We start from the raw sequence: 72,089 nt of genomic DNA, 5'->3' as shown, positions 1-72,089 counted from the left end.
CTTCTATATGACCCTCTACTGTCCCCTACTGGTCATTCACTATACATCACACTTCTATATGATCCTCTACTGTCCTCTACTGGTCATTCACTATACATCACACTTCTATATGATCCTCTACTGTCCTCTACTGGTCATTCACTATACATCACACTTCTATATGATCCTCTACTGTCCTCTACTGGTCATTCACCATACATCACACTTCTATATGATCCTCTACTGTCCTCTACTGGTCATTCATCATACATCACACTTCTATATGACCCTCTACTGCCCTCTACTGGTCATTCACTATACATCACACTTCTATATGATCCTCTACTGTCCTCTACTGGTCATTCACTATACATCACACTTCTATATGATCCTCTACTGTCCTCTACTGGTCATTCACCATACATCACACTTCTATATGACCCTCTACTATCCTCTACTGGTCATTCACTATACATCACACTTCTATATGATCCTCTACTGCCCTCTACTGGTCATTCACTATACATCACACTTCTATATGATCCTCTACTGTCCTCTACTGGTCATTCACTATACATCACACTTCTATATGATCCTCTACTGTCCTCTACTGGTCATTCACTATACATCACACTTCTATATGATCCTCTACTGTCCTCTACTGGTCATTCACCATACATCACACTTCTATATGATCCTCTACTGTCCTCTACTGGTCATTCACCATACATCACACTTCTATATGATCCTCTACTGTCCTCTACTGGTCATTCACCATACATCACACTTCTATATGATCCTCTACTGTCCTCTACTGGTCATTCACTATACATCACACTTCTATATGATCCTCTACTGTCCTCTACTGGTCATTCACTATACATCACACTTCTATATGACCCTCTACTGTCCTCTACTGGTCATTCACTATACATCACACTTCTATATGACCCTCTACTGTCCTCTACTGGTCATTCACTATACATCACACTTCTATATGATCCTCTACTGTCCCTACTGGTCATTCACTATACAGCACACTTCTATATGATCCTCTACTGTCCTCTACTGGTCATTCACTATACATCACACTTCTATATGACCCTCTACTGTCCTCTACTGGTCATTCACTATACATCACACTTCTATATGATCCTCTACTGTCCCCTACTGGTCATTCACTATACAGCACACTTCTATATGATCCTCTACTGTCCTCTACTGGTCATTCACTATACATCACACTTCTATATGACCCTCTACTGTCCTCTACTGGTCATTCACCATACATCACACTTCTATATGACCCTCTACTGTCCTCTACTGGTCATTCACTATACATCACACTTCTATATGATCTTCTACTGTCCTCTACTGGTCATTCATCATACATCACACTTCTATATGATCCTCTACTGTCCTCTACTGGTCATTCACTATACATCACACTTCTATATGATCCTCTACTGTCCTCTACTGGTCATTCATCATACATCACACTTCTATATGATCCTCTACTGTCCTCTACTGGTCATTCACTATACATCACACTTCTATATGACCCTCTACTGCCCTCTACTGGTCATTCACTATACATCACACTTCTATATGATCCTCTACTGTCCTCTACTGGTCATTCACTATACATCACACTTCTATATGATCCTCTACTGTCCTCTACTGGTCATTCACTATACATCACACTTCTATATGACCCTCTACTGTCCTCTACTGGTCATTCACTACATCACACATCTATATGATCCTCTACTGTCCTCTACTGGTCATTCACTGTACATCACACTTCTATATGATCCTCTACTGTCCTCTACTGGTCATTCACTATACATCACACTTCTATATGATCCTCTACTGTCCTCTACTGGTCATTCACCATACATCACACTTCTATATGATCCTCTACTGTCCTCTACTGGTCATTCACTATACATCACACTTCTATATGATCCTCTACTGTCCTCTACTGGTCATTCACTATACATCACACTTCTATATGATCCTCTACTGTCCTCTACTGGTCATTCACTACATCACACTTCTATATGATCCTCTACTGTCCTCTACTGGTCATTCACTATACATCACACTTCTATATGATCCTCTACTGTCCTCTACTGGTCATTCACTATACATCACACTTCTATATGACCCTCTACTGTCCTCTACTGGTCATTCACTACATCACACATCTATATGATCCTCTACTGTCCTCTACTGGTCATTCACTGTACATCACACTTCTATATGATCCTCTACTGTCCTCTACTGGTCATTCACTATACATCACACTTCTATATGATCCTCTACTGTCCTCTACTGGTCATTCACCATACATCACACTTCTATATGATCCTCTACTGTCCTCTACTGGTCATTCACCATACATCACACTTCTATATGATCCTCTACTGTCCTCTACTGGTCATTCACTATACATCACACTTCTATATGATCCTCTACTGTCCTCTACTGGTCATTCACTATACATAACACTTCTATATGATCCTCTACTGTCCTCTACTGGTCATTCACTATACATCACACTTCTATATGACCCTCTACTGTCCTCTACTGGTCATTCACTATACATCACACTTCTATATGATCCTCTACTGTCCTCTACTGGTCATTCACTACACATCACACTTCTATATGATCCTCTACTGTCCTCTACTGGTCATTCACTATACCACACACTTCTATATGATCCTCTACTGTCCTCTACTGGTCATTCACTATACATAACACTTCTATATGATCCTCTACTGTCCTCTACTGGTCATTCACTATACAACACACTTCTATATGACCCTCTACTGTCCTCTACTGGTCATTCACTATACATCACACTTCTATATGATCCTCTACTGCCCTCTACTGGTCATTCACTACATCACACTTCTATATGATCCTCTACTGTCCTCTACTGGTCATTCACTACATCACACATCTATATGATCCTCTACTGTCCTCTACTGGTCATTCACTATACATCACACTTCTATATGATCCTCTACTGCCCTCTACTGGTCATTCACTATACATCACACTTCTATATGACCCTCTACTGCCCTCTACTGGTCATTCACTATACATCACACTTCTATATGACCCTCTACTGTCCTCTACTGGTCATTCACTACATCACACTTCTATATGACCCTCTACTGTCCTCTACTGGTCATTCACCATACATCACACTTCTATATGATCCTCTACTGGTCATTCACTATACATCACACTTCTATATGACCCTCTACTGTCCTCTACTGGTCATTCACCATACATCACACTTTTATATGATCCTCTACTGTCCTCTACTGATCATTCACTATACATCACACTTCTATATGATCCTCTACTGTCCTCTACTGGTCATTCACCATACATCACACTTTTATATGATCCTCTACTGTCCTCTATTGGTCATTCACTATACATAACACTTCTATATGATCCTCTACTGTCCTCTACTGGTCATTCACTATACATAACACTTCTATATGACCCTCTACTGTCCTCTACTGGTCATTCACCATACATCACACTTCTATATGATCCTCTACTGTCCTCTACTGGTCATTCACCATACATCACACTTCTATATGACCCTCTACTGTCCTCTACTGGTCATTCACTATACATCACACTTCTATATGATCCTCTACTGTCCTCTACTGGTCATTCACTATACATCACACTTCTATATGATCCTCTACTGTCCTCTACTGGTCATTCACTATACATCACACTTCTATATGATCCTCTACTGGTCATTCACCATACATCACACTTCTATATGATCCTCTACTGTCCTCTACTGGTCATTCACTACATCACACTTCTATATGATCCTCTACTGTCCTCTACTGGTCATTCACTATACATCACACTTCTATATGACCCTCTACTGTCCTCTACTGGTCATTCACTATACATCACACTTCTATATGATCCTCTACTGTCCTCTACTGGTCATTCACTATACATCACACTTCTATATGATCCTCTACTGTCCTCTACTGGTCATTCACTATACATCACACTTCTATATGATCCTCTACTGTCCTCTACTGGTCATTCATCATACATCACACTTCTATATGATCCTCTACTGTCCTCTACTGGTCATTCACTATACATCACACTTCTATATGATCCTCTACTGTCCTCTACTGGTCATTCACCATACATCACACTTCTATATGATCCTCTACTGTCCTCTACTGGTCATTCACTATACATCACACTTCTATATGATCCTCTACTGTCCTCTACTGGTCATTCACCATACATCACACTTCTATATGATCCTCTACTGTCCTCTACTGGTCATTCACCATACATCACACTTCTATATGATCCTCTACTGTCCTCTACTGGTCATTCACTATACATCACACTTCTATATGATCCTCTACTGTCCTCTACTGGTCATTCACCATACATCACACTTCTATATGATCCTCTACTGTCCTCTACTGGTCATTCACCATACATCACACTTCTATATGATCCTCTACTGTCCTCTACTGGTCATTCACTATACAACACACTTCTATATGACCCTCTACTGTCCTCTACTGGTCATTCACTATACATCACACTTCTATATGACCCTCTACTGTCCTCTACTGGTCATTCACTATACATCACACTTCTATATGACCCTCTACTGTCCTCTACTGTTCACTCACTATACATCACACTTCTATATGATCCTCTACTGTCCTCTACTGGTCATTCACTACATCACACTTCTATATGACCCTCTACTGTCCTCTACTGGTCATTCACTATACATCACACTTCTATATGACCCTCTACTGTCCTCTACTGGTCATTCACTATACATCACACTTCTATATGATCCTCTACTGTCCTCTACTGGTCATTCACTATACATCACACTTCTATATGATCCTCTACTGTCCTCTACTGGTCATTCACTATACATCACACTTCTATATGATCCTCTACTGCCCTCTACTGATCATTCACTATACATCACACTTCTATATGACCCTCTACTGTCCTCTACTGGTCATTCACTATACATCACACTTCTATATGACCCTCTACTGTCCTCTACTGGTCATTCACTACATCACACTTCTATATGATCCTCTACTGCCCTCTACTGGTCATTCACTATACATCACACTTCTATATGATCCTCTACTGCCCTCTACTTGTCATTCACTACATCACACTTCTATATGACCCTCTACTGTCCTCTACTGGTCATTCACTATACATCACACTTCTATATGATCCTCTACTGTCCTCTACTGGTCATTCACTATACATCACACTTCTATATGACCCTCTACTGTCCTCTACTGGTCATTCACTATACATCACACTTCTATATGATCCTCTACTGTCCTCTACTGGTCATTCACTATACATCACACTTCTATATGACCCTCTACTGTCCTCTACTGGTCATTCACTATACATCACACTTCTATATGATCCTCTACTGTCCTCTACTGGTCATTCACTATACATCACACTTCTATATGACCCTCTACTGTCCTCTACTGGTCATTCACTATACATCACACTTCTATATGACCCTCTACTGTCCTCTACTGGTCATTCACTATACATCACACTTCTATATGACCCTCTACTGTCCTCTACTGGTCATTCACTATACATCACACTTCTATATGACCCTCTACTGTCCTCTACTGGTCATTCACTATACATCACACTTCTATATGATCCTCTACTGGTCACTCACTATACATCACACTTCTATATGATCCTCTACTGCCCTCTACTGGTCATTCACTACATCACACTTCTATATGATCTTCTACTGTCCTCTACTGGTCATTCACTATACATCACACTTCTATATGACCCTCTACTGTCCTCTACTGGTCATTCACTATACATCACACTTCTATATGATCCTCTACTGTCCTCTACTGGTCATTCACTATACATCACACTTCTATACGATCCTCTACTGTCCTCTACTGGTCATTCACTATACATCACACTTCTATATGACCCTCTACTGTCCTCTACTGGTCATTCACTACATCACACTTCTATATGATCCTCTACTGTCCTCTACTGGTCATTCACTATACATCACACTTCTATATGATCCTCTACTGTCCTCTACTGGTCATTCACTATACATCACACTTCTATATGATCCTCTACTGCCCTCTACTGGTCATTCACTATACATCACACTTCTATATGACCCTCTACTGTCCTCTACTGGTCATTCACTACATCACACTTCTATATGATCCCCTACTGCCCTCTACTGGTCATTCACTATACATCACACTTCTATATGACCCTCTACTGTCCTCTACTGGTCATTCACCATACATCACACTTCTATATGACCCTCTACTGCCCTCTACTGGTCATTCACTACATCACACTTCTATATGACCCTCTACTGTCCTCTACTGGTCATTCACTATACATCACACTTCTATATGATCCTCTACTGTCCTCTACTGGTCATTCACTACATCACACTTCTATATGATCTTCTACTGTCCTCTACTGGTCATTCACTACATCACACTTCTATATGATCCTCTACTGTCCTCTACTGGTCATTCACTATACATCACACTTCTATATGACCCTCTACTGCCCTCTACTGGTCATTCACTATACATCACACTTCTATATGATCCTCTACTGTCCTCTACTGGTCATTCACTATACATCACACTTCTATATGACCCTCTACTGTCCTCTACTGGTCATTCACTATACATCACACTTCTATATGACCCTCTACTGTCCTCTACTGGTCATTCACTATACATCACACTTCTATATGATCCTCTACTGCCCTCTACTGGTCATTCCCCTTACATCACACTTCTATATGATCCTCTACTGTCCTCTACTGGTCATTCACTATACATCACACTTCTATATGACCCTCTACTGTCCTCTACTGGTCATTCACTATACATCACACTTCTATATGATCCTCTACTGTCCTCTACTGGTCATTCACTATACAACACACTTCTATATGACCCTCTACTGTCCTCTACTGGTCATTCACTACATCACACTTCTATATGACCCTCTACTGTCCTCTACTGGTCATTCACTATACATCACACTTCTATATGACCCTCTACTGTCCTCTACTGGTCATTCACTATACATCACACTTCTATATGATCCTCTACTGTCCTCTACTGGTCATTCACCATACATCACACTTCTATATGATCCTCTACTGTCCTCTACTGGTCATTCACTATACATCACACTTCTATATGACCCTCTACTGTCCTCTACTGGTCATTCACTATACATCACACTTCTATATGATCCTCTACTGTCCTCTACTGGTCATTCACTACATCACACTTCTATATGATCCTCTACTGTCCTCTACTGGTCATTCACTACATCACACTTCTATATGATCCTCTACTGTCCTCTACTGGTCATTCACCATACATCACACTTCTATATGATCCTCTACTGTCCTCTACTGGTCATTCACCATACATCACACTTCTATATGATCCTCTACTGCCCTCTACTGGTCATTCACTATACATCACACTTCTATATGATCCTCTACTGTCCTCTACTGGTCATTCCATATACATCACACTTCTATATGACCCTCTACTGCCCTCTACTGGTCATTCACTATACATCACACTTCTATATGATCCTCTACTGTCCTCTACTGGTCATTCACTATACATCACACTTCTATATGATCCTCTACTGTCCTCTACTGGTCATTCACTATACATCACACTTCTATATGATCCTCTACTGTCCTCTACTGGTCATTCACTATACATCACACTTCTATATGATCCTCTACTGTCCTCTACTGGTCATTCACTATACATCACACTTCTATATGATCCTCTACTGTCCTCTACTGGTCATTCACTACATCACACTTCTATATGATCCTCTACTGTCCTCTACTGGTCATTCACTATACATCACACTTCTATATGATCTTCTACTGTCCCCTACTGGTCATTCACTACATCACACTTCTATATGATCTTCTACTGTCCTCTACTGGTCATTCACCATACATCACACTTCTATATGATCCTCTACTGTCCTCTACTGGTCATTCACTATACATCACACTTCTATATGATCCTCTACTGTCCTCTACTGGTCATTCACCATACATCACACTTCTATATGATCCTCTACTGTCCTCTACTGGTCATTCACTATACATCACACTTCTATATGATCCTCTACTGTCCTCTACTGGTCATTCACTATACATCACACTTCTATATGATCCTCTACTGTCCTCTACTGGTCATTCACTATACATCACACTTCTATATGATCCTCTACTGTCCTCTACTGGTCATTCACTATACATCACACTTCTATATGATCCTCTACTGTCCTCTACTGGTCATTCACTACATCACACTTCTATATGACCCTCTACTGTCCTCTACTGGTCATTCACCATACATCACACTTCTATATGATCCTCTACTGTCCTCTACTGGTCATTCACCATACATCACACTTCTATATGATCCTCTACTGCCCTCTACTGGTCATTCACTATACATCACACTTCTATATGATCCTCTACTGTCCTCTACTGGTCATTCCATATACATCACACTTCTATATGACCCTCTACTGCCCTCTACTGGTCATTCACTATACATCACACTTCTATATGATCCTCTACTGTCCTCTACTGGTCATTCACTATACATCACACTTCTATATGATCCTCTACTGTCCTCTACTGGTCATTCACTATACATCACACTTCTATATGATCCTCTACTGTCCTCTACTGGTCATTCACCATACATCACACTTCTATATGATCCTCTACTGTCCTCTACTGGTCATTCACTACATCACACTTCTATATGATCCTCTACTGTCCTCTACTGGTCATTCACCATACATCACACTTCTATATGATCCTCTACTGTCCTCTACTGGTCATTCACCATACATCACACTTCTATATGATCCTCTACTGCCCTCTACTGGTCATTCACTATACATCACACTTCTATATGATCCTCTACTGTCCTCTACTGGTCATTCCATATACATCACACTTCTATATGACCCTCTACTGCCCTCTACTGGTCATTCACTATACATCACACTTCTATATGATCCTCTACTGTCCTCTACTGGTCATTCACTATACATCACACTTCTATATGATCCTCTACTGTCCTCTACTGGTCATTCACTATACATCACACTTCTATATGATCCTCTACTGTCCTCTACTGGTCATTCACTATACATCACACTTCTATATGATCCTCTACTGTCCTCTACTGGTCATTCACTATACATCACACTTCTATATGATCCTCTACTGTCCTCTACTGGTCATTCACTATACATCACACTTCTATATGACCCTCTACTGTCCTCTACTGGTCATTCACCATACATCACACTTCTATATGATCCTCTACTGCCCTCTACTGGTCATTCACCATACATCACACTTCTATATGATCCTCTACTGTCCCCTACTGGTCATTCACTATACATCACACTTCTATATGACCCTCTACTGTCCTCTACTGGTCATTCATCATACATCACAATTCTATATGATCCTCTACTGCCCTCTACTGGTCATTCACTATACATCACACTTCTATATGACCCTCTACTGTCCTCTACTGGTCATTCACTATACATCACACTTCTATATGATCCTCTACTGTCCTCTACTGGTCATTCACTATACATCACACTTCTATATGATCCTCTACTGGTCATTCACTATACATCACACTTCTATATGACCCTCTACTGTCCTCTACTGGTCATTCACTATACATCACACTTCTATATGACCCTCTACTGTCCTCTACTGGTCATTCACTATACATCACACTTCTATATGATCCTCTACTGTCCTCTACTGGTCATTCACTATACATCACACTTCTATATGATCCTCTACTGTCCTCTACTGGTCATTCACTATACATCACACTTCTATATGATCCTCTACTGCCCTCTACTGGTCATTCACTATACATCACACTTCTATATGACTCTCTACTGTCCTCTACTGGTCATTCACTATACATCACACTTCTATATGATCCTCTACTGTCCTCTACTGGTCATTCACTATACATCACACTTCTATATGATCTTCTACTGTCCTCTACTGGTCATTCACTATCCATCACACTTCTATATGATCCTCTACTGTCCTCTACTGGTCATTCACTACATCACACTTCTATATGACCCTCTACTGTCCTCTACTGGTCATTCACCATACATCACACTTCTATATGATCCTCTACTGCCCTCTACTGGTCATTCACTATACATCACACTTCTATATGACCCTCTACTGTCCTCTACTGGTCATTCACTATACATCACACTTCTATATGACCCTCTACTGTCCTCTACTGGTCATTCACTATACAACACACTTCTATATGATCTCTACTGCCCTCTACTGGTCATTCACTATACATCACACTTCTATATGATCCTCTACTGTCCTCTACTGGTCATTCACTATACATCACACTTCTATATGATCCTCTACTGTCCTCTACTGGTCATTCACTATACATCACACTTCTATATGACCCTCTACTGTCCTCTACTGGTCATTCACTATACATCACACTTCTATATGACCCTCTACTGGTCATTCACTATACATCACACTTCTATATGATCCTCTACTGCCCTCTACTGGTCATTCACTATACATCACACTTCTATATGATCCTCTACTGTCCTCTACTGGTCATTCACTATACAACACACTTCTATATGACCCTCTACTGCCCTCTACTGGTCATTCACTATACATCACACTTCTATATGATCCTCTACTCTATGGAGTTTGCACACTCTGATTGTGTTCTCCGGTTTTCCTCCCTCACTCCAAAGACATGCTGAGAGGTCCATTGGCCACAGCCACCTAGACGGACGTCGCCGGCCCTTCGCTGAGCGCCTAATGCAGATCTGATCCTCATTTCTCATCAAAGGGAAAGTTCTAAAGGGTGGAAGTGTGCCGAGGTCTCCAACATGCTCCTTGTAATGGATGGATAGAGTGATAACTATTGGACAGATCGATCGATCGTCCAAAATGCTGCAAGCAATGGATTCTCCCGATGGGTCACCTGAGCTTTTATTAGTCTCAGTGACGTAGTAAATGTTCTCCATTATACTACTATGGGGGAGGGGGGGTCTGATTCGAGAGGACGATGTCCCAATGATCCCAGACAGATTCACTCATCCCTACTGATTCCAGACAGATTCACTCATCCCTACTGATTCCAGACAGATTCACTCATCCCTACTTATCCCAGACAGATTCACTCATCCCTACTGATCCCTGATGGATTCACTCATCCATACTGATCCCAGACGGATTCACTCATCCCTACTGATCCCAGACAAATTCACTCATCCCTACTGATCCTGCATGGATTCACTCATCCCAGACAGATTCACTCATCCCTACTGATCCTGAATGGATTCCCTCATCCCTACTGATCCCAGACAGATTCACTCATCCCTACTGATCCCTGATGGATTCACTCATCCCTACTGATTCCTGACAGAGTCACTCATCCGTACTGATCCCAGACAGAGTCACTCATCCCTACTGATCCCGGACGTATTCACTCATCCCTACTGATCCCGGACGGATTCACTCATCCCTACTGATCCCAGACAGAGTCACTCATCCCTACTGATCCCAGACAGATTCAGTCACCCCTACTGATTCTGGACAGATTCAGTCATCCCTACTTATCTCTGATGGATTCACTCATCCCTACTGATCCCGGATGGATTCACTCATCCCTACTGATCCCAGAACGATTCTCTGATCCTGGACAAATTCACTCATCCCTACTAATCCCAGACAGAGTCACTCATCCCTTCTGATCCTGGAAAGATTCACTCATCCCTACTGATCCCAGACCGATTCTCTGATCCTGGACAGATTCACTCATCCCTACTAATCCCAGACAGAGTCACTCATCCCTACTGATCCCAGACAGATTCTCTGATCCTGGACAGATTCACTCATCCCTTCTGATCCCAGACAGATTCTCTGATCCTGGACAGATTCACTCATCCCTTCTGATCCTGGACAGATTCACTTATCCCTACTGATCCCGGACGGATTCACTCATCTCTACTAGTCCGGAGTCCCCCTTTATCTGTATGATAGGGAGCATTGTTGATTGGCTCCCATGTGTAGGGGGTGCAGTCTGTAGAATGGGGGACATGGAGGGGTTAATGATGGATCCCCTGGCCGTCCCTCGTTTTCTCGGATTTCCTGTTTTCTCTGCAGTTGGTGGGGGGAGGGAAGTTTTCGAGTCTCCAGAATTCCGATGTTGTGTAATATTGGAGGGCAGATTGTGGAGTCGGCAGTTCTTCTTTCCGGGAAATCTGGGGTGACTCGGAAGACTCCTCGGTCTTCTCCGCAGTCCCTCTGGGAAAATCGGACGGAGAAGATCTGGCAGAGGCGGGAGGTAAGATGCAGCGCCCCGTCCGGTCTGTGGATGGCGCTCTAAAGCTGCAGGTGGCCTCTCCAGGAATCCGGGGGGTGGCATCGTCTGCAGGGGGGATGGGCCTGGCCATTTTAGGGGTAACTCCGGAATATCCAATCCACTTTAAATCTCAGTTTTTTTTATTAACCCCTAAAAGCTAAATTCCCGAATATCCCTCAGAGATTGGTGGATGTGTGAGGAACCCACCCTATCGTTGTCACCAACTTGGGGGTCAGTCATCGTAATGCGTTCACCCTCCTCGCTCCTCCCCCAGAGGTCGCTACTTAAAGGGTAACTCCGCCCTCCTGGTGGTGATTCCTGACAGTGCGGCCCTTGGACTGACCTGATTTTTGTCCATCTTCTTGCAGGCACTTGTAGTGCTCCAGTCACATGGTCACAATGGGTCTGTTGCTGGGGGGGGGGGGGGGGCGTTGTAGACACAATATTGCACGTGTCCAAAGTTTTCCCGACAATATGAACATTCCCTCTGGCCACGCAGGATACTTCAAGAGCAGGGATGGGTTAGGAGAAGCTGGCGGTCACTTCTCCATAGAGAACAACCATAATGTGTGTGGTCCATCATGTGATCCGGAGCCTACAAAGAACACGGGCAAAAATGTGCCCCCTCCCCCCCTCCATGAGCCATCAATGACATCATCAGTGTAGGTTGCAGGTTCTGCCCCTTTTCAGGCCCCCTTCCTACTAAAGTGACCCTTCTGCCCACCCCTCTTCCCAGCCCAGGTAGAGTTTCTCTTTAAACAAGGTTCCTGTGTCTGACCTGGGGGGGGGGTGCTAGACATGGTCTGATCTTGGTCTGGTCTTGGTTTTGGTTTTAGTTTTGGTCTTTGTCTGGTCTAGGTCTGCTCTTGATCTTGGTTTTGGTTTTAGTCTTTGTCTAATTTAGATGGCTCTTGATCTTGGTTTTGGTCTGGTCTAGTCTGATCTTGGACTTGGCCTGGTCTTGGTTTTGGTCTAGGTCTGGTCTTGTCTTTGTCTTGTCTAGGTCTGCTCTTGATCTTGGTTTTGGTCTGGTCTTGGTCCTGATTTTGGTCTGGTCTTGGTTTTGGTTTTAGTTTTGGTCTTTGTCTAGTTTAGATCGGCTCTTGGTCTTGGTTTTGGTCTGGTCTAGTCTGACCTTGGACTTGGTCTGGTCTTTGTCTGGTCTGCTCTTGATCTTGGTTTTGATCTGGTCTGGTCTGCTCTTGGTTTTGATCTGGCCTCATCTTTGTCTGATCTGGTCTTGATCTTGATTTGCATCTGGTCTGGTCGTGCTCTTGGTTTTGGTCTAGGTCTGGTCTTGGTTTTTGTTTTGATCTTGATCTGGTCTTGGTCCTGGTTTTGATCTGGTCTTTGGTCTGGTCCAGTCTAGGTCTAGTCTGATCTTGGACTTGTTCTGTTCTTGGTTTTGGTCTGGTCTTTGTCTGGTCTAGGTCAGCTTCGATCTTGGTTTTGATCTGGTCTTGGTCTTCTTTTTGGTCTGGTCTTGGTTTTTGTTTTGGTCTTGATCTGGTCATGGTCCTGGTTTAGATCTGGTCTGGTCTTTGGTCTGGTCTTGCTCTTGGTTTTGGTCTGGTCTTTGAGTTGGTTTTGTCTGATTTTGCTCTTGGTTTTGGTTAGGGATGAGCTTAATGTTCAAGTTGAACATGAGTTAGACTCTAACATCGGGCGTTCGTCTGTTCGCCAAATAGCGAACAATTTGGGGTGTTTTCGGCAAATTAGAAACGCAGCGTAACACCCTGTAAAAGTCTATGGGAGAAATCAAAAGTGCTAATTTTAAAGGTTAATATGCAAGTTATTGTCATAAAAAGGTTTTGGGGACCCGAGTCCTGCCCCAAAAAATGGCAGTTTTTTTCGGGAGCAGTGATATTAATAATTATGCTTAAAGTGAAACAATAAAAGTAAAAAATTCCTTTAAATTTCATACCTGGGGGGTGTCTATAGTATGCCTGTGAAGTAGCGCATGTTTCCCATGTTTAGAACTGTCTCTGAACAAAATGTAATTTCTAAAGGACAAAAAGTCATTTAAAACTACTTGCGGCTATAATGAATTGTATGGTCCCGGCAATACAGAGAAAAGTCATTGAAAAAAAATGGCATGGCCCTTTAGGTCTGGTATGGATATCAAGGGAAACCCGCTTTACGTCAGAGGGGGTGGGGTCACCCGTCCACGTGACTGGAGGCCCTGCCCTCAGTTATAAAATGTTGGTTCGGGGTTCCCCTTAACCACTTCCATACAGGGCACTTCCCGCCCAGACCAATTTTCAGCTTTCAGCGCTGTCGCACTTTGAATGACAATTGCGCGGTCGTGCTACACTGTACCCAAACTTATTTTTTATCATTTTGTTCCCACAAGTAGAGCTTTCTTTTGGTGGTATTTGATAATCTCTGCGATTTTTATTTTATGCTTAAAAAATTAAAAAGGCAGAAAATTTTGAAAAACAAATGCTTTTTTTTTCGTTTCTGTTACAAAACTTTGTAAATAAGTAAGTTTTCTCCTTCACTATTGGGCACTGATAAGGCAGCACAGATGGGCACTGATGAGGTGGCACCAATAAGGTGGCACTGATGAGGTGGAATTGATGGGCACTGATGATGGGCACTAATATGCAGCACTGATGGGGCACTGATGGGCACAGATAGATGGCACAGATAGGCGGCATGGGTGGGCACAGATAGGCGGCATGGATGAGCACTGATAGGTGACACAGATGGGCACTGATAGGTGGCACGGATGGGCATTGATGGGCACTGATAGGTGGCACGGATGTACTGTAATATATTGTACTGATGGATGCCAATCAGTGCCAAACAATGCCTGCCAATCAGTGATGCCCATTGTGGGGGACACAGATTGGCATCCATTGTGGGCACTGATTGGCATCCCTGGTGGTCTAGGGTGGCATACCTGGTGGTGAGCATCCCTGGTGGTCTGTTGGCATCCCTGGTGGTCTAGTGTGGGCAGCCTCTGGGGGGCTGCGCTGATAATTGATCAGCACAAACCCCCCCTGTCAGAGGAGCAGCCGATCAGCACTCCTCTACTCGTGTCTGACAGACGCAAGTCTTCTTGTTGGACACGGCTGATCATTTGATAAAGAGTCTCCATCAGAGACTCTTTACCTAGATCGGTGCTGGGGGGTGTCAGACTGACATATCGCAACAATGATCGCCGCAATGCGTGCCCCCGGGGCTGCGCAGCGGCTCAATATCCTGAAGACGTCATATGACGTCTGGTCAGGATATTGAAACCACTTTGCCACCATCATTTTGTAATAGGGCGGGCGGCAAGTGGTTAATATTCATACCAGACCCAAAGGGCCTGGTAATGGACTGGGGGGACCCATGCCGTTTTTTCAATGACTTTTCTCTGTGTTACCGGGACCCGACAATTCATTAATAGCCACAAGTAGTGTTAAATTACTTTTGTCCTTTAGAAATTACATTTTGTGCAGGGACAGTTCTAAACACGGGGAACATGCACTATATTACAGGCATACTATAGACACCCCTCAGGTATGAAATTGAAAGGAATATTTCACTTTTATTGTTTCACTTTAAGCATTATTAAAATCACTGCTCCCCAAAAAAAGGCCGTTTTTAAAACTTTTTTTGCATTGATACATGTCCCCTGGGGCAGGACCCGGGTCCCCAAACACTCCCCTGGGACAGGACCCAGGTCTCCAAACACTCCCCTGGGACAGGACCCAGGTCTCCAAACACTCCCCTGGGACAGGACCCGTGTCCCCAAACACTCCCCTGGGGCAGGCAGGACCCGGGTCCCCAAACACTTTTTATGACAATAACTTGCATATTAACCTTTAAAATGAGCACTTTTGATTTTTCATGTTCGTGTCCCATAGACTTTAACGGTGTTCACGTGTTCAAACAAATGTTTTGCCTGTTTACTAGTGTTGAGCGGAATACGCCATATTCGATTTCGTGATATATCACGAATATATAGACGAATATTCGTGAAATATTCGCTAAAATCGAATATTCGTGATATTTTATAAAAAAAAAATGTTTGCGAAATTTCGCTAATGCGAATGCGAAATTGATTGCGAAATTTTGACAACTGTGGTAGGAGAACTCTGATTGGCTCTGATGCAAAAGAAGGGCGGAGAAAGTATTCGTGAATATTCGGAAATCAAATATTCGCGATTGCGAATATTCGGCAACATAAAAGGATCGCCTCAGCTTAGCTACTCGGCCCAGGGTCTCTAATCATACCAGCAATGCTTTTAGACGTCGATAGGATGTGATCTGTTTTAAAAATAAATTTGAAAAAATACGAATATTCGGAATTGCGAATTTTGGCCGCGAAATTCGAGTTATTCGCGAATATTCGAATATGCCATATTCGTAACGAATATTCGAAATGCGAATATTCGTGAGCAACACTACTGTTTACACGTTCTGCTGTGAACCCATCCATAGTTTTGGTCTGGTCTTGCTCTTGCTTTTGGTCTGGTCTTGCTCTTGCTGTTGGTTTTGGTTTTGGTCTGGCCTTGCCTTAGAGTTGGTTTTGGTCTGGTCTTGCTCCTGGTTTTGATCTGGCCTTGCTCTTGGTTTTGGTCTGGTCTGGTCTTGCTCTTAGTTTTGGTCTGGTCTTGCTCTTGGTTTTGGTTTGGTCTTGTCTTGGAGTTGGTTTTGGTCTGGTCTTGCTCTTGGTTTTGGTCTGGTCTTGCTCTTGGTTTTGGTCTGATTTTGCTCTTGGTTTCGGTCTGGTCTGGTCTTGTTCTTGGTATTGTTCTGGTCTAGCTCTTGGTTTTGGTTTGGTCTGGTCTTGTCTTGGAGTTGGTTTTGGTCTGGTCTTGCTCTTGGTTCTGTTCTGGTCTTGCTCTTGGTTTTGGTTTGGTCTGGTCTTGTCTTGGAGTTGGTTTTGGTCTGGTCTGGTCTTGCTCTTGGTTTTGGTCTGGCTTTGCTCTTGGTTTGGTCTGGTCTTGTCTTGTTCTTGGTTTTGGTCTGGTCTTGTCTTGGAGTTGGTTTTGGTCTGCTCTGGTCTTGCTCTTGGTTTTGGTCTGGTCTTGTCTTGTTCTTGGTTTTGGTCTGCTCTGGTCTTGCTCTTGGTTTTGGTCTGGTCTTGTTCTTGGTTTTGGTCTGGTCTGGTCTTGTTCTTGGTTTTGGTCTGGTCTGGTCTTGTTCTTGGTTTTTGTCTGGTTTGGTCTTGTTCTTGGTTTTGGTCTGGTCTTGTTCTTGGTTTTTGGTCTTGGTCTGGTCCGGAGGGATGGAAGTAAATATATTATCCTGTAGTAGTAGGTACAGGGGTAGATCCACAGTCAGCAAGGCATTATTCCGCCAGGCGTAGCGTATCTAAGATACACTACGTCGCCGTAACTTACTTTTTTTCCCCCCGAATCCTCAAAGAATCCGCACCGTAAGTTACGGCGGCGTAGTGTATCTTTGGCAGCGTAAGGGCGCGCAATTCAAATCGATGTGATGGGGGCGTGTTTTATGTAAATACGTCGTGACCCGACGTAAATGATTTTTTTTTTAACTGCGCATGCGCCGTCCATGGGGGTATCCCAGTGCGCATGCTCGAAATTAAACCGGAACAAGCCAATGCTTACGACGGTGACGTCATTCTACGCAAATCCCTATTAGCGAACGACTTACGCAAACGACGTAAAAAATAAAAATGTTGACGCGGGAACGACGGCCATACTTAAAATTGAGTACGCCACTATATAGCAGCTTTAACTATACGCCGGAAAAAGCCGAACGCAAACGACGTAACAAAATGCGCCGGCGATCGCCATAACTAGCTAATTTGCACACTCGACGCAGAATTCGACGGAAACGCCACCTTGCGGCCGGCGGAAAAATGCACCTAAGATCCGACGGCGTACTAAGACGTACGCCTGTCGGATCGATCCCAGATGCAGTCGTATCTTGTTTTGTAGATACAAAACAAAAATACGACGCGGGAACTTTAAAATTACGCCGGTGTATCAATAGGTACGCCGGCGTAATTCTTTTGTGGATCTGCCCCACAGGAGCTGACTGTCAGCAAACACGGGCGGAGGAGGGGACGGACCCTGTGTTGTGAAGAACTATTTATAAAGCTCAAAAACAGAACAGCTTCCTTTTTTTGTGGCACTTTGACCTTTTCTGTCATTTTTATGATTTAGTTTTCCTCCTGTTGATAAGTTTGACAGGAAAAGTTCCCATGTTCAGAGTCATGTGACCAGAAATGGTAAAAGGCAGCAGATAAATTTATGTAAATAACGAATCAATTTTTTTTTGTTCTGCACATGTCTAATCCATCGTAAGTAGCTTTTCCGGGCCTCCAATCCTTCCTCAGACCCTCATCTGGTCCCCCAATCCCTCCTCAGACCCTCATCTGGTCCCCCAATCCTTCCTCAGACCCTCATCTGGTCCCCCAATCTTTCCTCAAGCCCTCATCTGGTCCCCCAATCCTTCCTCAGACCCTCATCTGGTCCCCCAATCTTTCCTCAAGCCCTCATCTGGTCCCCCAATCCTTCCTCAGACCCTCATCTGGGCCCCCAATCCTTCCTCAGACCCTCATCGGGTCCCCCAATTCTTCCTCGGGCCCTCATCTGGTCCCCCAATCCTTCCTCTGACCCTCATCTGGTCCCCCAATCTTTCCTCAGACCCTCATCTGGTCCCCCAATCCTTCCTCAGACCCTCATCTGGTCCCCCAATCCTTCCTCAGACCCTCATCTGGTCCCCCAATCCTTCCTCAGACCCTCATCGGGTCCCCCAATCCTTCCTCAGACCCTCATCTGGTCCCCCAATCCTTCCTCAGACCCTCATCTGGTCCCCCAATCCTTCCTCAGACCCTCATCTGGTCCCCCTTCTGTCCCATTCTGGACTTTCAATCTTTGCTTGATCTCTCTTCTGAAACCCAAATCCTTCTACAGTCTACAAAGTTCTCCTCAGTCCTTTATCTGGACCCCCAATCTCTCCTCAGTTTCTTTTTTGGACCCCAAATCTCTTTTTACCTTTTTTCTGGACCCCCTTAATCACTCTTCAGACCCTTATTCAGTCCCCCGTCCCTCTTTAATCCTACTTTTGGACCCCAAGTTCCTCCTCTGTCACTCTTTTGGTACCCCAATCCTCCCCCAGTCTCTTTTCTGGGCACATAATAATACTTCAGTCTCTTTTCTGGGCCCCTAATCCCTCCTCTGTCCCTTTCATACTCCCCAAACCCTCCTCAGTATCTCTTCTGGACTCTGAATTTCTCCTCCGTCACTGTTTTATACCCCAAATCCTTTCTCGCTTCAGAATTGTGCCTACAGAGGGCGCTGCCATCAAGAAAATATGAATCCAGTAAAATGACAAGTCTGCCTCATCCATTCATCTCTGTATTTGTTGGGCTCTAATTCTTGTATGATTTGCTTGCAGTGCTCGGGGTCTAGAAGACAAAGATGGAGAACGATCTCCAGAGTCTGTACTTATCGGAGGAAAAGGGTCCAGGTAATGGGGGTCTGTCTGGTGATGGGGTTGTAGTAATATCTCCCATGAATTAAAGGAAGGGGTCCAGGCAAAGGTTGTCTGGGTGGTGATGGGGTTGTAGTAATAATTCCCAAATATTGGAAGGACAGGGGTCCCGGTAATAGAGGCCGGGTGGTGATGGTAATATCTCCCATGCATTGAAGGACAGGGGTCCCGGTAATAGAGGCCGGGTGGTGATGGTAATATCTCCCATGCATTGAAGGACAGGGGTCCCGGTAATAGAGGCCGGGTGGTGATGGTAATATCTCCCATGCATTGAAGGACAGGGGTCCCGGTAATAGAGGTCGGGTGGTGATGGTAATATCTCCCATGCATTGAAGGACAGGGGTCCCGGTAATAGAGGTCGGGTGGTGATGGTAATATCTCCCATGCATTGAAGGACAGGGGTCCCGGTAATAGAGGTCGGGTGGTGATGGTAATATCTCCCATGCATTGAAGGACAGGGGTCCCGGTAATAGAGGTTGGGTGGTGATGGGATTGTTATAACGTCTCCCATAAATTAAAGGGCAAGGGTCCCTGTATTGGAGGTTTATCCAGTGATGAGTTTGTAGTAATATCCTTGATGTATTGGAGCACAGGGGTCCAGGCAATGGTGGTCTGGATGGTTAGGAGATGGAGGTAAAAGCTCCCATATATTGAAAGCCAAAAGTCTAGGTATTGGTGGTCTGGCTGGTGTTGGGTTGATGGTAGTATCTCCCATGTATTGGAGGACAGGGGTTCAGGTAATGGAGGTCTGGCTGGTGATGGGGTGATTATGAAAATATCTCCCCTGTACTAGAGGACAGGAGTCCAGGTAACGGTGGTCTGGGTGGTGATGGGTTAATGGTAGTATCTCGCCTGTATTGAAGGAGGAGGTTCAGGTAATAGTGGTCAGGTGGTGATGGGGTGGTGATAATAATATCTCCCATGTATTGGAGGATGGGGTTCAGGTAATGGGGGTTGGGGTGGTGCTGGTAGTATCTCAATTGTACTGTATGTGAGGACGGAGGTTCAGGTAATGGAAGTCGGGGTGGTGATGGTAGTATCTCAATTGTATGTGAGGAAGGAGGTTCAGGTAACGGAGGTTTGGGGGGTGATGATAGTATCTTTCCTGTATTTGAGATCGGGGGTTCAGGTAATGGAGGTCGGGGAGGTGATGGTAGTATCTCCCCTGTATTGGAGGATCGGGGTTCAGGTAATGGAGGTCGGGGTGGTGATGGTAGTATCTCCCCTGTATTGGAGGACGGAGGTTCAGGTAATGGAGGTCGGGGTGGTGATGATAGTATCTTTCCTGTATTTGAGATCAGGGGTTCAGGTAATGGAAGTCAGGGTAGATATCCCCTGCATTGTAGGAAAGGGGTTCAGGTAACAGAGGTCGGGGTGGTGATGGTAGTATCTCCCCTGTATTGGAGAATGGGAGATCAGGTAATGGAGGTCGGGGTGGTGATGGTAGTATCTCCCCTGTATTGGAGAATGGGAGATCAGGTAATGGAGGTCGGGGTGGTGATGGGGTGTCAGTAATACATCTTCCATGTTCTGAGCACTCTTCTCTCTCCCTCTATCAGTCAGCAGAGGACTGCGGTGGTTCGATCGGCCGGTTTCCTCTCGTCTCATCGTTCTTCTGGTCGGTGTCTGTGCCGGACTCATCATCATAAACATTGTGGTCACCGCCTCCAGCCGAGGTGAGGAAGTGCTGCCCCCACACATCACAGTCTGATCCTAAATTGGGGTTCAGACACATTCATTATTAATTATGGGTGGCCCCCCATATCCAGTATAATACAGGACAGGTGGCCCCCCATATCCAGTATAATACGGGATGGGTGGCCCCCCATATCCAGTATAATATGGGACAGGTGGCCCCAATATCCAGTATAATACGGGACAGGTGGCCCCCCATATCCAGTATAATACGGGACGGGTGGCCCCCCATATCCAGTATAATATGGGACAGGTGGCCCCCATATCCAGTATAATATGGGATGGGTGGCCCCCCATATCCAGTATAATACGGGATGGGTGGCCCCCCATATCCAGTATAATATGGGACGGGTGGCCCCCCATATCCAGTATAATATGGGAAAGGTGGCCCCCATATCCAGTATAATACGGGATGGGTGGCCCCCCATATCCAGTATAATACGGGATGGGTGGCCCCCCAAAACCAGTATAATACGGGATGGGTGGCCCCCATATCCAGTATAATACGGGACGGGTAGCACCCCATATCCAGTATAATATGGGACAGGTGGCCCCCCCATATCCAGTATAATACGGGACGGGTGGCCCCCCATATCCAGTATAATACGGGACGGGTGGCACCCCATATCCAGTATAATACAGGACGGGTGGCCCCCCATATCCAGTATAATACGGGACGGGTGACCCCCCATATCCAGTATAATACGGGACGGGTTGCCCCCCATATCCAGTATAATGCGGGATGGGGGCCCCCCTATATCCAGTATAATACGGGACAGGTGACCCCCCATATCCAGTATAATACGGGACAGGTGACCCCCCATATCCAGTATAATACGGGACGGGTGGCCCCCCATATCCAGTATAATACAGGACAGGTGACCCCCCATATCCAGTATAATACGGGACAGGTGACCCCCCATATCCAGTATAATACGGGACAGGTGGCCCCCCATATCCAGTATAATACGGGACAGGTGGCCCCCCATATCCAGTATAATACAGGACGGGTGGCCCCCCATATCCAGTATAATACGGGACAGGTGACCCCCCATATCCAGTATAATACGGGACAGGTGACCCCCCATATCCAGTATAATACGGGACGGGTGGCCCCCCATATCCAGTATAATACAGGACAGGTGACCCCCCATATCCAGTATAATACGGGACAGGTGACCCCCCATATGCAGTATAATACAGGACGGGTGGCCCCCCATATCCAGTATAATACGGGACGGTGGGGAGGAACCAGGAAAGGACAACAATAATCAGAATAAACTTCAGCTGTAAGTCCATGCATGCTGAGAAATGTGTCCGCGTTCCCCTTCCAGGTATGTATTACCTTTCATAGAGATCACAGCCTGACGATGCCTTCATCTGATTTTCTCACCAGGACGACACCATGTTTGTTCAGGCATCACTCTGAGTCACCAGCTACTTCCTGGACTGGGATTGGACGTGTGGGTACATTTACTGTTATTGATCTGTGATTTCTCTTATTACAGGTTCTCGGGGTACTGAAGGCTCCTCTTCAGATGGTGAATACAGCGAAGGACAGGAAACTGGGAGAGGTGAGTCACACTGCCACCTGGGGACAGAATACAAATACTGCTACTGTTCTACTACTATGAGGAGAGTGAGGACCATCCTCTGGGGAGGGGAGTGTGGGCTGTCCTCTGGTGAGGAGTGTGGGCCGTCCTCTGGCGAGGGGAGTGGTGACCATTCTCTGGTGAGGGGAGTAAGTGCCATCCTCTGGGGAGGGGAGTGTGGGCCGTCCTCTGGTAAAGGGGGGTTTGGGCCGTCCTCTGGTGAGGGGAGTCTGGGCCGTGTTCTGGTGAGGGGAGTGTGGGCCGTCCTCTGGTGAGGGGAATGTGGGCTGTCCTCTGGTAAGGGGAGTGTGGGCCGTCCTCTGGTGAGGGGAGTGGGGGCCATCCTCTTGTCAGGGGAGTGTGGGCCATTCTCTGTGAGGGGAGTTGGGGCTGTTCTCTGGGAAGGGGAGTGGTGGCAGTTCTCTGGGGAGGGGAGTGATGGCAGTTCTCTGAAGAGGGAGTCATGGCAGTTCTCTGGGAGGGGAGTGGTGGCAGTCCTCTGGGAGGGGAGTGGTGGCAGTCCTCTGGGAAGGGGAGTGGTGGCAGTTCTCTGGGAGGGGAGTGATGGCAGTTCTCTGGGGAGGGAGTGGTGGCAGTTCTCTGGGGAGGGAGTGAGGGCAGTTCTCTGGGGAGGGGAGTGATGGCAGTTCTCTGGGAGGGGAGTGGTGGCAGTTCTCTGGGAGGGGAGTGGTGGCAGTTATCTGAAGAGGGAGTGGTGGCAGTTCTCTGGGGAGGGGAGTGGTGGCAGTTCTCTGGGGAGGGGAGTGGTGGCAGTTCTCTGGGGAGGGGAATGGTGGCAGTTCTCTGAGGAGGGAGTGATGGCAGTTCTCTGGGGAGGGGAGTGATGGCAGTTCTCTGGGGAGGGGAGTGGTGGCAGTTCTCTAGGGAGGGGAATGGTGGCAGTTCTCTGGGGAGGGGAATGGTGGCAGTTCTCTGGGAGGGGAGTGATGGCAGTTCTCTGGGGAGGGGAGTGGTGGCAGTTCTCTTAGGAGGGAGTGATGGCAGTTCTCTGGGAAGGGGAGTGGTGGCAGTTCTCTGTGGAGGGGAGTGGTGGCAGTTCTCTGGGAAGGGAGTGGGGGCAGTTCTCTGGGAGGGGAGTGGGGCCAGTTCTCTGGGGAGGGGAGTGGGGGTAGTTCTCTGGGGAGGGGAGTGGGGGCAGTTATCTGAGGAGGGGAGTGGTGGCAGTTCTCTGGGGAGGGGAATGGTGGCAGTTCTCTGGGAGGGGAGTGGTGGCAGTTCTCTGGGGAGGAGAATGGTGGCAGTTCTCTGAGTAGGGAGTGATGGCAGTTCTCTGGGAGGGGAGTGGTGGCAGTTCTCTGGGAGGGGAGTGGTGGCAGTTCTCTGGGAGGGGAGTGGTGGCAGTTATCTGAAGAGGGAGTGATGGCAGTTCTCTGGGGAGGGGAGTGATGACATGTAACGGACCTATGAACTATTCTGAGCTCAAAGGGTTAATTGTAGAGTGACTTTTTCCACTATTGAATGCTAATATTCCCTTTGCATAGCTAATGGACTCTCGTTTGTGTAGTTACAGCCTCCTGCCAGGTGTATGCTAACGTGATGATGTGAGTGTGTATTGTTCTAAAGGTTAATTGAATTCTATTGAGAAAGGAATGTGCCCGGCCAGGTCATGTTAAGTGGGTCTCGGTGCCGGAATGTCTAGAGACTGATTGATTCAAGGAGATGTCATTATTTCAAAGTATCTGTGTGAAGGGGGGGCGGAGATTGTCATTGTTCTTGTCACAGTTGTAACCACATATAAGCTAAGGAAAATGTCCCATTAAATCAGTCCTGCTTGACTCTTCAAAACGTAGCCCCGTCTCGTTTCTTGAAAGGGCGTTCGATGGGATATACCGGCGGTACCTGCATATCGCCACTTGCCAGGGAAAAGGACTTCTCCAACGGCTGATACCCTCACACTAGCCCGGGTAGCCGTTCCATTGGTTGGCAGCAGTGGGATGGTCCTTTTATCCAAAGAGCAAGTGCTGAATGGAGTCGCAGTACGCCAGGCTGAAAAGATCCACACTAAAAGATCTATTGGAGAGTCGTGGTAGGAGCGCCAGCAACAGACCACGGAGGGAGCTGATAGCTGAACTGCTGGAGCTGGACGAAATGGATGGATCCATGGAAGGAACGGAGCCCCTTGCACCGGTCAGCAAAGAAGATGTAATTACTGGGATTGTACAGCGGAGATTATCCTTGTATCCAGAAACGTCCGTGGAACTAATCAACCAGCTGTTCCGGGAAGCAAGGGAGGAGATACAAACGAAGAGGGGACAAGAACTGGAACTGTAAGAGCGAGACAGCCCATTACGCCTGCAGTTCCTACCCCCCCACCTGCTGCTACAGGAAAGAAAATACCGTTCACTGCATTTAAAGCTTTTGTAGAAAGTGAGGAGGAAATCGATGGATATTTGGCGGATTTTGAGAGGCAGTGCTCACTACACCAGGTACCACCAGACCAATGGGTCACTATTTTGTCGGGGAAATTGTCGGGCAAAGCCAATGAAGCCTTTCGGGCTCTTGCTCCAGAGGATATTTTACAATATCAGCAAGTTAAAAAGGCGCTGCTAACCCGATATGCCGTAACGCCAGAAGCCTACCGCCGGCGCTTCCGGGAGTCCAAGAAGAAGGCTGTGGACTCCCACATGGAATGGGCCAACCAGTTACAAAGGGTGGCATCCCTTTGGGTCCAAAGGTGCAAGGCCAACACCGGGGAGGAAGTATTGCAGCTGTTCCTAATGGAACATTTCTTCCAAGACCTGGCCGCAGACATACAAGACTGGGTACGAGATCGCCGTCCCGCTAACTTAAACGAGGCTGCTCGGCTAGCAGATGAGTACGCGGAGACAAGGAAAGTAAGCCAGGGTACTATGCGGCTGGCTCATAAGGTAGAACCGCGTACTCCAACCGTCACCCCACGCCCAGAGTTTCAGGCTCCAGTCCCACCACGTCCTCAGGGGCCTAGCAACTACCCCCGGGATTCGACTAGGGTGACGTGCCATCACTGCAGCGACACGGGACATATTGCTCGTTATTGCCCTTTGAGAGCTACAAATAACAACTGGAGACGCACAACACCCAACACAGAGGTCACTCCATCACGTCCCTCTGCGGCCCACTGCCTGGAGACCGAGGGGGGCCCTGAGGAATGTCTGGGAATTTTGTATGAGGCAGACCCAATACAAGCTGCCTCTCCGGATAACCGTCAGCATCACCGTCAGGAGGTACGAGTGAATGGACAAGTAGCACAAGGCCTAAGAGATTCCGGGACTACTATCACTCTGATTCAAAAACATCTGGTAAAGCCAGAGAACGTGTCCACTCGCACAGTTGCCGTCCGGGTCGCAGGGGGTGCTGTATTTTGCGTAACCACTGCCCGGGTGCACTTAGACTGGGGAGCCGGGTCAGGAAAGACCACAGTTGGTATCATGGACAACCTACCTGCCGAGGTGGTGCTGGGCAACGACATTGGCCCTCTGACTTTGGCTTATTTACCTACACCTGCTGCTGCTTGTCCCGTGACCACCCGCGTTGCTGGAATCAACTCGCTTGCTGCTGAGACCCGGGTAAGACTACCTTCCCCGACATGTACTGTAGATCCGGCACAATATCACAGTCTAAAATGGGAATGTGACAAGTTGGCCAGTGAGAAATCAGAGATGCAACGACACTATGTCATGTATTATGAGATGTCCCGTGGCTTGAACATTGAAATGCACAAACAGGCGGAAATTGTCAAAAGATTAAATGGGATTTGCATCCAGGTGGTGCCGTATCTGTCCCAAGAGCATCAGCAACAGGTTTTGGGAGCCATTGAGAGAGCAAAGCAAGCGACTGTTCCAGAACTGAATTCTATTATTCACCGTCACCATCAGCTACCGACCTGGTAAGCCAATGGGAATGCCGACGGACTGTCCAGGCAAACGGAACTTTTACCTTAACAGCAGACCGGACATCCCCAAGTTGACCCGAAAAGGATCAATCCGGGTCTGCCGGAGTGTTCCACAAAAGGGGAGTAGTGTAACGGACCTATGAACTATTCTGAGCTCAAAGGGTTAATTGTAGAGTGACTTTTTCCACTGCTGAATGCTAATATTCCCTTTGCATAGCTAATGGCTCTCCTTTGTGTAGTTACAGCCTCCTGCCAGGTGTATGCTAACGTGATGATGTGTGAGTGTGTATTGTTCTAAAGGTTAATTGAATTATATTGAGAAAGGAATGTGCCTGGCCAGGTCATGTTAAGTGGGTCTCGGGGCCGGAATGTCTAGAGACTGATTGATTCAAGGAGATGTCATTATTTCAATGTATCTGTGTGAAGGGGGGGCGGAGATTGTCATTGTTCTTGTCACAGTTGTAACCATATATAAGCTAAGGGAAATGTCCCATTAATTCAGTCCTGCTTGACTCTTCAAAGCGTAGCCCCGTCTCGTTTCTTGAAAGGGCGTTCGATGGGATATACCGGCGGTACCTGCATATCGCCACTTGCCAGGGAAAAGGACTTCTCCAACGGCTGATACCCTCACACTAGCCCGGGTAGCCGTTACATGGCAGTTCTCTGGGGAGGGGAGTGGTGGCAGTTCTCTGGGAGGGGAGTGGTGGCAGTTATCTGTGGAGGGGAGTGGTGGCAGTTCTCTGTGGAGGGGAGTGGTGGCAGTCCTCTGGGGAGAGGAGTGAGGGCAGTTCTCTGGGGAGGGGAGTGGTGGCAGTTCTCTGAGGAGGGGAGTGGTGTCAGTTCTCTAGGGAGGGGAATGGTGGCAGTTCTCTGGGGAGGGGAGTGGTGGCAGTTCTCTAAGGAGGGGAATGGTGGCAGTTCTCTGGGAGGAGAGTGGTGGCAGTTCTGTGTGGGGAGGGGAGTGGTGGCAGTTCTCTGGGGAGGGGAATGGTGGCAGTTCTCTGGGGAGGGGAGTGGTGGCAGTTCTCTGGGTAGGGGAATGGTGGCAGTTCTCTGGGATGAGAGTGGTGGCAGTTCTGTGTGGGGAGGGGAATTGGTGGCAGTTCTCTGTGGGGAGGGGAGTGGTGACAGTTCTCTGGGGAGGGGAGTGGTGGCAGTTCTCTGTGGAGGGGAGTGGTGGCAGTCCTCTGGGGAGAGGAGTGAGGGCAGTTCTCTGGGGAGGGGAGTGGTGGCAGTTCTCTGAGGAGGGAGTGATGGCAGTTCTCTGGGGAGAGGAGTGAGGGCAGTTCTCTGGGGAGGGGAGTGGTGGCAGTTCTCTGAGGAGGGAGTGATGGCAGTTCTCTGGGGAGGGGAGTGGTGGCAGTTCTCTAGGGAGGGGAATGGTGGCAGTTCTCTGGGGAGGGGAGTGGTGGCAGTTCTCTAAGGAGGGGAGTGGTGGCAGTTCTCTGGGGAGGGGAGTGGTGGCAGTCCTCTGGGGGGAGGGGAGTGGTGGCAGTCCTCTGGGGAGGGGAGTGGTGGCAGTCCTCTGGGGAGGGGAGTGGTGGCAGTTCTCTGTGGGGAGGGGAGTGGTGGCAGTTCTCTGGGGAGGGGAGTGATGGCAGTTCTCTGTGGGGAGGGGAGTGGTGGCAGTTCTCTGGGGAGGGAGTGGTGGCAGTTCTCTGGGGAGGGGAGTGGTGGCAGTTCTCTGGGAGGGGAGTGGTGGCAGTTCTCTGGGGAGGGGAATGGTGGCAGTTCTCTGTGGGGAGGGGAGTGGTGGCAATCCTCTGGGGAGAGGAGTGGTGGCAGTCCTCTGGGGAGGGGGTGGTGGCAGTTCTCTGTGGGGAGGGGAGTGGTGGCAGTTCTCTGGGAGGGGAGTGGTGGCAGTTCTCTGTGGGGAGGGGAATGGTGGCAGTTCTCTGTGGGGAGGGGAGTGGTGGCAGTCCTCTGGGGAGAGGAGTGAGGGCCATTCTCTGGTGAGAAGTATAAAGACTATCCTCTGTTCCTGTGTCTGTAGATGGAACCCCGATATCGGCATTCAGGAGGGGGACACCCAAACTTCCACCAGAAAACGGTAAGTGCAGAACACAACTGGAAGGTTGCTTCTATGTAACAACCTTCCATCTGGAAGAAAGTATCCAATCACTGCAGACATTGTATGATTGTCAGCCCAATTCCAGACCAATCTTTTATTTAGTTTTAGGGGAATGGGCGGAGCCTCTGTCATGTGTTTATATCTATCTGTGTCCTTATTGGGGGGGATTTCCCATTTCTCTCCAATAGGAGCACATTGGATGATGGGGAGAGGTTAGAACTTGATGACCTCACTGCTCCACCCTCCAATGAGGTTGGTCTACCAAAGGAGTAGACTAAGTTGACTTTTGTAGAGACTACCCAATCATGTGCAAGGAAAATGAGAAAAAAAGGGATTTTTACTTCCACGTGATTGGACGATTGAAGCCAGCTCAGCTTCACCTCATCCACTAAGCTAAGCGAACGCACTCTACCCCTTTCCGTGTCTCTGAGAAGGGGGTCTCACGGAGAATTCCTCAGAAAGGGGGTCTCATTTTGATCTTCTCCTCCTAGAGACCTATGATGGCGCCTGTCCTGATGATTGGACCGTGTTCCGAGGGAGCTGCTACTACTTCTCCAATCTGGCTAAATCCTGGACGGAGGCCCAAACCATGTGCCAGAGGAGAAAGGCCAGACTGACCGCCGTCAACACCCAGGAGGAGCAGGTAGGTGCAAGGCGTCAAGGTAGAGATAACATAACCGATGTGATAGCAGACATGTCCGGACGAGAGGAAAGAACCGGAGGAATCCTGTGGTGCCACATAGGAGGCTGAGGCTGTGTGCGGGGGAGCTGGTGCCACATAGGAGACTGAGGCTGTGTGCAGGTGAGCGGTGCCACATGGGAGGCTGAGGCTGTGTGCAGGTGAGCTGGTGCCACATGGGAGGCTGAGGCTGTGTGCGGGTGAGCTGGTGCCACATGGGAGGCTGAGGCTGTGTGCAGGTGAGCTGGTGCCACATAGGAGGCTGAGGCTGTGTGCGGAGGAGCTGGTGCCACATGGGAGGCTGAGGCTGTGTGCGGAGGAGCTGGTGCCACATGGGAGGCTGAGGCTGTGTGCAGGTGAGCTGGTGCCATATAGGAGGCTGAGGCTTTGTGCAGGTGAGCGGTGCCACATGGGAGGCTGAGGCTGTGTGCAGGTGAGCGGTGCCACATGGGAGGCTGAGGCTGTGTGCATGTGAGCTGGTGCCACATAGGAAGCTGAGGCTGTGTGCAGGTGAGCTGGTGACACATAGGAGGCTGAGGCTGTGTGCGGGTGAGCTGGTGCCACATGGGAGGCTGAGGCTGTGTGCAGGTGAGCTGGTGCCACATGGGAGGCTGAGGCTGTGTGCAGGTGAGCGGTGCCACATGGGAGGCTGAGGCTGTGTGCAGGTGAGCTGGTGCCACATAGGAAGCTGAGGCTGTGTGCAGGTGAGCTGGCGACACATAGGAGGCTGAGGCTGTGTGCGGATGAGCTGGTGCCACATGGGAGGCTGAGGCTGTGTGCAGGTGAGCTGGTGCCACATGGGAGGCTGAGGCTGTGTGCGGGTGAGCTGATGCCACATAGGAGGCTGAGGCTGTGTGCGGGTGAGCTGGTGCCACATATGAAGCTGAGGCTGTGTGCAGGTGAGCTGGTGCCACATAGGAGGCTGAGGCTGTGTGCGGGTGAGCTGGTGCCACATAGGAGGCTGAGGCTGTGTGCAGGTGAGCTGATGCCACGTGGGAGGCTGAGGCTGTGTGCAGGTGAGCTGGTGCCACATAGGAGGCTGAGGCTGTGTGCGGGTGAGCTGGTGCCACATAGGAGGCTGAGGCTGTGTGCGGGTGAGCTGGTGCCACATATTAAGCTGAGGCTGTGTGCAGGTGAGCGGTGCCACATGGGAGGCTGGGGCTGTGTGCAGGTGAGCTGGTGCCACATAGGAGGCTGAGGCTTTGTGCAGGTGAGCAGTGCCACATGGGAGGCTGAGGCTGTGTGCAGGTGAGCTGGTGCCACATAGGAAGCTGAGGCTGTGTGCAGGTGAGCGGTGCCACATAGGAGACTGAGGCTGTGTGCGGGTGAGCTGGTGCCACATAGGAGGCTGAGGCTGTGTGCGGGTGAGCTGGTGCCACATAGGAGACTGAGGCTGTGTGCGGAGGAGCTGGTGCCACATAGGAGGCTGAGGCTGTGTGCGGGTGAGCTGATGCCACATGGGCGGCTGAGGCTGTGTGCAGGTGAGCTGGTGCCACATAGGAGGCTGAGGCTGTGTGCGGGTGAGCTGGTGCCACATAGGAGACTGAGGCTGTGTGCGGTGGAGCTGGTGCCACATAGGAGGCTGAGGCTGTGTGCGGGTGAGCTGGTGCCACATAGGAGGCTGAGGCTGTGTGCGGGTGAGCTGGTGCCACATAGGAGGCTGAGGCTGTGTGCGGGTGAGCTGGTGCCACATAGGAGACTGAGGCTGTGTGCGGGTGAGCTGGTGCCACATAAGAGGCTGAGGCTGTGTGCAGGTGAGCAGTGCCACATGGGAGGCTGAGGCTGTGTGCGGGTGAGCTGGTGCCACATAGGAGGCTGAGGCTGTGTGCGGAGGAGCTGGTGCCACATGGGAGGCTGAGGCTGTGTGCAGGTGAGCTGGTGCCACATAAGAGGCTGAGGCTGTGTGCAGGAGTAGTTCTCTTGGTGCCACATGGGAGGCTGAGGCTGTGTGCGGAGGAGCTGGTGGCACATGGGAGGCTGAGGCTGTGTGCAGGTGAGCTGGTGCCACATAGGAGGCTGAGGCTGTGTGCGGGTGAGCTGGTGCCACATAGGAGGCTGAGGCTGTGTGCGGGTGAGCTGGTGCCACATGGGAGGCTGAGGCTGTGTGCGGAGGAGCTGGTGCCACATAGGAGGCTGAGGCTGTGTGCGGGTGAGCTGGTGCCACATAGGAGGCTGAGGCTGTGTGCAGGTGAGCTGGTGCCACATAGGAGGCTGAGGCTGTGTGTGGGGGAGCTGGTGCCACATAGGAGGCTGAGGCTGTGTGCGGGGGAGCTGGTGCCACATAGGAGACTGAGGCTGTGTGCGGAGGAGCTGGTGCCACATGGGAGGCTGAGGCTGTGTGCAGGTGAGCTGGTGCCACATATGAAGCTGAGGCTGTGTGCAGGTGAGCAGTGCCACATGGGAGGCTGAGGCTGTGTGCAGGTGAGCCGGTGCCACATATGAAGCTGAGGCTGTGTGCAGGTGAGCTGATGCCACATGGGAGGCTGAGGCTGTGTGCAGGTGAGCTGGTGCCACATAGGAGGCTGAGGCTGTGTGTGGGTGAGCTGGTGCCACATATGAAGCTGAGGCTGTGTGCAGGTTAGCTGGTGCCACATAGGAGGCTGAGGCTGTGTGCGGGTGAGCTGGTGCCACATAGGAGGCTGAGGCTGTGTGCAGGTGAGCGGTGCCACATGGGAGGCTGGGGCTGTGTGCAGGTGAGCTGGTGCCACATAGGAGGCTGAGGCTTTGTGCAGGTGAGCAGTGCCACATGGGAGGCTGAGGCTGTGTGCAGGTGAGCTGGTGCCACATAGGAAGCTGAGGCTGTGTGCAGGTGAGCTGGTGCCACATAGGAGGCTGAGGCTGTGTGCGGGTGAGCTGATGCCACATGGGAGGCTGAGGCTGTGTGCAGGTGAGCTGGTGCCACATAGGAGGCTAAGGCTGTGTGCGGGTGAGCTGGTGCCACATAGGAGACTGAGGCTGTGTGCGGAGGAGCTGGTGCCACATAGGAGGCTGAGGCTGTGTGCGGGTGAGCTGATGCCACATGGGAGGCTGAGGCTGTGTGCAGGTGAGCTGGTGCCACATAGGAGGCTGAGGCTGTGTGCGGGTGAGCTGGTGCCACTAAGGAGGCTGAGGCTGTGTGCGGGTGAGCTGGTGCCACATAGGAGGCTGAGGCTGTGTGCGGGTGAGCTGGTGCCACATAGGAGACTGAGGCTGTGTGCGGAGGAGCTGGTGCCACATAGGAGGCTGAGGCTGTGTGCGGGTGAGCTGATGCCACATGGGAGGCTGAGGCTGTGTGCAGGTGAGCTGGTGCCACATAGGAGGCTGAGGCTGTGTGCAGGTGAGCTGATGACACATGGGAGGCTGAGGCTGTGTGCAGGTGAGCTGGTGCCACATAGGAAGCTGAGGCTGTGTGCAGGTGAGCTGATGCCACATGGGAGGCTGAGGCTGTGTGCAGGTGAGCTGGTGCCACATAAGAGGCTGAGGCTGTGTGCGGGTGAGCTGGTGCCACATAGGAGGCTGAGGCTGTGTGCGGGTGAGCTGATGCCACATGGGAGGCTGAGGCTGTGTGCGGGTGAGCTGGTGCCACATAGGAGGCTGAGGCTGTGTGCGGGTGAGCTGGTGCCACATAGGAGGCCGAGGCTGTGTGCGGGTGAGCTGGTGCCACATAAGAGGCTAAGGCTGTGTGCAGGAGTAGTTCTCTTGGTGGCACATGTGAGGTTTGGGGCAGAATGGGAAGAAGGGTATATATAAGGAGACTGGGATCAGAAAGAGCATGAAACAAAGCAAAGCCAGCATTATGAGGAGTAGCAGACATTATGGAAAGACAATATAAGGAACTCAGAGAGTGGATTCAGTGCTAGAGAAGACCACTTCCTGCACAGCCTCAGCTCGTCTTGAGGTGGTCTGGATGGGCTCTTGAATAAAATTCCCTATGTGGCTTGCAGATAAGTCCTTGAGGTGGTCCGGATGGGTCATTTAGAAAAGTCTGTGTGAATATCTGGATGGGTCCTGAAGATACCATGTGGTGGTCTGGGTTAATCCTGGAGATATGAGTCCTTGAGGTAATCTATGGAGATATGCCCATGTGGTGGTCTGGATGAGTCCTTGAGGTGGTCTGGATGGGTCCTGGAGATACCCATGTGGTGGTCCGGATGAGTCCTTGAGGTGGTCTGGATGGGTCCTGGAGATACCCATGTGGTGGTCCGGATGAGTCCTTGAGGTGGTCTGGATGGGTCCTGGAGATACCCATGTGGTGTTCTGGATGAGTCCTTGAGGTGGTCTGGATGGGTCCTGGAGATACCCATGTGGTGGTCTGGATGAGTCCTTGAGGTGGTCTGGATGGGTCCTGGAGATACCCATGTGGTATTCTGGATGAGTCCTTGAGGTGGTCTAGATGGGTCCTGGAGATGCCCATGTGGTGTTCTGGATGAGTCCTTGAGCTGGTCTGGATGGGTCCTGGAGATACCCATGTGGTGTTCTGGATGAGTCCTTGAGGTGGTCTAGATGGGTCCTGGAGATACCCATGTGGTGTTCTGGATGAGCCCCTGAGGCGGTCTAGATGGGTCCTGGAGATGCCCATGTGGTGGTCTGGATGAGTCCTCGAGGTGGTCTGGATGGGTCCTGGAAATAAGTTACTAAGCTGGTTGGGATGGGTCCTTGAGATAAACACATGTGGTGGCTTGAATGTGTCCTTAAGACAAGCCCTTGTGGTGATCAAGACTACTCAAGCATTCATATCTCTCGGGGGAGCAGCACGTCTCCATATGGTATGAGACACAACAATGGCTGCCAGTCCTTCATAACTTTGGCATTGGCACCTCTGCAAAGCGAAGGAGGTAAGAAAATGTGGGCAGTAATGCATTTCCATCAGGATCATAAAGCGTACCCACATGACCACTTGATAGTGCCCACCACTGATATGGGACCAAACTTCCTCCTTCTATTCATTGTAACTTGCACTTCTCTTTATTATGTGTTCTTTAGGTTTTCCTGACAAAGTTTGCCATGAAGACACGGGTCTGGATTGGGCTGAGTGAAATTGACGGGGATTGGAAATGGGTGGATGGTACCCCATTTTCCTCCACACCAAAGTAATGTCCTTTCTGAATTATCCAACCTTTTTATGTCAGCTGAAGGTACCATGTGCTTTACAGTCTATACCACCCACATTCCTCATTTCACGGTTACAAAAATTGGATGAGGCCATTCTAAGGGTTGTGGGACTCTTATGCCCCGTACACACCATCACTTTATGTGATGAAAAAAAATGACGTTTTTAAAAACGTCACTTTAATTGACTGTGTGTGGGGGAAAACGTCGTTTTATGTCTTGTAAAAAACGACCAAAAAAAATTGAAGCATGCTTCAATTTAATGTGTCGTTTTTCAAAAGTGCACTTTTTACTTCACAGAAATTGACCGTGTGTAGCAAAAAACGTCGTTTTCTAAGACGTTTTTTCATCCACGCATGCCCAGAAGCAAGCTTCAATGGTAAAACGTGGTGGAACGTAACCTCACTTTGCAAGATCATTGTGAGAAAACGATGGTGTGTAGGCAACTTCGTCTTTGAAAATTGAAGTTTCAAAAACGTCGTTTTTTACTTCACAGAAAGTGTCGTTTTTTTTCATCACATAAAGTGATGGTGTGTACGCGGCATTAGGCCCCGTACACACGAGAGGATCGATCCGCTGGAATTTCTCCACGGACCGGTTTTAGCGGATAGATCCCCTGGTGTGTACGATCCAGCGGATATTTTTCCGCTGATATTTTTCGGGCCGATGGATTTCCAGCGGATCAAAATTTCTTGACATGCTAAGAAATCGATCCGCTGGAATCCAGTCCAGCGGATTGATCCGATGGTCTGTACAGACTCACCGGATCAATCCGTCCGAATCCATCCCTCGCATACGTCGTAATGATTCGACGCATGCGTGGAAGTCCTTATATTACAGCGTCAAGCAACGTCGCCGCGTCATCAACGCGGCGACGGCGCAACACGTCACCGCGGAGGAAATTCCGCGGGGATTTTGATCTCATGGTTAGTACAACCATGAGATCAAAATCCGCCAGAGGATTTATCCGCGGAAACGGACCTCCGTACCGTTTCCGCAGATCGATCCTCTCGTGTGTACTAGGCATTAGGGGACGATGCCATTCCAAGGGTCATAGGACTCCCAGGGGATAAGGCTATTCCAAGGGTCATAGGACTCCCAGGGGATGAGGCCATTTCAAGGGTCGTGGGACTCCCAGGGGATGAGGCCATTCCAAGGGTCGTGGGACTCCCAGGGGATGAGGCCATTCCAAGGGTCGTGGGACTCCCAGGGGATGAGGCCATTTCAAGGGTCGTGGGACTCCCAGGGGATGAGGCCATTCCAAGGGTCGTGGGACTCTTGGGGGACGAGGCCATTCCAAGGGTCATAGGACTCCCAGGGGATGAGGCCATTCCAAGGGTCATATGACTACCAGGGGATGAGGCCATTCCAAGGGTCATAGGACTCCCAGGGGATGAGGCCATTCCAAGGGTCATAGAACTCCCAGGGGATGAGGCCATTCCAAGGGTCATAGGACTCCCAGGGGACAAGGCCATTCCAAGGGTCATAGGACTCCCAGGGGATGAGGCCATTCCAATGGTCATAGGACTCCCAGGGGATGAGGCCATTCCAAGGGTCATAGGAATCCCAGGGGATGAGGCCATTTTAATGGTCATAGAACTCCCAGGGGATGAGGCCATTCCAAGGGTCATAGGACTCCCAGGGGATGAGGCCATTCCAAGGGTCATAGGACTCCCAGGGGATGAGGCCATTCCATGGGTCATAGGACTTCCAGGGGATGAGGCCATTCCAAGGATCATAGGACTCCCGGGGGATGAGGCCATTCCAAGGGTCATAGGACTCCCAGGGGATGAGGCCATTCCAAGGGTCATAGGACTCCCAGGGGACAAGGCCATTCCAAGGGTCATAGAACTTCCAGGGGATGAGGCCATTCCAAGGGTCATAGGACTCCCAGGGGATGAGGCCATTCCAAGGGTCATAGGACTCCCAGGGGATGAGGCCATTCCAAGGGTCATAGGACTCCCAGGGGACGAGGCCATTCCAAGGGTCATAGAACTTCCAGGGGATGAGGCCATTCCAAGGGTCATAGGACTCCCAGGGGATGAGGCCATTCCAAGGGTCATAGGACTCCCAGGAGATGAGGCCATTCCAAGGGTCATAGGACTCCCAGGGGACAAGGTCATTCCAAGGGTCATAGGACTCCCAGGGGACGAGGCCATTCCAAGGGTCATAGAACTTCCAGGGGATGAGGCCATTCCAAGGGTCATAGGACTCCAGGGGATGAGGCCATTCCATGGGTCATAGGACTACCAGGGGATGAGGCCATTTCAAGAGTCATAGGACTCCCAGGGGACGAGGCCATTCCGAGGGTCATAGAACTTCCAGGGGATGAGGCCATTCCAAGGGTCATAGAACTCCCAGGGGATTTGGCCATTCCAAGGGTCATAGGACTCCCAGGGGACGAGGTCATTCCAAGGGTCATAGGACTCCCAGGTGACGAGGCCATTCCAAGGGTCATAGAACTTCAAGGGGATGAGGCCATTTTTTATTAAAACTCAGACACGTACTTTATACCCCACAGGAGTTCATTGCCCTCTTGGGGATAATAGCAGGACAATGCAAACTTCACACAGCAATCCAATTAACATCTGATAACTAATTAAACCATAAGCAGTAGGCTTGTGGGACTCATAGGGAATGAGGCCATGTCCAAGGTTGTGGAACTCGTAGGGGATGAGGCTATGCCAATAGTTGTGGAACTCTTAGGCTGCATTCACACCTAGGCGTATATACGCCTGAAGCGCGACGCCGCAGCCGCCCCTAATACGCTGGAGGGGTGATTTTACATGGTTGGCTATGGAGATGGTTCACATCTCCACGCCGAACGCCGAACGCCGAGACGCCTGAAGCTCAAAAGAAGTCCCGGACCCTTTTTTTCGGGCGGCTTCGGCGTTCGGGCATAGCCGACCATGTAAAAAATCACCCCTCCAGCAAAAATCAATGTTTAAAACGTCGCGTTTTGTCGCCGCAAATCGTGGAACAAAACGCCTATTTGATGTCGCCGCAATACGCGGCAGATCACCTATGCTGAGGTGTGAATGGAGTCTTAGGCTGCATTCACACTTCGGCGTACAAAATCGCGGCGTTTTGTCCCGCGAATTGCGGCGACAAATAGCGGCATTTTGTACCGCGATTTGCGGCGACAAAACGCTGCGATTGTGAATGCAGCCTTCACCCCCTCTATGGACATCCCCTATGCCGAACGCCGAAAGCCGCCTGAAAAAAAGGTCCGGGACTTTTTTTCAGGCGGCAGGCGTACAGCGTTCGGCGTGGAGATGTGAACCATCTCCATAGAGGGCAATGTAAAATCATCCCTCTGGCGTCTCGGGGCTGCAGCGGCGTCGCACTACAGGCATATATACGCCTAGGTGTGAACGGGGGCTTAGGGGCAGAAGCCATGCCAAGGGCTGTGGAACTCTTAGGGGATGAGGGCATTCCAAGGGTTGTGGAATACTTAGGAGACAAGGCCATGCCAAGGGTTGTGATACTCTTAGGGTATGAGGCCATTTTATGGATTGTGAAACTTTTAGAGGATGAGGCTATGCCAATATTTGTGAAACTCTTAGGGGAAGAAGCCATGCCAAGGGTTGTGGAACTCTTGGGTGGATGAGGCCATTCCAAGGGTTGTGGGATTTTTAGGGGATAGACCATTCTGTGGGCTTTGGGACATTTAGGGGACAAGGCCATTTCAATGGTTTTGGAACTCCTAGGAGACAAGGCCATTCCAAGTGTTTTGGGACTCTTAGGGGATGAGGCCCTTCCAAGGGTTGCGGGACTCTTGGGGGATGAGGCCATTCCAAGGCTTGTGGGACTCTTGGGGGACAAGGCCATTCCAAGGGTTGTGGGACTCTTAGGGGATGAGGCCATTCCATGGGTTGTGGGACTCTTAGGGGATAGACCATTCTGTGGGCTTTGGGACATTTAGGGGACAAGGCCATTTCAATGGTTTTGGAACTCTTAGGAGACAAGGCCATTCCAAGGGTTTTGGGACTCTTAGGGGGTGAGGCCATTCCAAGGGGTGAGGGACTCTTAGGGGATGAGGCCATTCCAAGGCTTGTGGGACTCTAAGGGGACAAGGCCATTCCAAGGGTTGTAGGACTCTTAGGGGACAAGGCCATTCCAAGGGTTGTGGGACTCTTAGGGGATGAGGCCATTCCAAGGGTTTTGGGACTCTTAGGGGGTGAGGCAATTCCAAGGGTTGTGGGACTCTTAGGGGACAAGGCCATTCCAAGGCTTGTGGGACTCTTAGGGGACAAGGCCATTCCAAGGGTTGTGGGACTCTTAGGGGATGAGGCCATTCCAAGGCTTGCGGGACTCTTGGGGGACAAGGGCATTCCAAGGCTTGCGGGACTCTTAGGGGATGAGGCCATTCCAAGGGTTGTGGGACTCTTAGGGGGTGAGGCCATTCCAAGGCTTGCGGGACTCTTGGGGGACAAGGCCATTACAAGGGTTGTGGGACTCTTAGGGGGTGAGTCCATTCCAAGGGTTGTGGGACTCTTAGGGGGTGAGTCCATTCCAAGGCTTGCAGGACTCTTGGGGGACAAGGCCATTCCAAGGGTTGTGGGACTCTTAGGGGATGAGGCCATTCCAAGGGTTGTGGGACTCTTAGGGGGTGAGGCCATTCCAAGGCTTGTGGGACTCTTAGGGGATGAGGCCATTCCAAGGCTTGCGGGACTCTTGGGGGACAAGGCCATTACAAGGGTTGTGGGACTCTTAGGGGGTGAGTCCATTCCAAGGCTTGCAGGACTCTTGGGGGACAAGGCCATTCCAAGGGTTGTGGGACTCTTAGGGGTCGAGGCCATTCCAAGGGTTGTGGGACTCTTAGGGGGTGAGGCCATTCCAAGGGCACAAATTACTTTATTTATGATAACTATGGCTATGCATAATTATCATTTATTTAATCCAGATATTGAGCACTTCTATATTTGGCTGCTTGGCAGACAGTTGGCACACATCTTGCATATGATGATAGGTACATTTTTGTCACTATACGGTAGTACCTGCTGCCTGCTCCCTTCATTATCCAGTTGTCCAAGGCTCCTCTCAGTGAGTTCTCTTCAGAGATCTCGCGCTCGGGGAGAAATTGAAGCTTCTGAGAGGAGGATAGGCGGAGCTTTAGGCTCCGCCTCCACAATTACCCAAATGACGGTCTGAACAGACGCGCTCATCGGCAAGCATGGGGGGGTGCGCCTGTCACTATCCTACCCACTGCCAGGCCAAACACTACCTGCAAGTGCTGTGCTGTGTCGGCACCGGGGGTATATTAGTGCGGGAGGCGGCTGCAAGAGGACAGGTGGAATTTTTTTTTTCGTGCGGGGAGCGGCTTTAAAGACGCGCCCCCCCATGACACCCATGGCACTTGCCATGGCTGCCATACCGTGGATACGCCACTGGTTGTGGGACTCTTAAAGGATGAGGCTATTCCAAGGGTTGAGGGACTCTTAGGGGATGATTCTATTCCAAGGGTTGAGGGACTCTTAGGGGATGAGGCTATTCCAAGGGTTGTGGGACTCTTAGGCCTCGTACAGACGAGGGGATCTCCACTGGAAACCGTTTCCAGCGGAGATTCCTCCTCCGGATTTTGATCCGATGGCTTGTACACACCATCGGATCAAAATCCGCGCGGAAGACATCCGCGGTGACGTATCGCGCCGTCGCCACGACGATGACGTGCGCGACGCTGGAAGGTAAGTACTTCAACGCATGCGTCGAATCATTACGACGCATGCGAGGGAGGGGAGCGGACGGACTGATCCGGTGAGTCTGTACAGATGACCGGATCAGTCCGCTGGACTGGATACCAGCGGATACATTTCTTAGCATGCTAAGAAATTTTTATCCGCTGGAAATCCGTCGGCTGGAGAAATCTCCGCCGAAAAATGTCCGCTAGGCCGTACACACGACCGGATTTGTCTGCTGGAACTGATCCGCGGATCAATCCCAGCGGATAGATCCGGTCGTGTGTACGAGGCCTTAGGGTACAAGGCCAGTCCAAGGGTTGTAGAACTCTTATGGGATGAGGCTATTCCAAGGGTTGAGGGACTATTAGGGGATGAGGCTATTCCAAGGGTTGAGGGACTCTTAGGGGATGAGGCTATTCCAAGGGTTGTGGGACTCTTAGGGGATGAGGCTATTCCAAGGGTTGTGGGACTCTTAGGGGATGAGGCTATTCCAAGGGTTGTGGGACTCTTAGGGAATGAGGCTATTTCAAGGGTTGTGGGACTCTTATGCCGCATACACACCATCACTTTATGTGATGAAAAAAAATGAGGTTTTTAAAAACGTCACTTTAAATGACCGTGTGTGGGGGAAAACGTTGTTTTATGTCTTGTGAAAAATGACAAAAAAAAATTGAAGCATGTTTCAATTTTTTGTGTCGTTTTTCAAAACATCGTTTTTGTTTCACAAAAAATCACAGTGTGTAGCAAAAACGACGTTTTTAAACCTGCGCATGCCCAGAAGCTAGTTATGAAGTGAGCTTCAATGGAAAAAAGTAAGTGGTGAACGCAACCTCGCTTTGCTAGAGCATTGTGAAAAAACGATGGTGCGTAGGCAACGTCGTTTTTGAAAATTGAAGTTTCAAAAACGTCGTTTTTACTTCACAAAAAATGTCGTTTTTTTCATCACATAAAGTGATGGTGTGTACGCTGCATTAGGGAATGAGGCTATTCCAAGGGTTGTGGGACTCTTAGGGGATGAGGCTTTACCAAGGGTTGTGGGACTCTTAGGGGATGAGGCTATTCCAAGGGTTGTGGGACTCTTAGGGGATGAGGCTTTACCAAGGGTTGTGGGACTCTTAGGGGATGAGGCTATTCCAAGGGTTGTGGGACTCTTAGGGGATGAGGCCATTCCATGGCTTGTGGGACTCTTAGGGGATGAGGCTATTCCAAGGGTTGTGGGACTCTTAGGGGGTGAGGCCATTCCATGGCTTGTGGGACTCTTAGGGGATGAGGCTATTCCAAGGGTTGTGGGACTCTTAGGGGATGAGGCTATTCCAAGAGTTGTGGGACTCTTAGGGGATGAGGCTATTCCAAGGGTTGTGGGACTCTTAGGGGACAAGGCCAGTCCAAGGGTTGTAGAACTCTTAGGGGATGAGGCTATTCCAAGGGTTGAGGGACTCTTAGGGGATGAGGCCATTCCAAGGGTTGAGGGACTCTTAGGGAATGAGGCTATTCCAAGGGTTGTGGGACTCTTAGGGGATGAGGCTTTACCAAGGGTTGTGGGACTCTTAGGGGATGAGGCTATTCCAATGGTTGTGGGACTCTTAGGGGATGAGGCTTTACCAAGGGTTGTGGGACTCTTAGGGGATGAGGCCATTCCATGGCTTGTGGGACTCTTAGGGGATGAGGATATTCCAAGGGTTGTGGGACTCTTAGGGGGTGAGGCCATTCCATGGCTTGTGGGACTCTTAGGGGTTGAGGCTATTCCAAGGGTTGTGGGACTCTTAGGGGATGAGGCTATTCCAAGAGTTGTGGGACTCTTAGGGGATGAGGCTATTCCAAGGCTTGTGGGACTCTTAGGGGATGAGGCCATTCCAAGGGCACAAATCACTTTATTTATGATAATTATCATTTATTTAATCCAGATATTGAGCACTTCTCTATTTGGCTGCTTGGCAGACAGTTGGCACACATCTTGCATATGATGATAGGTACATTGTTGTCACTATACGGTAGTACCTGCTGCCTGCTCCCTTCATTATCCGGTTGTCCAAGGCTCCTCTCAGTGAGTTCTCTTCAGAGATCTCATGTGAGTTGTGACGTCACCGCCTCCGCTCATGCTCGGGGAGAAATTGAAGCTTCTAAGAGGAGGATAGGCGGAGCTTTAGGCGGAGCCTCCGCAATTACCCAAATGACGGTCTGAACAGACGTGCTCATCGGCAAGCATGGGGGGGCGCCTGTCACTCTCCTACCCACTGCCAGGCCAAACACTACCTGCAAGTGCCGTGCTGTGTCGGCGCCGGCGCTGGGGCTTTATTAGTGCGGGAGGCGGCCGCAAGAGGACAGGTGGAATTCTTGTTTCGTGCGGGGAGCGGCTTTAAAGACGTGCCCCCCCATGAAGCCCATGGCACTTTCCATGGCTGCCATACCGTGGATACGCCACTGGTTGTGGGACTCTTAGAGGATGAGGCTATTCCAAGGGTTGAGGGACTCTTAGGGGATGAGGCTATTCCAAGGGTTGAGGGACTCTTAGGGGATGAGGCTATTCCAAGGGTTGTGGGACTCTTAGGGGATGAGGCTATTCTAAGGGTTGAGGGACTCTTAGGGGATGAGGCTATTCCAAGGGTTGTGGGACTCTTAGGGGATGAGGCTATTCCAAGGGTTGTGGGACTCTTAGGGGATGAGGCTATTTCAAGGGTTGTGGGACTCTTAGGGGATGAGGCTATTCCAAGGGTTGTGGGACTCTTAGGGAATGAGGCTATTCCAAGGGTTGTGGGACTCTTAGGGGATGAGGCCATTCCAAGGGTTGAGGGACTCTTAGGGGATGAGGCTACTCCAAGGGTTGAGGGACTCCTAGGGGACAAGGCCAGTCCAAGGGTTGTGGGACTCCTAGGGGACAAGGCCAGTCCAAGGGTTGAGGGACTCTTAGGGGATGAGGCCATTCCAAGGGTTGAGGGACTCTCTGTCTCCAATAACCCGCAATGTTCTTCTTTCACAAGGGACCTCCTCCTGTAGTATTCTTAGACTGACAGTCCATACACTTCCTCACTATGGATAACTGGTAGAGTAGTCTGTAAGTTCATTCCGATGCGCTCCATGTAGCCATCAGTATCCAGTGAGGCCTCTTCTAGTAAAGGGCCAGGCATGTTGACATTGGATGTCCTAGAAATCTGGGACAACCGAATGTTGCGCTCATCTCGTACATCTCCGACTTGTGTCTTTGCAGGAAATGGGCCCCCGGCCAGCCGGATGAGTTTTATGGTCACGGTCTCGGTGGTGGAGAAGACTGCGCTCAGTTCAATTACAGCGGTGAATGGAACGATGAGCATTGTAACCGCGCCTACCGCTACATCTGTGAGAAGAAGGCGGTGCAGTGATCAAATCCCGCAGGGACAATCCAGGGGCCGAAAACTGACTGCCAAGTCATATCCAAGACCTGGAGATCGGGCTGAACATGACGTCAGAATGCTACAAAATGATCTCACAGTTCAATTCTCTCATTTTATTTTTAGTTGTCCTCAGAGTACCCCATAACATGAGGAACCTCCTCGGGGGTGCCATAGGTTGAGGGTTCCTCTCTGTCCCGGGCTCTGTATATTACCGTCAGACTAACAAGCCACATTTGTGTTGAATGCCGATGTCTATGCTCACCGATACTTTGGTAAGGGCTTCCTGTATACCCGACAGATCTGGTTGTTCCACTCGCTCACACCTCCATTAAAGTTTGATAAGAATCAATACCTCTTTGATGGTGTCTTCTGCTTCTCTGGTAATTTCTGAACAATTCCGAGGCGGCCCAGAGCTTGAACCCATGACAGTGCCAGCAAGAGAAGTCTATCTAGCCTTTCCTACTTATCTTGCAGTGTGTCAGAGACAGTCATAGATGTTGTGTTCTACACCGTCCTGCCCTGAGGTCCTCCAACCCATCTCTGTTCATCTACTCCACCCTCCCCATACTCTACATTCAACAATCTTCCCCTCCTTCCCCATACTCTACATTCAACGATCTACTCCACCTTCACTATACTCTACATTCAACGATCTACTCCACCTTCCCCATACTCTACATTCAACGATCTACACCACCTTCACCATACTCTACATTCAACAATCTACACCACCTTCACCATACTCTACATTCACCGATCTACACCACCTTCACCATACTCTACATTCAACGATCGACACCACCTTCCCCATACTCTACATTCAACGATCTACTCCACCTTCCCCATACTCTACATTCAACGATCTACTCCACCTTCCCCATACTCTACATTCAACGATCTACACCACCTTCACCATACTCTACATTCACCGATCTACACCACCTTCACCATACTCTACATTCAACGATCTACACCACCTTCACCATACTCTACATTCAACGATCTACACCACCTTCACCATACTCTACATTCAACGATCGACACCACTTCCCCATACTCTACATTCAATGATCTACCCCACCTTCCCCATACTGTACATTCAACAATCGACACCACCTTCCCCATACTCTACATTCAACGATCGACACCACCTTCCCCATACTCTACATTCAACGATCTACACCACCTTCCCCATACTCTACATTCAACGATCGACACTACCTTCCCCATACTCTACATTCAACGATCAACACCACCTTCACCATACTCTACATTCACCGATCTACACCACCTTCACCATACTCTACATTCAACGATCTACCCCACCTTCCCCATACTCTACATTCACCGATCTACCCCACCTTCACCATACTCTACATTCACCGATCTACACCACCTTCCCCATACTCTACATTCAACGATCGACACCACCTTCCCCATACTCTACATTCAACGATCTACACCACCTTCCCCATACTCTACATTCAACGATCGACACTACCTTCCCCATACTCTACATTCAACAATCGACACCACCTTCACCATACTCTACATTCAACGATCGACACCACCTTCCACATACTCTACATTCAACCATCTACACCACCTTCACCATACTATACATTCGACGTGTTTTCATGTCTGTAGGAAAATATGGGGCTGCCGTAGCTGAACTCATCCTGGCTGTCATGCTGGTCCTTAGTACTTTCTGGAACAAGTATGCAGTGCCTCTAGTGGTGAGTGGCACGCCAGTTCCTGCACTAGGGGGGCCTACAGAAAAACTTCCAGGTGGGGGGTTGGAAACCAGCGCTGAGCTTTGGCCCCTCACTCCATGGCCATAAGGCCGGTGTCAAGGTGACTACAAAATACATTAACATGGTTTAAAATGAGAAAAATTATCTATGACCCCAGGTATAAAAGGGAAGATAAAGACCTATGACCCCAGGTATAAAAGGGAAGAGAATGACCTATGACCCCAGTTATAAAATGGAAGCAAATGACCCATGACCCAGGTATAAAAGGAAAGCAAATGACCCATGACCCAGGTATAAAAGGGAAGAGAATGACCTATGACCCCAGGTATAAAAGGGAAGCAAATGACCCATGGCCCCGGGTATAAAAGGGAAAATAATGACCCATGGCCCCGGGTATAAAAGGGAAAATAATGACCCATGACCCCAGGTATAAAAGGGAAAATGCAAATGGAATGGGTTAATACTGCGCTGGTCTAAATAAGTGAAATAAATTTGATTTAAATTATAACACAAAATTAATGAAAATAAATGACAAATAATTGCTGCTGCAGCCAAAATGTTAGACGTACATTAAAGGCAATATATAGAAAAAAGCTGCGCTGCATAAGTGATGAAGCCAAAAAAATAATCAATACCTATTATGATACTAATCACATCAAAGGCTAACATAAGTGATTAATGATCAAAATCAACTTATAAAAAGTGACATGTGCATGCAATAATTGATTCAAAGTGCAATCCGCATGAATATAGTCCCAAGAAAAAATTCAGAAATATCCAAATTCGTGCAAACTTCAAATGCCAGAAAAAGAAAGTGCTGAAAGTGTCCTCAGGGAAATCGTGTCCAAGTAGCAGGAAAAGATGAAAGCCACCACCTCTTATCTATATCCTGCTTACCAGAAAGACTGGATCCCTATACAGAGATCAAATACACATATGGCTCCTCAGCCCAGATGGTAATCGGTCACTCCAGCAAGCAGAAAAATCTTCTGGTCTCAGGACACAATATTGCTTTCCTCTACCTCCACAATACCGCTCTCAACGAATCACCATGAAGACATTAATTCCCAAGGAAAGAAGAATCGACATAGGGCAGTATTGCTAGCATAAGTGTTTAATAAAAAAATCAGTCTCACTTACATTCAGTAGAAAAATAGTAGGCGTTTAGTATATAATAAGCCGGCCGGCTCTCTTGTACCGCTCGCTCCTTCCGGATGGCAATGAGGTACACACTGTAATGGCGTCAGCACGCCGCTCCTCCCTACGCTGTTTCGTCCTATAGCAGACTTCCTCCAGGGGCACGAGCGGCGTGCCCCTGCTCGTGCCCCTGGAGCACGGCGTGCCCCTGGAGGAAGTCTGCTATAGGACGAAACGGCGTAGGGAGGAGCGGCGTGCTGACGCCATTACAGTGTGTACCTCATTGCCATCCGGAAGGAGCGAGCGGTACAAGAGAGCCGGCCGGCTTATTATATACTAAACGCCTACTATTTTTCTACTGAATGTAAGTGAGACTGATTTTTTTATTAAACACTTATGCTAGCAATACTGCCCTATGTCGATTCTTCTTTCCTTGGGAATTAATGTCTTCATGGTGATTCGTTGAGAGCGGTATTGTGGAGGTAGAGGAAAGCAATATTGTGTCCTGAGACCAGAAGATTTTTCTGCTTGCTGGAGTGACCGATTACCATCTGGGCTGAGGAGCCATATGTGTATTTGATCTCTGTATAGGGATCCAGTCTTTCTGGTAAGCAGGATATAGATAAGAGGTGGTGGCTTTCATCTTTTCCTGCTACTTGGACACGATTTCCCTGAGGACACTTTCAGCACTTTCTTTTTCTGGCATTTGAAGTTTGCACGAATTTGGATATTTCTGAATTTTTTCTTGGGACTATATTCATGCGGATTGCACTTTGAATCAATTATTGCATGCACATGTCACTTTTTATAAGTTGATTTTGATCATTAATCACTTATGTTAGCCTTTGATGTGATTAGTATCATAATAGGTATTGATTATTTTTTTGGCTTCATCACTTATAAAAGGGAAAATAATGACCCATGGCCCCGGGTATAAAAGGGAAGAGAAAGACCTTTGACCCCAGGTATAAAAGGTAAGAGAATGACCTATGACTAGAGTTGAGCGAACCCGAACTGTAAAGTTTGGGTTCGGTACGGACTTTGGGGTTTTCCCGAACCCGGACCCGAACCCGAATAATTGGAAAAAGTTCGGGGAGGTCCCCGCAAATTCAATAACCAGACCCTTTAGGTCTGGTATGGATATTAAGGGGAACCCCGCCGTCAATTTAAAAAAAAAAGATGTGCGGTTCCCCCTAAATATCCATAACCAGACCCATTATCCGAGCACGTTAACCTGGCCGGCCGCAGAAAAGAAGGGGGGACAGAGTGCGCCCCCCTCTCCTGAACCGCACCAGGCCACATGCCCTCAACATGGGGAGGATGTCCCCATGTTGATGGGGACAAGGGCCTCATCCCCACAACCCTTGCACGGTGGTTGTGGGGGTCTGCGGGCGGGAGGCTTATCAGAATCTGGAAGACCCCTTTAACAAAGGGGACCCCCAGATCCTGGCCCCCCCTATGTGAATTGGTAATGGGGTACACTGTAACCCTACCATTTCACGAAGGAAGTGTAAAGTCTTGTAAAAAAACACACACAGACACCGTAGAATAAAGTCCTTTATTAATAAAAGAAAAGAAAAAAACTCCAGCGGTGATAATCCACTCGTTCCCGGCTTCCTGCTCCAGCGTTGTCCTGATCCTGCGACGGCTGCGGGTGATCTCCAGCGATGAGAAGATCCTGCGTCGGGTGTTCTCCGCTCCAGCGCTGAGAAGATCCATCCATCCAGAGCGCAGCATCCCCGACCTCCTCTCACTGCTGGACACAGCCCAGCGAATGACGCGCTGAAGCTGTGACATTACTTATATAGAGGAGGCAGGGCCACGTGACCCCGCCCCCTCTGACGTACCCTCTGCTACGTCACTGGGGAAGCGCAGGAAGAGGGAAGCCGGGAACGGAAGTCGGGAACCTCACCGCTGGAGGTTTTTTTCTTTTTTTTATTAATAAAGGACTTTATTCTACGTTGTGTGTGTGTTTTTTTTTACAAGAATTTACACTTCCTTCGTGAAATGGTAGGGGTACAGTGTACCCCATTACCATTTCACACAGGGGGGGGGTCAGGATCTAGGGGTCCCCTCTGTTAAAGGGGTCTTCCAGATTCTGATAAGCCTCCCGCCCGCAGACCCCCACAATCACCGGGCAAGGGGCCCTTGTCCCCATCAACATGGGGACATCCTCCCCATGTTGCGGGCATGTGGCCTGGTGCGGTTCAGGAGAGGGGGGGGGGCCGCACTCTGTCCCCCCCCTCTTTTCTGCGGCCGGCCAGGTCAACGTGCTCGGATAACGGTTCTGGTTATGGATATTTAGGGGGAACCGCACGTTATTTTTTTTTAATTGACGGCGGGGTTCCCCTGAATATCCATATCAGACCTGAAGGGTCTGGTTATTGAATTTGCGGGGACCTCCGCGCATTTTTTTTCTAAAAGTCCGTGTCCCATTGACTACAATGGGGTTCGGAGTTCGGGGTCGGGAACCCGAACTTTTTTTTTAAAGTTCGGGTTCGGACCCGAACCCGAACATCCAGGTGTCCGCTCAACTCTACCTATGACCCCAGGTATAAAAGGGAAAATAATGACCTATGACCCCAGGTATAAAAGGGAAGACAATGACCCATGGCCCCAGGTATAAAAGGGAAAATAATGACCTATGACCCCAGGTATAAAAGGGAAGATAAAGACCTATGACCCCAGACCCCAGGTATAAAAGGGAAGCAAATGACCCATGGCCCCAGGTATAAAAGGGAAAATAATGACCTATGACCCCAGGTATAAAAGGGAAGAGAGTGACCTATGAAACCAGGTATAAAAGGGAAAATAATGACCTATGACCCCAGGTATAAAAGGGAAGCAAATGACCCATGGCCCCAGGTATAAAAGGGGCAATAATGACCTATGACCCCAGGTATAAAAGGGAAGAGAGTGACCTATGACCCCAGGTATAAAATGGAAAATAATGACCTATGACCCCAGGTATAAAAGGGAAGAGAGTGACCTATGACCCCAGGTATAAAATGGAAAATAATGACCTATGACCCAGGTATAAAAGGGAAGAGAGTGACCTATGAACCCAGGTATAACAAAGAAGAGATTGATGACCTACGACCCCAGGTATGAAAGAAAAGAGAATGACCATTCACATTTGTTTTCGGGGTGTGCAGCTCTTTCGTCTCTGCCATGTGTGTCTTTTCCATATTTTTATCTTTTTGGGTGGTTAAACACCCCTTTCCCCCCTGACATATCGGAGATATGACAAGACATGTGTTATTTTCCAGCATTTTATTCAACTCTTGCTTTTCATACATAAACTCTTTTGGTGAGGTATTCACCTGTGAGGGATTAGATTAGAATTCCATCTTTTCCCTCTGCATGTATTAGGAAAATCTAATATAGACTCCTATACTGCACTGTTGCGGTACCTCTCTTCCCGCGCTCCAAAGTACACGAACCGCCGCTAACCGCCGAAGTGCAATAGGTTCCAACCGGCAACTCTCTCCATACACCGTCCTTAGTGGCCAGTAACCCAATCCCCTCCAGTAACGAGACCAAGCTCCATCATGAGGGTAAAACACAAACTCATTTACTGTGGGCTACCCGCCCGTATTTATGCAGGTCTCCCACCTGGTGGACACTCCCCTAGGGGACCAGATGGGAGACTGAAATAACAGACATTAAAATCTATAACTTTATAACTGCCGAACATTTTATATTCATATAACGTATCCCCAGATAGCCTGGAACTGAGGGCATATTATTGGGGAATAGCGCCCAGATCCCATCCGCATAGTCCGATCGCCTCGTGGTCGACATACGAATGGGCGACTTCATGTAAAACGGCAAAGCAGACGAACACAATATGTCCAGTATACGGATGGGTCCGTCACATGCACTATACACAAATATCCAACAGGGCATTTGTCTTGGCAACTGTAACGGGAGTCACTTTTGGGCACAGATTGAGCCAGGAAATAAGGGACATATGTTGGATTGCTTTAACATGGGTCTGTAATCCACAATATATACAAAAATGTCTGTAAGAACTATTTACAGGTTGTTGATTCTGAACCCAACAGGTCAATTGAAGGAGTGACTCATTCAATGTGGGAACATAGACTGTTAGGGGTTAATATCGTCTGCTACTGTGATGTAAATGAACCTTAGTATGGTTTCTAAGGCCCCATACACACCATAGAATCTATCCGCAGATAAATCCCATCAAATGGGTTTCAGCGGATAGATTCTATGGTGTGTACACTCCGGCGGATATTTATCCGCGGATATTTCCGAATTTCAGCAGATAGATATTTGTCGACATGCACAGAATATCTATCCGCTGGAATCGGATCCCACGGATGGATCCGCTCGTCTGTACAGACTCACCGGATCCATCCGTCCAAAGGGATTCCCCGCACGCGTCGTAATGATTTGACGCATGCGTGGAATTCCTTATATGACAGCGTCGCGCCCGTCGCCGCGTCATAATCGCGGCGACGGCGCGACACGTCATCGCCAGAGGATTTCCGCGCGGATTTCAATGCGATGGTGAGTACACTCCATCGCATAGAAATCTGCGGAAATCTTTGAGAGGATTTATCCGTGGAAACGGTCCGCTGGACCGTATCCGCGGATAAATTCTCTCGTGTGTATGGGGCCTAAGAACCTTTCATTGTGTTATGCTAATTGACACTGTAATGTGTGAAAGTTCTATTGATGATAAATGTGTGTTGTGAGTTAGCACAGTCTGAAGGTCAGATGTCTGACTTATCAGCTGTAGTTAATTAGCTCATGTAAATTAGGCCTACTAAAGGAATGTGTTTTGTATAGCAGATTAAACCAAAACAAGGGGTTTATTTAAAACACAGGAACCAAACAAACATATAAAAATGGTAAACATCCAGCAATGATTACGCAAAGTGATCACAGATAAAAGAGCGCAGTAAAGGTAGCAGACGTAGAACCCTATGCGTTTCGTCCTATAGGACTTCTACAGGGGTATGTGCTAGTCAGCCACCACTGCGCTTATATGGTGTTAGTAGACATAATTAGATGACCATGGGAGGAGATTCTACTTCCTGGTAGGTATGGATGGCTTGCCCCTTAAGCCTCAACATGGAAAGCCAATCATAGTACATTAAAAGGGAGAGAATTCCCTGTTGTCATGGCGACCCAGATTGAACAACTGACGGTGTAAGGCGTCTGGGGGAAGTGAGCAAAGATACCGACACGCGTGGGGACGAGTTGTAAACCAAGCCTCGTTTCTGATATAACACCAGGAAGAATAGCGTTGTGACGTTGCCGTAGGACGGTGCGATTCAACAGACAACGGACGTATATCTCAGCCTCGCTATGGTTACTGCATGTAGGTGAGGTGTCTGCCCACCATGAAATAACGCAAGGGATACGTGAGATAGACGTAAACCGGTGTGCGGCTAGGAAGGAAGACGAATAGATAGTGAGGGTTAATCAGAATTATACGGCACGGGAAATGTGCAATGTGTTGTCCGGATGACGTGAATAAACAGATGGGCGGGACAGTAATCGAACCTAGCACACACATAGGCCCAGATTCACAAAGCACAAGTTACAAGTTACGCCGACGTAAGTGCAATTGTGCGCCGTCGTATCTGTGCGCAAGACCCACAAACAGATATGCGCCTAAAACCAGGCTACACCCCGCCGACGTATCTTGCTTACGCCGGCGTAGGGTGGGCGCACATTTAGGCTGGGAGCATGGTGCCGCTCCCATTGATTAGCTATTCAAACATGCAAATGAGGGAAATACAGCGATTCATGAACCTGAATGCGCCCGACGCAGGCTACGAGAGGTGCGCATAAGTGGTACGTCCGGCGCAACCGGGCAACAGACATGCAAAGGTCTGCACCAGGGAACACAAGCTGGCGTATTTTACGTTGGACGTGTGTCTGGCTGGGCGTACGTTAAGTTCACGCCGTACGCAGTGATCCGGCGTAGTTTAGGCAATTGTGCCGGCGTGGTTGTGAGCAGGCGCAGGGGGATGCGTCCACGGCACGGCGCATGCGCAGTTCGTGATACGTATCAGTCTGGCGCTTGGCCCATCATTTGCATGGGTCACGCCTCATTTGCATGGGTCACGCCCACTTCCACCTACGCCGGCGTATGCCTTCGAAACCTACGCCGCGCTGGCGCAGCGTTGGGAGCACTGGCTTGCTGAATGCAATGCTTGCCTCTCCGCGCGGCGTACGGCGTTTGTGCTACGGTGGCGTAATGTGCGCCCACACTGAATGTGGGCCATAAAAGGGGGCAGAAAGTGCTATCTCTTGTTACAGACACATTAAATGATAAGAATCACCAGTGAACGTGTTAAAGAGTGTCAGGAGGAGGGGGGTAGCCCTATCTACTCAATCCGAAGTGCACCACGGATACGATGACACCACAGAATAGACACATGTCAGTGGCCCAGATTCAAGTAGAATTGCGCGATATTTTGCGGGGGAGCAGGGCAACGATTTTGCCCTGCGCCCCCGCAAATATTTTGCGCTGCCCTCGATTCACGGAGCAGTAGCTCCGTGAATTGCGAGGGCGCGCCGGCAAATTTGCCCGGCGTAAGCGCGCGCAAGTTAAATGATCCCGCCGGGGGCGGGAATCATTTAAATTTGGCGCGCTCCCGCGCCGAGCGTACAGCGCATGCTCCATCGGGAAACTTTCCCGACGTGCATTGCGGCAAATGACGTCGCAAGGACGTCATTTGCTTCTAAGTGAACGTGAATGGCGTCCAGCGCCATTCACGTTTCACTTACGCAAACGCCGTGAAATTCAAATTTCACGGCGCGGGAAGGCCGGCTATACTTTAGCATTGGCTGCCCCTACTATTAGAAGGGGCAGCCTTGCGCTAAAAGTAGCCGTACGGAAACTCCGTACCTGGCTTGCGCGGGGCCTGCGCAAGCTTGTGAATCAGTGTTAGTATGCAATTTGCATTAGGGTTGATACACAATGGGAGCGCCCCCTAGCGGCTCACGCAAGAATACAGCCTAAAATCTGAGAGGCATAAGAGCCTTATGCCGCGCAGATTTTAGCCTGAAGTCGGTGTAACGAGGTTCCTGAATCAGGAGAACTCGTTACACCGGAGCAAGTCAGCAATTGCGCTGCGTAACCTATGGTTGCGCGGGCGCAAGTGCTTCTTGAATCTGGGCCAGTGTGAATTATGAGACGTTCAACATAAAATACTCATTCATCATCATCATTGCTGTAAGGCAAAGGACACTGACAGAAAATTTCCTGTGCTATTCGGGATTAGGTGTCGCAAAAAAGGACAATACCAATATAGACATATAAAACATAAGAAAATTCTTAATAAAAAATCTCTTCCATTAAACAGAGATGATATAATGGAAATAGAACAACCTAATAATAAACTAAGTTGGATGACGATGTAATAAAATTCCGATAATGTCCCTTATTTCCTGCCTCAATCTGTTCCCAGAAGTGACTCCCGTTACAGCAGTGTTTCTCAACTCCAGTCCTCGGGGCGCACCAACAGGTCATGTTTTCAGGATTTCCCTCAGATGAAATGGCTGTGGTAATTACTAAGGCAGTGAAACTGATTAACCACTTAAGCCCCGGACCATATTGCTGCCTAAAGACCCAAGGTGTTTTTACAGTTCGGGACTGCGTCGCTTTAACAGACAATTGCGCGGTCGTGCGACGTGGCTCCCAAACAAAATCGGCGTCCTTTTTTCCCCACAAATAGAGCTTTCTTTTGGTGGTATTTGATCACCTCTGCGGTTTTTGTTTTTTGCGCTATAAACAAAAATAGAGCGACAATTTTGAAAAAAATGCAATATTTTTTACTTTTTGCTATAATAAATATCCCCCAAAAACATATATAAATTTTTTTTTCCCTCAGTTTAGGCCGATACGTACTCTTCTACCTATTTTTGGTAAAAAAAGACTCAATAAGCGTTTATCGGTTGGTTTGCGCAAAATTTATAGCGTTTACAAAATAGGGGATAGTTTTTTTTTTTTTTTACTACTAATGGCGGCGATCAGCGATTTTTTTCGTGACTGCGACATTATGGCGGACACTTCGGACAATTTTGACACATTTTTGGGACCATTGTCATTTTCACAGCAAAAAACGCATTTAAATTGCATTCTTTATTGTGAAAATGACAGTTGCAGTTTGGGAGTTAAACACAGGGGGCGCTGTAACATTTAGGGATCACTGTGTATGTGTTTACTAGTGTAGGGGGGTGTGGCTGTAGGAATGACATCATCGATCGGGTCTTCCCTATAAAAGGGATCACCCGATCGATGCGCCGCCACAGTGAAGCACGGGGAAGCCATGTTTACACACGGCTCTCCCCGTTCTACAGCTCCGGGGAGCGATCGCGACGGAGCGGCTAAAAACAAATAGCCGCGCCGTCGTCCCGGATCGCTCCCCGAGCGGACCCGACATTCGCATGTACCGGGGGGGGGGGTCCTGATCGGACCCCCCACCCACGTCTAGCAGAGGACGTACAGGTACGTACATGTGCCTGTTAGGGTGACCACATTTCCAAACTGCCATTCAGGGACACCCCCCCCCCCCAAAAAAAGACGTTTTTTTACATTTTTTTTGCCAGTTTTGGGGGCAGGGGCATATCATGAAATCAGCGGGCCTGTGTGCAAGATCAAAAGTGGGCCCTAGGCCCCATCTAATGCCGCCACTGTGCCCCATCTAATGCAGTCACTTGTGCCCCATCAAATGCAGTCACTAGTTGTGCCCCATCAAATGCAGTCACTAGTTGTGCCCCATCAAATGTAGACACTTGTGCCCCATCAAATGCAGTCACTTGTGCCCGTGAAATGTCATCACTGTGCCCCATCTAATGCCGCCACTGTTCCCATCATATGCACCTACTTGTGCCCCATCAAATGCACCTACTGTTCCCCATCAAATGCCGCCACTGTGCCCCATCAAATGCCATCATTGTGCCCCATCAAATGTTCCCACTGTGCCACATAAAATGCTGCCAGTGTGTCCTACAATTGTTGCTACTGTGCCCCTTCAGATGCTGCCAGTGTGTCCAGCAATTGCCGCCAGTGTGCCCAATAAAATGCTACCAGTGTGCCGAACAATTGCTGCTACTGTGCCCCAACAGATGCTGCCAGTGTGCCCATCAATTGTCGCTACTGTGCTCCATCAGATGCTGCCAGTGTGCCCATAAATTGTTGCTACTGTGCCCCATCAAATGCTGCCAGTGTGCTAATGAATTGTCGCTACTGTGCCCCCATCAGATGCTGCCAGTGTGCCCATGAATTGTCGCTACTGTGCCCCATCAAATGCCAGTGTGCCCATGAATTGTCGCCTTTGTGCCCCCATCAGATGCTGCCAGTGTGCCCATGAATTGTCGCTATTGTGCCCCATCAAATGCCAGTGTGCCCATAAATTGTCGCTATTGTGCCCCATCAAATGCCGCTACTGTGCCCCATCAAATGCCAGTGTGCCCATAAATTGTCGCTACTGTGCCCCATCAGATGCTGCCACCCAGTGTCAATTGCCCCTATTTGCTCACCTTTTGATATGGAGTCATATAATGGAGATGGAGTGACTGTCTGACTGACTCCTCGTCTGGTCACTGGTGGTGGTGGGGAGTCTGAGAGGCAGAGGAGGGGGGTCTGAGAGAGGGGTCTGACAGGCAGAGGATGGGGGTCTGACAGGCAGAGGATGGGGGACTGACAGGCAGAGGATGGGGGGTCTGACAGGCAGAGGATGGGGGGTCTGACAGGCAGAGGATGGGGGGTCTGACAGGCAGAGGATGGGGGTCTGACAGGCAGAGGATGGGGGACTGACAGGCAGAGGATGGGGGGTCTGACAGGCAGAGGATGGGGGGTCTGACAGGCAGAGGATGGGGGGTCTGACAGGCAGAGGATGGGGGGTCTGACAGGCAGAGGATGGGGGGTCTGACAGGCAGAGGATGGGGGGTCTGACAGGCAGAGGATGGGGGGTCTGACAGGCAGAGGATGGGGGGTCTGACAGGCAGAGGATGGGGGGTCTGACAGGCAGAGGATGGGGGGTCTGTCAGGCAGAGGATGGGGGGTCTGTCAGGCAGAGGATGGGGGGTCTGTCAGGCAGAGGATGGGGGGTCTGACAGGCAGAGGATGGGGGGTCTGACAGGCAGAGGATGGGGGGTCTGACAGGCAGAGGATGGGGGGTCTGACAGGCAGAGGATGGGGGGTCTGACCGGCAGAGGATGGGGGGTCTGACCGGCAGAGGATGGGGGGTCTGACCGGCAGAGGAAGGGGGGTCTGACCGGCAGAGGATGGGGGGTCTGACCGGCAGAGGATGGGGGGTCTGACAGGCAGAGGATGGGGGGTCTGACAGGCAGAGGATGGGGGGTCTGACAGGCAGAGGATGGGGGGTCTGACAGGCAGAGGATGGGGGGTCTGACAGGCAGACGATGGGGGGTCTGACATGCAGAGGATGGGGTCTTAGAGGCAGAGGATGGGGGTCTGAGAGGCAGAGGATGGGGGTCTTAGATGGGGGTCTTAGAGGCAGAGGATGGGGGGTCTGACAGGCAGAGGATGGGGGTCTTAGAGGCAGAGGATGGGGGTCTTAGAGGCAGAGGATGGGGGTCTTAGAGGCAGAGGATGGGGGTCTGACAGGCAGAGGATGGGGGTCTGACAGGCAGAGGATGGGGGTCTGACAGGCAGAGGATGGGGGTCTGACAGGCAGAGGATGGGGGTCTGACAGGCAGAGGATGGGGGTCTGACAGGCAGAGGATGGGGGTCTGAGAGGCAGAGGATGGGGGTTTTAGAGGCAGAGGATGGGGGTTTTAGAGGCAGAGGATGGGGGTTTTAGAGGCAGAGGATGGGGGGTCTGACAGGCAGAGGATGGGGGTCTGACAGGCAGAGGATGGGGGTCTGACAGGCAGAGGATGGGGGTCTGACAGGCAGAGGATGGGGGTCTGACAGGCAGAGGATGGGGGTCTGACAGGCAGAGGATGGGGGTCTGACAGGCAGAGGATGGGGGTCTGAGAGGCAGAGGATGGGGGTCTGAGAGGCAGAGGATGGGGGTTTTAGAGGCAGAGGATGGGGGTTTTAGAGGCAGAGGATGGGGGTTTTAGAGGCAGAGGATGGGGGGTCTGACAGGCAGAGGATGGGGGTCTGACAGGCAGAGGATGGGGGTCTGACAGGCAGAGGATGGGGGTCTGACAGGCAGAGGATGGGGGTCTGACAGGCAGAGGATGGGGGTCTGACAGGCAGAGGATGGGGGTTTTAGAGGCAGAGGATGGGGGTTTTAGAGGCAGAGGATGGGGGTTTTAGAGGCAGAGGATGGGGGTCTGACAGGCAGAGGATGGGGGTCTGACAGGCAGAGGATGGGGGTCTGACAGGCAGAGGATGGGGGTCTGACAGGCAGAGGATGGGGGTCTTAGAGGCAGAGGATGGGGGTCTTAGAGGCAGAGGATGGGGGTCTGACAGGCAGAGGATGGGGTCTTAGAGGCAGAGGATGGGGGTCTGAGAGGCAGAGGATGGGGGTCTTAGATGGGGGTCTTAGAGGCAGAGGATGGGGGTCTGAGAGGCAGAGGATGGGGGTCTTAGAGGCAGAGGATGGGGGTCTGAGAGGCAGAGGATGGGGGTCTGAGAGGCAGAGGATGGGGGTCTGAGAGGCAGAGGATGGGGGTCTTAGAGGCAGAGGATGGGGGTCTGAGAGGCAGAGGATGGGGGTCTTAGAGGCAGAGGATGGGGGTCTTAGAGGCAGAGGATGGGGGTCTTAGAGGCAGAGGATGGGGGTCTGAGAGGCAGAGGATGGGGGTCTTAGAGGCAGAGGATGGGGGTCTGAGAGGCAGAGGATGGGGGTCTGAGAGGCAGAGGATGGGGGTCTGAGAGGCAGAGGATGGGGGTCTGAGAGGCAGAGGATGGGGGTCTTAGAGGCAGAGGATGGGGGTCTTAGAGGCAGAGGATGGGGGTCTGACAGGCAGAGGATGGGGGTCTGACAGGCAGAGGATGGGGGTCTGACAGGCAGAGGATGGGGGTCTGACAGGCAGAGGATGGGGGTCTGACAGGCAGAGGATGGGGGGTCTGAGAGGCAGAGGATGGGGGTCTGAGAGGCAGAGGATGGGGGTTTTAGAGGCAGAGGATGGGGGTTTTAGAGGCAGAGGATGGGGGTTTTAGAGGCAGAGGATGGGGGGTCTGACAGGCAGAGGATGGGGGTCTGACAGGCAGAGGATGGGGGTCTGACAGGCAGAGGATGGGGGTCTGACAGGCAGAGGATGGGGGTCTGACAGGCAGAGGATGGGGGTCTGACAGGCAGAGGATGGGGGTTTTAGAGGCAGAGGATGGGGGTTTTAGAGGCAGAGGATGGGGGTTTTAGAGGCAGAGGATGGGGGTTTTAGAGGCAGAGGATGGGGGTTTTAGAGGCAGAGGATGGGGGTCTGACAGGCAGAGGATGGGGGTCTGACAGGCAGAGGATGGGGGTCTGACAGGCAGAGGATGGGGGTCTGACAGGCAGAGGATGGGGGTCTGACAGGCAGAGGATGGGGGTCTGACAGGCAGAGGATGGGGTCTTAGAGGCAGAGGATGGGGGTCTGAGAGGCAGAGGATGGGGGTCTTAGATGGGGGTCTTAGAGGCAGAGGATGGGGGTCTGAGAGGCAGAGGATGGGGGTCTTAGAGGCAGAGGATGGGGGTCTGAGAGGCAGAGGATGGGGGTCTGAGAGGCAGAGGATGGGGGTCTGAGAGGCAGAGGATGGGGGTCTGAGAGGCAGAGGATGGGGGTCTTAGAGGCAGAGGATGGGGGTCTGAGAGGCAGAGGATGGGGGTCTTAGAGGCAGAGGATGGGGGTCTGACAGGCAGAATAGGGGGCTGAGACAGACCACATAGCGCTGTCCCTCCTCTGCTCACCCTGCCCCCTCTCAGTGTGCTGGCATGTATGTACAGACGGTACCTGATGGCCAGCAGTGTGGCAGCGCCGAGTCTCCCTCTAGATCCGGGGGTGCTCGCTGCTCCGCATGTTCTTTCTTCCCACTTCCCAGCCAGCCTGTTCTCCACTCCTCCGGCCCGGGCCGCGCGGCGCACGGTTCTTGAAGCAGAGGAGTTGGAGGCATCCAAGTTCTGGGGGGGGGGGAGGCAGACCTCATCTCTTCGGTGGTCAGGGAGCTTTTACATCCTCTCTGGCCACCTTCTCCGAATCCCTGCTGCTGTCACGCTCCCGCAGCCCGCTGCATAAAAAAAGTGCCGATGCCAGAGAGCGGTGAGCGGCGGATTACTGCTTCAAATGTCTGGCCCTGATTGGGCCCCAGGCTGTGCCCACTCGGTAAGACGGCCCTGGCCGCGGTAGGTGACGCTGCTGCTCTCTCTGCTGCGGCTGGCCGCTGGAGGAGGAGGAGGTGGGGGTGGCGTCGGAGCCGCAGAGAGAGAGCAGGACACGGTGACGTCACTGGTTGCTACACGCCAAGCGGGGCGTCCCTAGCAACCAGTGATTTAGAATGATTTTATTACAGCGGCACTGTGTCAGCAGTGGCAGTGAGTGTGGCAGACTGGCAGGCAGTTGATTCCGGGACTGTCTATTGTCCCGGTTTGAAGGCTCCCGGGACACGGGACAAAAATGTATATTACGGGACGATCCCGGGCAAACCGGGACACGTGGTCACCCTAGTGCCTGTCCGTGCCATTCTGCTGACGTATATCTACATGAGGCGGTCAGGAAGTGGTTAAATCACCTGTGCAAAATAATGGAAAGACTGAAAACATGACCTGTTGGGGGGGCCTTGAGGACTGGAGTTGAGAAACACTGCGTTACAGCAACATATATGCAAGAGATGGAAGTCAGGAAACAACACGCAGCTCCTGTATAAATCTACTGAAGGACGATATCCAGTTTTCTTTCTTGTACTTTGTGATCCAATGATCAATCACCAACCATACAGGCATGACTTCCACATAGTGGCCCAGATTCAAGTAGAATCGCGCAATATTTGCGTGGGCAAAGAGCAAATTTTTTTCTCTGCGCCCACGCAAATATTGCGCTTTGCCCGCGATTCACGGAGCAGTTGCTCCGTAAATTGCGCGGGCAATATGCTAAGCAGCCGGGCGCAAGGCTGCCTAATGTAAATGATCCCGCCGGGGGCGGGAATCATTTAAATTAGGTGCGCTCCCGCGCCGAGCGAACAGCGCATGCTCCGTCGGGAAACTTTCCCGACGTGCATTGCGGCAAATGACGTCGCAAGGACGTCATTTGCTTGTAAGTGAACGTGAATGGCGTCCAGCGCCATTCACGGTTCACTTACGTAAACGACGTTAAATTTGAACGTCGCGAGCGGGAGGCGCAGCTATACTTTAGCATTGGCTGCGCCTGCTATAGCAGGAGCAACCTTATGCTAAAGGCCCCGTACGGAAACTCCGTACCTTGCGTGAGAAGGGCCCGCGCAACTTTTGTGAATCGGTGGTAGTATGCAATTTGCATACTACACGCCGATCACAAAGGCCGCGCCCCCTAGCGGCCAACGCAAGAATGCAGCCTGGGATGTGAAGGCATATGGAGGCTTATGTCTGTCACATCCTAGGCTGCATTCGGTGTAACGAGGTTCCTGAATCAGGGGCACTCGTTACACCGGAGCAAGTAAGCACTTGCGCCGCGCAACTATGGTTGCGCGGGCGCAAGTGCTTCTTGAATCTGGGCCAATGTTATTCTGACCCATGGCTGTTGGTATCCCGGTGGGGTTTGGGTTGTGCTCCTCTTTTCCCCCCTCCCCCCCTCTTTGGGATTTGGTTCCGACCCCTTGCGGCTTCCCCGCAGGGCGGGGGGGGGGGAATGAGACAATGTCGGCGACTGAGTGGCGACTCTCGGCTGCTGACGTCGGCTTCGCCCTGCCGGTGGCGACCCGTGTTCACCTCCGGACCGATTGTGGCGCCATGACGTCACGCTTATTGCGGCGGAGTTGACAACGGCGTTCGGGGGTTCCCCAGCCTTCCGGGACGCAGAGGGAGCCACACGTGGGCGTTTTTTTTTGTTTTTTTCTCCCAGCAGCCTGCACGTAGGGTTGCCACCTGTGACGGACTTTTATGCAAATATCAAATATGCTTCAGTCTAATTCTCTCCCTGCTAGTTTAATGCTGTGTTAGAAGGTGATTTCATGTGTGACTCATCTCTCTGTTAATATGTTAAATAAGGCTAGCTTTTGAAAGGCCTTTAATTGTGTGATAACACTGTCTAAAACCTATTGATGCTCAGAGGTGTGAATAGGTGTCAAGCGGCATGCGGAGACGAAACGTCTGCCTAGGAAACTCAGTGTGTGAAGGTGGTTTGTTGTTATGCTGTTTAAGGAATGTGCAGTGATTAGACATGATAATTAAAGGCCGGTGCCGACCTGTCTAGAATGTTGTAGTAATTAGCCTTAGTGTGTGATTAGGGGGGTGGAGATCTCATGGTTGCTTTAATGCCTTGTACTGTATATAAAGCTGAGAAGAAACCATTAAACTCTGTCTGGTTCCAGCAGTAAGCTCTGACTCATGTGTGGCTTAATGGGCGATCTCAGGAATATTCCTCCTCATGGAATATTGGGGTGATGTTCTTATGGAAGAAGGGAATGTTTGACGGGGATATCATACCAATAACGTCACACCACCTGTCCAGGATTCACCCGGACAGTTCGGGTTTGGGACCTTGTGTCCGGGTTTCAGTCTGCCTGTAACCCGGACACATGATTTAGACTGGGCTGTGGCTCCCCAAGTAACTGAGGTAGTCACACAAAAATCTGTTGCCATTCGGGAGATGCGGGCCGCTGCCTGGGGGCAGGTTTGGCATCGCCGAGGGGGAGCCACGATGTCAGCAAGAGCATTTTTGGCCACGCCCACTGTTTGCCGCAGCGCGCTGCAATACCACTGTCCTTGAGGCACCCAAAGGTGCCCCAGGTCTTTTATCATCCGATTGTGTATACTACGGGGGACAAAAATGTGCCCTGTGCCGCTAAAGTGTTTGGGTTTTGGCTTGAAGAAAAGGTGGCGACCCTACCTGCACGTCTTTCCTGTGGGGGAGGGGGAGTTCACTGGCACCTGTGTGTGATCTTCCCTATCATTAGACCTACAAGCCCATATAAGACTGGACGCTTGAGACTCCAAGATGATTCCAAGCAGGCCAGTGTGGACGTTACTGCATTTATTCCCTCGTGGCATCCGAATCTTTTCCTGCATCATTGCAATGAGGTCTCCAAATACAAAGGAACCTACAAGACCAGACCAACCTTATATTACTACTACACAGGGATGGACTGGCCATTGGGACTACAGGGAGTTTCCCGGTGGGCCGATGGCTCAGTGGGCTGGCTTCAGTGACAGCGGACCACCGCCCCCTTCCGCTCCTCTGTCTCTCCCTCCCCGCAGCGCTCACCTGGGGGGGGAACAAAGAAGCAGGGGAGGGCCACAGGAGCAGGGGGGAGGGGAAAGACAGCTAACTCAACAGCTATGGCCTGGGACTTTTTCACTTATCTTGTCCCATAAGGGGGGGCACCAAACTGATTCTTTGCCCCGGGTGAAATAATGTCTAGCTTCCCCACTGGTACTGCCTATAAGAGTACCAGTACCGGCCGTTCTACTCTAATACAGTAGAACAGCTAGTGGCTAGTGAAGGGGGAGAAGGAGCTTAGGTGGCCGGAGGGGGGGGGGGGGGTGGCGGGAGTTGTCCGGCCACCATGGGAGAGACCTGTCAAAGTGGGCCAGTCTGGATGAAGTCCAGGGCCAAATTGTTGTCCCAGTCCAGCCCTGCTACTATACTATTGCACAGGTAAATTCCATGACCCCAGGTATCTAAGGTAAGAGAATGACCTATGAATCCAGGTATAAAATGAAAGAGAATGACCTATGACCCCAGGTATAAAATGAAAGAGAATGACCTATGACCCCAGGTATAAAATGAAAGAGAATGACCTATGACCCCAGGTATAAAAGAGAAGAGAATGACCTATGACCCCAGGTAAAAAAGAGAAGAGCATGACCTATGACCCCAGGTATAAAAGAGAAGAGAATGACCTATGACCCCAGGTAAAAAAGAGAAGAGCATGACCTATGACCCCAGGTATCTAAGGCAAGAGAGTGACCTATGAATCCAGGTATAAAAGGGAAGAGAGTGACCTATGAATCCAGGTATAAAAGGGAAGAGAATGACCTATGACCCCAGGTATAAAAGGGAAGAGAATGACTGTAACGGCTACCCACTGGTAGTGAGGGGTATCGGCCGTTGGAGACATCCTTTTCCCTGGCAAGCTGCGATATGCAGGTACCGCCGGTATATCCCATCGAACGCCCTTCCAAGAAACGAGACGTGCTACGTTTGCAGAGTCAAGCAGGACTGACTTTATTTGGCATATTTCACCTGCTTATATCTGCTTACAACTGTTACAAGAACAATGCCATCTCCTTGAATTAATCACTTGGCCAGTTTCTAGCCGCTTCGGCACCTCACCCCACTTAACATTTCCTGGCCAGGCACATAGAATTCAATTAACCTTTAAAACAATTATCACTCACACATAATCCCCATCAGCATACACCTCACAGGGGGGCTGTTTACCTGCACACAAAAGAGGGTTCATTATCTATGCGAAGGGAACATTAGCATTCCAGCAATGAAAAGATACTTGTCCAATTAACCCTTTGTGCTCAGAATACAATGTGGTAAATCCAACTGTAACAAGTCCTGCAGTTATTATCAATGTCCAGGCAGAATAGTCCATAATCCGTTACACTGCCCCCCTTTTGTGGAACACTCCGGCAGACCCGGATTGATCCTTTTCGGATCAACTTGGGGATGTCCGGTCTGCTGTTAGGGTAAAAGTTCAGTTTGCCTGGACAGTCCGTCGGCCTTCCCATTGGCTTACCAGGTCGGTAGCTGATGGGGAAGGTGAATAATGGAATTCAATTCTGGAACAGTCACTTGCTTTGCTCTCTCAATGGCTCCCAAAACCTGTTGCTGATGCTCTTGGGACAGATACGGCACCACCTGGATGCAAATCCCATTTAATCTTTTGACAATTTCCGCCTGTTTGTGCATTTCAATGTTCAAGCCACGGGACATCTCATAATACATGACATAGTGTCGTTGCATCTCTGATTTCTCACTGGCCAACTTGTCACATTCCCATTTTAGACTGTGATATTGTGCCGGATCTACAGTACATGTCGGGGAAGGTAGTCTTACCTGGTTCTCAGCAGCAAGCGGGTTGATTCCAGCAACGCGGGTGGTCACGGGACAAGCAGCAGCAGGTGTAGGTAAATAAGCCGAAGTCAGAGGGCCAATGTCGTTGCCCAGCACCACCTCGGCAGGTAGGTTGTCCATGATACCAACTGTGGTCTTTCCTGACCCGGCTCCCCAGTCTAAGTGCACACGGGTGGTGGGTACGCGAAATACAGCACCCCCTGCGACCCGGACGGCAACTGTGCGAGTGGACACGTTCTCTGGCTTTACCAGATGTTTTTGAATCAGAGTGATAGTAGTCCCGGAATCTCTTAAGCCTTGTGCTACTTGTCCATTCACTCGTACCTCCTGACGGTGATGCTGACGGTTATCCGGAGAGGCCGCTTGTATTGGGTCTGCCTCATACCAAATTCCCAGACATTCCTCAGGGCCCCCCTCGGTCTCCAGGCAGTGGGCCGCAGAGGGACGTGATGGAGTGACCTCTGTGTTAGGTTCTGTGCGTCTCCAGTTGTTATTTGTAGCTCTCAAAGGGCAATAACGAGCAATATGTCCCGTGTCGCTGCAGTGATGGCACGTCACCCTAGGCGAATCCCGGGGGTAGTTGCTAGGCCCCTGAGGACGTGGTGGGACTGGAGCCCGAAACTCTGGGCGTGGGGTGACGGTTGGAGTATGCGGTTCTACCTTCTGAGCCAGCCGCGTCGTACCCTGGCTTACTTTCCTTGTCTCCGCGTACTCATCTGCTAGCCGAGCCGCCTCGTTTAAGTTAGCGGGCCGGCGATCTCGTACCCAGTCTTGTATGTCTGCGGCCAGGTCTTGGAAGAAATGTTCCATTAGGAACAGCTGCAATACTTCCTCCCCGGTGTTGGCCTTGCACCCTTGGACCCAAAGGGATGCCACCCTTTGTAACTGGTTGGCCCATTCCATGTGGGAGTCCACAGCCATCTTCTTGGACTCCCGGAAGCGCCAGCGGTAGGCTTCTGGCGTTACGGCATATCGGGTTAGCAGCGCCTTTTTAACTTGCTGATATTGTAAAATATCCTCTGGAGCGAGAGCCCGAAAGGCTTCGTTGGCTTTGCCCGACAATTTCCCCGACAAAATAGTGACCCATTGGTCTGGTGGTACCTGGTGTAGTGAGCACTGCCTCTCAAAGTCCGCCAAATATCCATCGATTTCCTCCTCACTTTCTACAAAAGCTTTATATGCAGTGAACGGTATTTTCTTTCCTGTAGCAGCAGGTGGGGGGGTAGGAACTGCATGTGTAATGGGCTGTCTCGCTCTTACCAGTTCCAGTTCTTGTCCCCTCTTCGTTTGTATCTCCTCCCTTGCTTCCCGGAACAGCTGGTTGATTAGTTCCACGGACGTTTCTGGATACAAGGATAATCTCCGCTGTACAATCCCAGTAATTACATCTTCTTCGCTGACCGGTGCAAGGGGCTCCGTTCCTTCCATGGATCCATCCATTTCCTCCAGCTCCAGCAGTTCAGCTATCAGCTCCCTCCGTGGTCTGTTGCTGGCGCTCCTACCACGACTCTCCAATAGATCTTTCAGTGTGGATCTTTTCAGCCTGGCGTACTGCGACTCCATTCAGAACTTGCTCTTTGGATAAAAGGACCATCCCACTACTGCCAACCAATGTAACGGCTACCCACTGGTAGTGAGGGGTATTGGCCGTTGGAGACGTCCTTTTCCCTGGCAAGCTGCGATATGCAGGTACCGCCGGTATATCCCATCGAACGCCCTTCCAAGAAACGAGACGTGCTACGTTTGCAGAGTCAAGCAGACTGACTTTATTTGGCATATTTCACCTGCTTATATCTGGTTACAACTGTTACAAGAACAATGCCATCTCCTTGAATTAATCACTTGGCCAGTTTCTAGACGCTTCGGCACCTCACCCCACTTAACATTTCCTGGACAGGAACATAGAATTCAATTAACCTTTAAAACAATTATCACTCACACATAATCCCCATCAGCATACACCTCACAGGGGGGCTGTTTACCTGCACACAAAAGAGGGTTCATTATCTATGCGAAGGGAACATTAGCATTCCAGCAATGAAAAGATACTTGTCCAATTAACCCTTTGTGCTCAGAATACAATGTGGTAAATCCAACTGTAACAAGTCCTGCAGTTATTATCAATGTCCAGGCAGAATAGTCCATAATCCGTTACAATGACCTATGACCCCAGGTATAAAAGTGAATAGAATGACCTCTGACCCCAGGTATAACAGAGAAGAGAATGACCTATGACCCCAGGTATAACAGAGAAGACAAGGCTTTTTCCTCCTCTCACCCGCTCGGGGTAGGGAGGGACCACTTGCGTTCCCTTAGGGTCTCAGTACAATCGGGGGATGGGGTCTATCCCCGCATGCCATGGTGGTGAAGGTTTAGAGTCTTTGGGACATTCTTGCTGCGGGACGGGAGATTGCGGAAACGTCAGAAAATAGAGACTCATCTCTGAAGTTGGTGGTGAGAGATGAGGAAGTTGGGGGTTTCCCTCTTCCGCTATTCAGTGTCTCTGCCTGTGTGGTGTTTGTAATGAGTTTTAACCCCTGTGAGGCTGGATAGGTCTGCATGGAGTATGTACAGAACAGCCTGCGGGTTTGCGGGTGGCGGGTTTGCGGGTGGTCATGCACAGAGGGTCAATGTGATCTCTGGGGGTCTGTAATGGGGGTGGGGGGCGGGTGGTCATGCACAGAGGGTCAATGAGATCTCTGGGGGTCTGTAATGGGGGCAGGTGGCGGGTGGTCATGCACAGAGGGTCAATGTGATCTCTGGAGGTCTGTAATAGGGGTGGGGGGGGGGGCGGGTGGTTATGCACAGAGGGTCAATGTGATCTCTGGAGGTCTGTAATGGGGGTGGGGGGGCGGGTGGTCATGCACAGAGGGTCGATGTGATCTCTGGAGGTCTGTAATGGGGGTGGGGGGCGGGTGGTCATGCACAGAGGGTCAATGTGATCTCTGGAGGTCTGTAATGGGGGTGGGGGGGGCGGGTGGTCATGCACAGAGGGTCGATGTGATCTCTGGAGGTCTGTAATGGGGGTGGGGGGCGGGTGGTCATGCACAGAGGGTCAATGTGATCTCTGGAGGTCTGTAATGGGGGTGGGGGGGCGGGTGGTCATGCACAGAGGGTCGATGTGATCTCTGGAGGTCTGTAATGGGGGTGGGGGGCGGGTGGTCATGCACAGAGGGTCAATGTGATCTCTGGAGGTCTGTAATGGGGGTGGGGGGTGGCTGGTCATGCACAGAGGGTCAATGTGATCTCTGGGGGTCTGTAATGGGGGGGGGGCGGGTGGTCATGCACAGAGGGTCAATGTGATCTCTGGAGGTCTGTAATGGGGGGGGGGGCGGGTGGTCATGCACAGAGGGTCAATGTGATCTCTGAAGGTCTGTAATGGGGGTGGGGGGTGGGTGGTCATGCACAGAGGGTCAATGTGATCTCTGGGGGTCTGTAATGGGGGTGGGGGGTGGGTGGTCATGCACAGAGGGTAATGTGATCTCTGGAGGTCTGTAATGGGGGGGGGGAGGTATTTATGGCTCGCTAGTTGGAATAATGTTTAGCCGATGATTGCGTTGTGTTCACAGATAACTGGCCCTTCTCCTCTCCTGAATTCGGGGGGCTTTGGGGGAGATAAACGGCCAGAATTGCCCCCCAACACCCCACTGCTGCACATACATTATTATTTTGGTGGAGGCATTACTACCACCACTAACTGGTAAGGGGGGTGGATTTTGGGAGTGTGGGGACCTCTCTTATTCCGCGTACACACGATCAGATTTTCCGTCGGAAAGACCTTGGATGATTTTTCCGACGGAATTCCGCTCAAGCTTGGCTTGCCCACACACACACGGTCACACAAAAGTTCTCGGAACTTTCAACCATCAAGAACGCCGGTGACGTAGAACGCTACGACATGCCGAGAAAATGAAGTTCAATGATTCCGAGTCTAGCACTTCCCCCGAAGCACTTCCATACGGTCCCTTCAGGGGTTGTCCTTAAAGAGTTGTCCATAAGAATGTCGGTCTCTTTCAAGGGTTTTACTCACAAAGTTCTCCAACAGAGGAGTAGAGGGACGGGGAAAGACTAAGTGGGATCACGGGTACCACTTAGACCCGGAGGATTAACTCCGCTCCACACTGGATTGTAGCAACCACCAGATAGGCCGGAGAGAGAGGCCTATCAGCTGAAAGTCAAAGTCTCTGCCACAGACTTGATGAGTGTCGTCAGGCCGTCCCACGATCTTCTGCCACAAGATCATGTAACCAATTGCACACTCGATATACAGTAGTTCCAACAAAAGTTACACAACTCATTGGTGCCAAGAATCTTCCCGCCGGACGGTCAGCACAGTGAGGTAAATGCGCCAGGGTACGTCCATCAATTGAATCCCACTGGTTCAGCTTCCTTCCACAGATAAGGTAGCGTAGGACCATCCCTGGATCAGTAGGCCCCAGAAACTCCTGGGCCTACTCTCAGTTGCTAGGCCTCGGGCCAGCCGGCCCCCGAGGCTACAAAACATCTCAACATCCCCGAGGCCAGGAGGGCCCTCAGGTCGGGATCGGAAGACGAACCCCGAAAAACGGCATCTGTCCCTTAAGTACCCCTCCCCAGAATGCAGAATTCTTTCCGTCTGAAAATTTGAGAACCTGCTCTAAATCTTTTGTTGGTGGAAATTCCAACCGGAAAAATCAGATGGAGCCTACACACGGTCGGAATTTCCGACCAAAAGCGCACATCAGACTTTTCTTGTCGGGATTTCCGATCGTGTGTACGGGGCATAAGACCTTATTTCAGGCATGTGATTTGGCTGTCCAGAAAAGGGGGGCAACAAGCAAGCCCCCCCTTCCTGAACCACACCAGGCTGTCTGCCCTAGCATTGGGAGGGTACATTGCAGGGGGGGGATATCTAGGGACCCCCCTGTTCTAAAGGGCTTCTATATTCAGATGTGTCCCCACCACAGAACATCCCCCTTCCAATAGGCCAAGGCAACTCGGATGAGCTTCTTGTCCCTACAAATATGGCGGCAGGGTGCCTTACGGGGGGAGGGGGGTTTGCAGTCCTCTCCTATGAGGTGTCCTCCCAGTGTTAAGGACATGTGGATTGGTACGGTTCAGAAGGGTGGGGTGCTCACTCACAGTCCCCCCATTTCCTGGCCAGCCAGGTAGTATGGCTGGGAAAGGGCTTGGTATAGATTTTGGGGGTACACCATGCTTTTTTTCCTTAAAGGAACAGTACACTTTTTAAAACAATTTTTTGAACGGTATTGTTATAAAATTTTTACATGTCCGCCATGGCGCCGTGTCCAGATACCCAATACCCAGGCATCTATAATTCTACTAAAAGCCTGAAAAATTAAAACATACGGTTCATATAGACTTCAATGGGGTGCTCTGTCCGGGCGTGGCAGATTTCCTATGGGTTTGGGTGAATGTCCAGCGAATGGCTCATTCGTCTCCAATCCCAGAATATATAGGAAGGTTTATAATCGCCTCTGACACCTGCTGGAAGGACTACAAGTCTCAGCATTGCTCTTCAGTGTCTGTAGGACAACAAGTCCTCTCCGGGTCCTCTCCGGGTCCTCTCTGGGTACTCTCCAGGTCCTCTCCAGGTTCTCTCCGGGTCCTCTCTGGGTACTCTCCAGGTCCTCTCCAGGTTCTCTCCAGGTTCTCTCCGGGTCCTCTCTGGGTACTCTCCAGGTCCGCTCCAGGTTCTCTCCGGGTCCTCTCTGGGTACTCTCCAGGTCCTCTCCAGGTTCTCTCCGGGTCCTCTCTGGGTCCTCTCCAAGTCCTCTCCGGGTCCTCTCTGGGTACTCTCCGGGTCCTCTCTGGGTACTCTCCGGGTACTCTCCGGGTCCTCTCCGGGTACTCTCCGGGTTCTCTCCGGGTTGTGACGGTATCGGTATGATATCCCCGTCAACGTTCCCTTCTTCCCATAACGAAAATCACCCCAATATTCCACGAGGAGGGATATCCCTGGAGTCGCCCAGAAAGCCACACATGAGACAAGCTTACTGCTTGAACAAGACAGACTTTAATGGTTTTTCTTCTCAGCTTTTTATACAGTCCAAGACATTGAAGCAACAATGAAATCTCCACCCAACCCAATCACACACTAAGGCTAATTACTAAAACATTCCAGACAGGTCGGCACCGACCGACAATTATCATGTCTAATCACTGCACATTCCTTACACAACAAACCACCTTCACACACTTGAGTTTCCTAAGCAGACGTTTCGTCTGCTTCCAGTTTGACACCTATTAACACCTCTGAGAATCACTAGGTTGTAGACAGGGTTATCACACAATTAAAGGCCTTTCAAAAGCTAGCCTTATTTAACATATGAACAGTCCTTACAGAGAGAGATGAATCACACATAAAACACCTGTTACCTGTAACCAACAGCATTAAGTTAGCAGGGAGAGCATTAGACTGAAGCATATAGGCAATTGCATCACAATGGCCCCCCTTTTCTCCCTGCTCCGGCAAACCCGGTTGGACCTTCCCTGGTCCAGTAGGGTTGACGGGTTCAGAGCTTTTAGTCCGAGGTTAACTCCATTTGGCGTGACTGACCTCCCTTGGCAACTGCTTCAGACTCAGGTATGCCACCGGGTCTTCAGATCACACGTCGGTCAGTCCCCAAGTCTTTGTGCGATCTGCAAAGTCACCAGAAGTCAGTGTGAAGATGGCGAATGGGTCTGTGCGCCGCCATCTAGGTGTCCCGCTATGGGAGGGGCAGGTTATGGCTCTGAAGTGACAATCACAGGAGATTCATAAAAAGAAAAAGTTATATTTGTTGAAGTGCTGTAGCACTGGTGCTCAGAGTCCGGGGGGGGGGGAAGAGAGGGGACTCAGAGCCCCATAAGGTCAGCCACCCCCTGCTCCCTCCGCAGCCGCCGGTTCTCCTCTTTGAGCTTTTCCAGCTCCATCTCCAGTTCATGGAGCCTGGGGGGGTCAGCCCGCTGT

General features: G+C 49.9%; 1 protein-coding gene across 1 annotated transcript; it reads left to right on the top strand.

Moving 5' to 3' along the window:
• The first annotated feature begins 12,392 nt into the window (after window positions 1-12,392).
• On the top strand, window positions 12,393-44,435 carry LOC120933850 (asialoglycoprotein receptor 1-like). Its single transcript, XM_040347264.1, has 8 exons — window positions 12,393-12,539; window positions 19,923-19,994; window positions 21,578-21,694; window positions 23,222-23,287; window positions 29,191-29,247; window positions 29,760-29,911; window positions 34,910-35,016; window positions 43,922-44,435. Exons 2-8 carry the CDS (start codon window positions 19,946-19,948, stop codon window positions 44,070-44,072), a joined length of 699 nt encoding a protein of 232 aa, XP_040203198.1. The 5' UTR covers window positions 12,393-12,539; window positions 19,923-19,945; the 3' UTR covers window positions 44,073-44,435.
• Window positions 44,436-72,089: the final 27,654 nt, after the last annotated feature.

The sequence above is a fragment of the Rana temporaria genome, chromosome 3 (genome assembly GCF_905171775.1).
Source record: "Rana temporaria chromosome 3, aRanTem1.1, whole genome shotgun sequence".
NCBI classification, from domain to species: Eukaryota; Metazoa; Chordata; class Amphibia; order Anura; family Ranidae; genus Rana; species Rana temporaria.
Note: the sequence above shows the minus strand (reverse complement) of the source record. Positions and strands in the feature narration are given on the sequence as shown.

Excerpts from the sequence above, each read along its gene's own strand:
- LOC120933850 (XM_040347264.1), top strand. The coding sequence starts at position 19,946 with ATGGAGAACGATCTCCAGAGTCTGTACTTATCGGAGGAAAAGGGTCCA. Across the intron at positions 21,695-23,221 it reads GGTCACCGCCTCCAGCCGAG|GTTCTCGGGGTACTGAAGGC; the intron begins GTGAGGAAGTGC and ends CTCTTATTACAG. Across the intron at positions 29,248-29,759 it reads CAAACTTCCACCAGAAAACG|AGACCTATGATGGCGCCTGT; the intron begins GTAAGTGCAGAA and ends TTCTCCTCCTAG.